At 36.1% G+C, this 72,089-nt stretch overlaps 1 protein-coding gene across 1 annotated transcript; it reads left to right on the forward strand.

Moving 5' to 3' along the window:
- Window positions 1-6,501: 6,501 nt before the first annotated feature.
- XIRP2 (xin actin binding repeat containing 2) lies at window positions 6,502-46,035 on the forward strand. The gene is made up of 9 exons (XM_053472316.1): window positions 6,502-6,876; window positions 22,125-22,276; window positions 25,623-25,754; window positions 31,979-32,083; window positions 32,352-32,424; window positions 32,893-33,011; window positions 33,482-43,211; window positions 45,056-45,189; window positions 45,900-46,035. Exons 2-8 carry the CDS (start codon window positions 22,223-22,225, stop codon window positions 45,148-45,150), a joined length of 10,308 nt encoding a protein of 3,435 aa, XP_053328291.1. The 5' UTR covers window positions 6,502-6,876; window positions 22,125-22,222; the 3' UTR covers window positions 45,151-45,189; window positions 45,900-46,035.
- The last annotated feature ends 26,054 nt before the right edge of the window (window positions 46,036-72,089 follow it).

Here is a 72,089-nt window from a genome sequence, read left to right on the forward strand (position 1 = left end):
GAAGTAAACAAAGTATAGGATCAGAATATTTATGTCATTGATGTAACTGTTTATGTTTATATTTTTTAGTAATTTTCCTTATAAAAAGGCAATACTCGTTTTAGGAAGTATGATCATCGAGAATTGTGTATCATGTTAACAGAGAATGCTAAGCAGCCATATAAAGACTGAGGAAGGGCATACAAGTCTAAAGTAGCTGTTGTCATCATAAGGAAGTCATCCCTGTTGTTCTTGGAGTCTGTTTGCTCGCTGATACGTTTTTATTTGTACCTTCTCATATGCTAGAAGGTCTTACAGCCCACAGAGAACATCTCTTCATCTTGTGTAGGCCCTAAACTTAGCAGCAAAACCAGAAAGGTATTGGTTTCAAAAGTATTCTAAACAAGATACATCCAGAAACAATTCATGTATATTCATGTCAAAAAAACACAAAGACCTGAAAAAAAACTTAATGAGGGAAATCTCAATTGAAGTTGGTTACAGATACTTTTAAGTGTTTGTGACAGACATGACAAGCGCATAGTTGAGTTTGTGCCCAGGAAGATCGTACCCCTATACCCAAATAATGACTCAGACACTTTACTTGGGTGCAAAATATTTTGTCCACAGCTTTATTAACATATATACAATATTTAGAGGTCATTGTCAACCCAGCCACGCCGGTTAACATTATTAACAGTTTACATCTTATTAACACTGACAATGACCGAGACACCCCTACACCACCGATTTAACCAAATTACCACTGCAGGGGCATACCGAGATACCCCCACACCACCAATTTAACCACACACCAATGCAGGGGCATACCGAGACACCCCTACACCACCCCAGGTTCTGAGCCACAGGCCAGCTCGAAACCTACACCAATAACTTGAACCAAGTCAAATTATTAACCAAAAACATAACAAAACACCGTATTAGGCAATAATCCCCAACTAACCCCGCCGCTGTGACAAAACGGGGTAGTCACCCCCCACAACCCACCTTAAAGGAAGGGAGGGTGGGACAACCAGGATTTGGATCCTGGTGTAATGAGGTTAATGTTTACAAGCCCCACTGTACCAATAGCAAAGGTGGGATGAATGAGGAGGACTAAAATTCCCACCCATGCTTCCCAGTTTAGTCTTTTTCCTACCCTTGACTATTCATTCTGTAGCTCCTGTTTATCAGCTCTACTCAAGATTGTGATGGAAAGGCGACTGTAAACTGGATGTTGGGAACCTATGCCTTTGTGTGTAGCTGAAAACTATGGTTGCTGGATGTTTTCAGGTTTACTGCCTACCATGTCATTGTTCAGCATGTGTTCATTTCAAAGACAATTGATGATATTACTTGTTCTGGTTTTAGCAGTGAGCAGTGTTAGTGGGTCTATTCAATAAAAAGAGTTGGTTGAATTCTCCTTGCAGAATTAGCTATACATCCTACAAGGCCAGCTCAGCCCTTCATCATCAGAGGATATCCAGCTGCCCATGCTACCCCCTCCACTGTAGCTCAATTTTAAAAAATAAAATTACAGATTCAGAGAAATGACAGAGCATATATATATATATATATATATATATATAAATGTATATATATTCTTTTTTTATGTTTCTTTTTTACATTTTACCCTTTACAGTTCAGAGAATGTTGAATACTAACGTCCACTTTCTCCGCTTGGATGTTGGACATAAAAATCAATGCCTAACATTTGTTAGTTTTCCCTCTGGTGTGCAGTTAGCAGATAAAAATATGTAGTTCTGTGCCAGCGTTGTTTTGTTGGTCATGCTCTGCAGCAACAGATACTAAAACAGTGAATATATTAGTTCACTAAAGGACAAATGGGATCAAAAAGACACAAAAGGTCACCAACAAAGTAAAAAAAACAACTAATCAGCATTATATATATATATATATATATATATATATATATATATATTTATACTTCAACTGTGTTTTATGAGTGAAAAATAGTTTTTTGTTAAGAGGCTGCAAGCAAGTAATTACCAGACTGTAATGCTAAGCAGTTTTCTTTCTTTGATTACATGCGGTGTGTAGCAGAGCATTATCCAAACAGAGGGGGAATAAAATGAAAAATTATCTATAAATGCCATTTGTAGAAAAAAAAAAACTATAATTCTGTCTTCACATGTTACAGTGGGCATAAATGGAGAGTAAAAGATATTGAAAACAGTCCCTGAATTCAGACCTGTCCATTATTTGTGTCTGAAAGTATGTCCCTGAGCCCTGTTTAATGACAAAAATTTGTGTTTATTTTCTCTTTTGCTTTAACCCCTTAAGGACAATGGGCAGGCCCTAAACCCATTGAAAACAATGCATTTTGAGCCTGTGCATGTACAGGCTTTGTCATTAAGGGGTTAAATGCCATAAAATCCATTTATACAATGTGTATATTTTCCCTTTCTGTGTTAATATGTAAGACTATTATGCTTTTAAAGCATAAACTTGTGCTATTTTCTTAATGTTTTTCGGCATGTGAATTCTAAACAGAGGGTTGGGGGTTGACATAATAATTTCAGGATATTTTTAACTCTTTAGTGAAATTCCAAAAACATCTTTACTTCTAAACTACTTTTTATGTTTAATGGAAAGAGGTCTCTCTGTCTGCAATTATTCCATGTATTGGTCTCTTTGCCTTTTTCACATTCCTGAAACCCACGTTCAGAGTGTCTCTCTATCTTCAGACAGAAAGCTTCCCATTATGTCTACGTTGAAGAGAAAGAATTTGGTGGGTTCCCAGTATGTCTGCAGCTGTCAATGAAAGTCAATGGCAAAATTCTCCTATCCCCACCTCAACACACAGGGCTAATTGGGAGAAGTGCTACTGTGGGCCGTGCCATCAGAGGTCTGGGTCTTCCCTCATTTGAAGTTCCCATGATAAAGAAATAAGATATACATTCTAGACATACCACTGTGTGAACTGAAAACTGCTATTAATTGAGTATGTAAAAACAACCCACATTATCCTAGCAGAAATATGCATCTCAGAAGCATTGGACATACCTAGAATTTAGTGACTTAAATGCTATGTGTGAAATAATATATTACCCAACATCTCAACATTTGTACTTTCTTTCATTTGCTTGTAGCTAAAATGGATTATTTCAATATTTTTGCTTATGGCCTCTAAAAAAAGACAGTCAATCAAAGTTTATTGAGTTGCCATTGGTATGGAGTATTCAGAGGAAGCCTTGAGATTTCCACACAATGTAACAAAGCTCTCAAAAGCAACCATGTATCTCAAGAGCTGTGTCTTCGGAAGAATCCTAAAATAATAAATAGGGCAACTTTAAATGGAACATTATCTCAGAGTCCCAGAAAATGAATTAACATGTTAATTTGTTTTTACAGGCTAGCTGAAAAAAAGTGATCTTATTCAAATATGTCCTGTATCACTCCCGTCTAGGGTGCCCCCTTTTTTACCCTGTTTGGTCAGTACAAACTGGAGTTTTAACTTTGACCAGGTCTTCAAAAAATCACCGACACATAGGCACACATGCGTAATTTATTTATAAATATGTATGTTAGCTGCTCCCCATGTCTGTGGCATTGAATTTGGATTGTTAAAATTTCTGAACTATCAATTACGGGTCAGTGATGGCCTGAGCCTGCGCCGATATAAAAAAATAATGCTTGCAGGAATAGCTTTTATCATGTCTATTAGTTGTCATTTTGTTCTCGCTGTTGACTTCGAAGCATAGCTCAACAAAGCTATTAAGAATAACCATCAGGATGTTATTGTAATCTAAACGAGAGTAGCAGAGTTGGAGACTGGCCAAAGGTAGACAATGGCCGTCAATACACCTACTAATCACCAGAAAAGTGAGAAATACATGATAATGAACAGCAGAACGTGGGAGTGTAATATAAACTCATGACAGGGATACGGAAGATGTAAGCAGAATTGACATACTGTTGTATCACAGATATCGCAAACAAATAAAGAACCTAGCTACTGACATTGGATATATTTTACAGAAACTATAGTTATGGTGACTGGAATCATTCTGTCTGTGTGATCAGAAGGGAACACTATTCTCGCTATAGATTACGAGTCTAGCCAAACAAATTTAGGTCTCAGCTGTCAGAGTCTAATAATGTACAAGATATGTACAAGAGAGCCAATTCTTCTTACAGTGATTTTCTAGGTTGTTTCAAAAAGAAAAGTTGGGCAAAGTTTTGTTTTAGATGTGAAAGAGTTTCTGTATTCAGATATTGTGTTTTGTTTTTCCTTTTATCCTGGACAAGATGATGTATCCTTTGATATATTTATTGTCATAGGTTTAACACTAAGATATCTTAGGGAATTTAAAACAGAATATATTGAACTCCTTAATATATTGGGAAATACATAAAAAAAAATCCATTAATTCTCACCCTTTCTCTGTTCCCTATGTTTGTAACCCCATTCCCTCAAGATTGTAAGCTTGCGACCAGGGCTTTCTCCACCTAATGTATCGGTTTGTCTTAGTCTGTCAGTTCTTGTCTTGTCATACCCCTTGAATATATGCATTGTATTAAGCACTGCGTAAACTGTTGGCGCTATATAAATAAAAGATAATAATAATTAATGGTGAGTTGTACTGTTTCAAGTTTCAGACTACTGTATTTTTGTATATAATATATTTTATATAATATAATACTGTATATATCTACAAACGCGGCTAATTGGTACTATATAAACTAATATAAATGTATATATATACTCCAATGATCTCCTTCTGTCCATTCCTCTGATCTCTCATCTCACGACCCTCTTCTTTAAGGATGCCTACAACCTTACATGTTCACTCCCTTCCCCATATTCCTTTAGCTCACCTTTCCTAGTCTCTCTCTCTTGCAATAATTATATTGACATTCTATAGGTACTTCCTATCATGTGTTATTTGTGTTCTTTTGTCACAGCTGGTCAGTGCATTTTCTCCCAAGTATCCTTAACTTGGTCATCTGTGTTTAACCAGGGATTTCACTAATTATATATAAATACATTTCTTTGAAAATATGTGTATGGACCTTCGTAAGTACAATGCAGGTCCGTGCGCTTCAAATGTGCACAGCACGAGGGGACATTATTACCAGAATCTGCCCAGTGGAGAATTATATCTCCTTTTTCATTTACCTAGACAGCCATGATAAATCTCTTAAACCACTAGGAATGATAATCTGGGAGTCTACGGTTTTGCTAGAAATAGGGGAAGGGATTGTCAGTCTATAAAAAAAGGGAAGGTGGGAATTTGATAGAAAGGTAAAAAATGAAAGAGAAGGGAAGTTGAGAAAGACAGAAATGAAAGCGGTGTGGTAGGACTAAAAGATTGGGTAAAAAACATAGAAACATATCATTTGATGGCCATTCGGCACATCTAGTCTGCTAGTTTCTACCTGCTGTAAAGGCTCAAACCTTAATCAGTTCTTGGCTTTGATTCAGGTACTATATATCTATCTCATGCAAGACTTGAAATGAAAAGATGTAGGTAAGCTGAAAGGTGGGTATACTGTATAATAAAAAGTGAAATGAGGTATGATGGCATTAACCCCTTAATGACAAAGCCCGTACATGTACAGGCTCAAAATGCATTGTTTTCAATGGGTTTAAGGGCTGCCCATTGTCTTTAAAGCTTAGTTGATTACTGTGGGGTAGTCTTCCCATTAGTTATTTAACCATTCAGTTCTGTCTCTGCCTGAGCTTGCAGAACCTCTCCGGAACCAAACCTAACATACCTTTTGAACTATTCTGTTTCTCATCTGATTCTGTATCAAACAGCAATCAAACCCTCCCCTCAATTACTTTTTAGGATTTGGATGATCATTTCCATTTAGGCAGTATTTTAACAATTTCATTAAGGGTTAAGTTCTCATTGGGAGAGTTTCATGGAGACACAATGTCTTTGTACTAACTGTATCACACATGGTAAGAGATTGACATCTCTTTCGCTGATGACGATGTACAGCAGCTAATGACCTTTTAGAAGCATTTTCCTCCATGCTAAAAGAGAATTGTTGTCAGTAATTTCAGAAGACAACATTTATCTACCAATATACCACCGGTCACTGTCTGTCTACTATAAGTGGCAATGATGTTTGCCAAAGGGTCTGTAACCCTTTGAAAAAGAGCCTGCGCACACATAAATGTAGTCTATACCCATTGCCAACAGTGCCCCTAGATCTCACTTGCTTATCTCTTATGAAGAAGGACTCATTAGTTGTACTCATAGTGTCTAACAGTGTCCGTCCGTTCAGCTGCACACATTGACAGTGCCAAATGGGATAAAGTGTTTTGACCAGAACTGTCTGTACAACGTGCGAGTGTGGTAATTACCAATTAGCAGACATGATTTCACAAGAATAATTTATCCGTCGGCGACAAAGCTGCCAGTCTGCCCTTTTGCAAGTGACTTTTGTAAAGTTGCCATCACTTTATAAGCGTTCTAGTGTAGAATGATTTTATTTTTGCATGTTGTTTTTGTTTATTATTTCATTATTGCGTTTATTCCTAATGGATAAAGATGTTTTAATTAATTTACAGGGGTGTATTTGCTTTTAATAAATGGATAAGGTAGCAGTGTCTCCTCAAGCAGGTTTCTAGAGCCAGTAACTGACTCAGACAGTCAGCGTACAAGACTCAGTCCCTAAAAATAGATTTAAAGGTCCACCTTTTTGCATGCAACAAAAATAAAATCAGCTGTCACCATTAACTCATGTGAGAGAGGGAAGAGTATATTCAGAGTGGAGCTGGTCTCCACAAACTTGCTATAATAACGGGGACTGGGAAAAATTAAAAATAAAGTAGAAACGGCCTACGGTGGTGAAGAAATTCATTATATTCTTTTTAATTCTTATTTGTATCTAACGAGTTACAACAAACCTAGAGATAAGGTAAGGCCATTTTTATTTTTTTTACGCAAAAGCTTTTAGACAATAACTGTGTTGTAATGTATTTTGTATTCAGTTGATTCTGTGACTCTTGGGGCATTTTGTGATTTAATAATTTAGGGCATCGATATAGAAAATCCAATACTTTTTTCAATAAAATATCAAATTTTGCTGATAACACATTTTTATTTGTCTGCAGAGAAGTTCTCAAAAAGTTCTCTTTCCCCTTTTTTGCCTCCTCTTCTCTCCTCTCTTTCTCTCCCTCCCTCTCTCTCTCTCTCTCTCTCTCTCTCTCTCTCTCTCTCTTTCTCTCTCTAATACATCCCCTTTGTACTCTTTTATCTTTACATTTCTGATTCTGAAAGTTGGCTTGCAACCAGCTACAACTATTAAAATTCAGTATTTTAAATCACCATTTCAGATACAAATTGGAAACATAAAATACTAGTACAGCAAAAAAAACAACAAAAAAATGGGTAGAATGGACACAAAAAAATAACCAAGTGTATATAAGTCAGGTATATGGTTTCACTGTTCAGTTCAGGTTTAGTAAGTCTCTAACTTTCTCAGAAGATGACACGTTCAATGCTGACACGTAAAATTTTCGAAAAGTAATTTTTTCGAACACTAATAAACAGAACTTAAGTTATTTGAGGTTACATAAAATTGTTGCCAGTAATAGCATTACGCATGTACATAGATTACTGTCAAGAGGAAAAGAAAAATAAGCTTCCAACATGCTTAGAGCTCTGGTTATTGCATGCTGGTTAAGGCGAGATTGCATTTTTCAATGATTTATGCTTTCTACCTGGATATTTTAAGAAGTAATGAAACCAAACAGGATAAACTTGGTTTTTAAATCACCCAAAGTTAAGATTCAATGATATGCGCTGTGTTTAATACTAAAATATGTTCTGCCTGTCTGAGTAGAGCTGGAAAGTTGTAGGCATAGGAAAAGATTGAATACCCATTATCACAGCAGCGAGTGTCACACCATTAGGTAAATTTATTTTTGGTTTCTTTTGCAATTTTTTTACATTCAGATAGCTAGAGTGACACGGGACTTGCCTGTGTTGAACAATCAGGAATAAAAAGTTCAATTTCAAGGTACATTATTGCGTATAAAGGTAGCGGTCTTTCACAAGTGTTAATAGTGTTCGCCTATTAAATGAATCACTTCATATAGTTTTACCGTGAGAGGCCAAAGGCCAAAAAAAAAATTGTATTTTGGAAAATGAAACATTCAAAAGAAGCGAGTGTTTGGTTTTTTTGCCGTAATATAATAGTTAACCCTCAGTGTCATGGAGGTATGCAGGGGTAAAGATGCAATGCATGAGTGGAAAACGACTTGGGCAAATAGCACCGCTTTCTAGTGCAACGCACGCTTTTACCCACAGAGTGGCGATGCTCCTAATGGAGCTATATCACAAAAATGTGTAATTCCCCTTTAACCATAGCTATCTTTAATTATAATTTTCTCTATGATGACTGTTCTATGAATAGTTTTCTGAGCTTATCTTTGCAAGACTTGTACTGCTCCACTTAATAGATCTCTACATAACACACTGTACTGTACTTACCGTACAAGAACACAGTTGAATGACATATTCACTAACTAAATGGTGTTGCTAAAGACTTTGTAATGGGCAGACTAAATGGGGTAGAAAGTCTTCTGCCATCACCTACTATGTCTTTATCTACCAAGCTAAGACTACAGTTAAGAAGTGTCCTAAGGCTGGGGCTTATTACATATACTAGGTCTTAGAAAATTCATTTTTTGACTATGGTGAACCAGGTGGTGGCTTGATATAAGCCACGTCAAAGTCAGACCAGCCAAAGGACTCAGCTCTGTTCTTTGAGACATTTGCTAAGTCTGTGGTGTTTGAGTTTGAGTTGGCTTGGCTCTGGTTTGCGCTTCTCCAATCTTGTTGGGCTAATGCTGCATCATCCAGTTATAATGAAGATATTCACATAAAATCACAACAGGCTTTGGCAATACCCTGGGGGGGGGGGTTTCTTGTGAATTGCTTGTTTGATTTCTCCACTACTTGGATAAGGCTGGCATTGGTGGTTACTGTTTTAAGATGACTGTTCTGTGTTTCTTGCCGGTGGTCTTGGGTGTATATTACCTGGATACAGTATACAGCATATATACATATATGCATATATACAGACACATATATACATTTACACAATGACAGACTTTGCCGGCGCTCTGTACCTGACACCTCACTGTCTTCTGACCATAGCACTGGGATATGACAACATATCCGAAAGTCGGTGGAATGAGCTGCTGCACATTGGAGACAGGCCTAGGACAGTACCCAACATCAATACACCACTATCCTGGGACAGGCCTAGAACAGTACCCAACATCAATACACCACTATCCTGGGACAGGCCTAGAACAGTACCCAACATCAATACACCACTATCTTGGGACAGGCCTAGAACAGTACGCAACATCAATACACCACTATCCTGGGGCAGGCCTGGAACAGTGCCCAACATAAACTCACTACAGCATGCTCCTCTGCTCACACCTTCCAGAGGCACTAACTCCACTCACTCACACTCAATCAATCCAACAGACACTAAGCAACATTTAAGCCAATTATAATGATTTATTATATATAGTGTCATCACATTCTGCAGTACTGTACAATGGGAATCCCTCATACAATTAATGTGTTAAAACAAAGTATAAAAATGTAATGTTTTAAAATATGATATGTGGTGTTAATCATAGTGGACCCAGTATTTGTGGTATGTGCAAAAATGTATTATTTGCAAATCGTTCCCACTATACCTACTAGCAATTATCTTTGATGTATCTCTTCTTCTCTATGCGTTAACTCAATTAAGGAAGGGCTAGAAGTTGCGCAGTAGTCTAGTTTGGTTGTTGAAATACAGCATGCTAAACTGAGATGGACTAAACATGTATGTGCATTCATGCAGTTAACAATGATGTTTTTATCTGTGCCTCGAGACTTCAGTTGCCTCCTTGTGATTGTGATGATTGTGATGTTTACATATCATTTTCATTTTCTACAAAATTCTACAAAATTCTATGCTGGACTTCACAGTAACATGAATTAATCGTTCATCCCTACATGAACTCTAACATTTCAAACACAACGACAATGATACATTGAGCAGAAGATTGCAGAGGGACAGCTGCATCAATTTCCTGTATTAAAAGATCAACATTTAATATACTTGAAGTGTATGTAATTTGCAATTACTTTTATAGTCACATGGACATGGATGAGTAGTTCAGATAGATAAATGGATGGCTGGAAGGATAGATAGATAGATAGATAGATAGATAGATAGATTAGGAATGTTGGAGGAAATTATATTCAATTAATGTATTAAAACTAATTATAGATTGTGGTTTTTGTGATTATTTTGGAGATATATAGTTAGTAAAACTGTCCCCTGTTGAGCTCTTTGTCTCAAAGTGGTAGGGCCAAAGTTTTAGATTTAGAGGACTTTTTTGGTTTTCTTACATGATATTTATTTAGAATACTCGAAAAGTACATTGAAATACACGCTACATGTAATGAAAGAAATTTCTAGACCACAGTTGTATCATATAGACAACGTGTCTGTAGTCTTGGTTCAGGTATTTCTGGAAATGAAAGGAGACCATAAACTGGTCGCAGGAATTTGGTGTGAAATCACTGGCTGATTTCAGCGCTGCTGACTGTCAAAGGTCATGTTACGTGTGTGCTATTCCTAGTTTAGCTACATGTGAAACACAATCTGCTGAAAGTCTTCCTGAAGCCATTCTTTGTATCTGAATAGGAATGCATGTTTTGCTACATATCCATTACATATTTTTTGTCTATTTATTCCATGAACATTTGGCCTGTTAACCAATGAGCACCATTCTTTTATTAACTTTAATGCGCTCATATTCATAGTAGGCTTGTGTAACCGGTGGCATTAGTGTTGTTCTAGAATCTGACTCTTGGCATCTTAGAATCATACGACTGTAGGACTAAGTGACTCCAACAAAGCCATCTATATAGTTGTTTACTTAATGTTATGATATGTATATTGGATTATTATGGCTTAAGTATTATTCGCTCTCAAATTGAAGGCAACAAACCTTAAAGGTGATCTGCCCGTGTAATGGATTGCAAGCCTTTGAGACTATTTGAAACAGAAATGTACACTATGCCTGAAGAAGAGACCTAGATAGTCTCAAAAGCTTGCAATTCATTAAGTTAGCCAATCAAGGTATCAACTTTACCCAATTTGCTTTTCTCTCTTTCTACACATAACATTCTGTATACATAAAGGTATGTAATGGTATTAACAAATTAAAATAAACATATGTATTAGAATCCTACGTAGTATGAAATCCCATGTTCCTGCTTGTAGGAAGTTCCTGATTGTTGTGTATTGGCTCACTCAGCCTTTGTAAGGGTGAAGAAGGAGAAAGAAGAGTGCACCAGGAGAGAAAATTAATAATTCTTCCTAATTATGTTAGATTCTGCCACAGATCAGGCCTGCCCTGACATAAACTTTTAAAATAAATATCCAAAACAATTACAAGTTATAGGTTTTACTAAATACATTTATTAAAAGCTGTGACAGTAAACCCCCCCTATGATATGGCATTAAAAGCATATAATCTTCATATAAAGGTTGGATTGAGCTTGTAAGTAATGAACTCTGTGCTAGAATTCTGTGACATTTCATTTGAAGATAATTTTAGGTCCTAAACAGGTGTAATACATTTAAGATGACACATAAACTGCAATGTCTCTACAAAGTACCTCTTTGACTCCCGTTCTTACGTTGAGTGCCAAAGCCAATTTTCAGGATCCCCTCATATGGGTTTAGGTAGATTAATCATCACAGGGATATCTGCCAGGATGACTCACTCACTTGGAAGGAGAAGTGCATGTTTTGGTATTATTATAGTGTCACTTCTCTCTATATTATAGAATTCATCAAAACAGTAGCATCTCCTACTTGCCATTAACCCCTTAATAGCTTGGGCCCATTTGGCTGCACCAATGACTTCAAGGGCTCCACTTGTAGACTAAGGAATCACAAGAGCAAGACTATGTAGGAATTGCTTAATATTTAGTCTATTTTCATATTTTTTCGTTAAAAGCTTTCATTCACTTACTTATAATTACTATATTGGAATGACATAGGCTGTATACATGCAATCTTTATTATGGGGCTGTGCTGGTTTCATTTCATTGAGTATGATTAATTTCTAAGGCTAAACAAATATATGCCATCTGAGGCAATTATAATTCTTATATTAGTATCGTAAGAGTCTTCACTGAATGTTGAACAGCTTTTAGATAGATTAATCTAGAGATGTCCGATTGGACTCATTTAGAAACCTAGAGAATGCAAGTTGATAAAAAAAAAAAAAATACTAATAATGTTACTGGCTATTTGTTTAAATATAAAGTACTGATTCTTCATGATATGGATTGACAAAAATAAATATAATTAGTAGTATTTACTTTAAACTGATTACAAAAGGTCATGTACAGTCTAGAAATATTGACAGCATTTATTTAGTTATTTATTTATTTTATTATAAGGCATTAAACCAGGTTTGAATATCAAAAAGTAAAAGCTTTTGTATTGTAGTATGAAATGTTGTTAACCCTATAACCTCCTTGGCCACATAGCACTAAGTAGCAGGTTTTCAATACAAAATATTAATATTGAGGTATTTAGTAATGATGGCCATCTTGACTCTTTAACAGTTTTATATTCAACTGATAATATCCTAAAAGACAAAACTTCTTTTTTTTCTGTCAACTACATACAATGTTGAGGATTAGGTAGAATCTAACTCAATTATAGAGTTCTCTTTTTGTTGTTCTGGAAAGGTCTCATGTTGTCAGGGTCATGGGTGACAGGTCAAGTTTGAGTTCCCTTGCAGGGGCAGAATCGAGCTTTGAACTTGGCTGGAGGCGGATGGGTGTTGTGTGTCAGGTTGCAGACCACTGTCATTTTCTCTTTGGCGCTATCTGTAGACACAACAGGGAGTCTAAGAACAAGCTCACAGCAACAGGGTCTGTAGAGCAGGCAGGTAGGGCAGAACGCAACAAGGTCTGTAGAGTGAGCAGATGGAAAAAGGGTATGTAGAACGAGCAGACAGCAACAGGGTTTGCAAAACAACAAGCAGGCGGCACAGGGGTCTGTAGAACAAGCAGACTGGGGAACAATAGCACAGTAACGAGAGTAAACTGAAAGGGGTAACAAAGTCCAAGCCAAGAGCCCAGGTGATGGGAATAAGTCACTGTACAAAGGACAAACCAGATTCAAAGTCCATGCCAGGGGTTGAAATCCATATAATAAGCCACAATAATGAAATCCATGGGATACAAACAGGGAAAGGAGCACAATGATCAAGCAAGAAAGCTTGGAGCATGCCCAGGTATTTCTAGGCCCTTGATTGCAAATACAAACAGGTAAGGCAGAAACAGGCAGACATATTATGTCCATGGGGAGGCTGATAGTGGTCTTGTTACCTAAAATGTATTACTCTGGCTGCCAACCAAACAAAGATGCATCTGATTCTTGGTATCTTAGAATCATAAGATCATGGCATCTTAGACTATAAGACTAAGTGACTACTTTTGTAGCATCTTTTAGAACGATTCTAGAGTTGTCTCATCAAACACTGGTATGTCCGCCAGCAACCTACACATCAAAATAGGAATATGCTCAACTAACGATATCCAGTTATAAACTCATTTTTTTTAATCTCCTATAACCCTCTTTACAATTAAATGTCTTGTAAAGCTTTATGTGCCATCTTATTGTCATCTTGATTGTAGTTAAACATAACAAATATTTTTTCCCATGATAATACCCAAGCAATTAATCTTTCAATTTCAAATTCTTTCACACCGCTGTCTCTTCATATTTCATTTAAGATAAGCAGTTTGTCAAAATAATTCATTGTGCTTTATCTTGGGAGCCTTGTATAATATTTAGAACGCCACTATTCTTGTATTGTGTCTCCATGTTTCTTATAGAACCTGTTTGTTACCCATGAAATATTAGCTGTATGTAGGCAATATCCATCTTGATTTACTAGCCACATGACATTAAAAAAGAAATCAAGTAAATATACAGTATGTTGCCTTCTAGATTTATATTCTACACATGTTTTCCAGTGATGTAATGTTTTTGAAATAAACCCGTGCAGACAGTGTCTGTGAGGTTGCTAAAATGGGTACTTAACCGTTTCATACGGTAATATCATATACCGGCAGTGCGATTTAATTAGGCACTGAAAAAAAGGAAGGATTGAAAGCGTTAAAGTCAAAAGACAAATGTGTTCGTCATATATACCTTATTATTTCTGTATATACTGTGCCAGCTATAGCAGCAAGAATATCAAAGGAATAATTGCAATAACATAAAAATCCAAAAGTATAATTTTGAAGGATCTCTAATCTCAAGAAACGCACAAAACTGTGGGGGGGGAGCCCCATCGGGTCTGACAATCTACAAGAAGCCTTCTGATTAATCATTGAAACTTTCAGTAACTAATTAATTACAGACAGGCAAAATGCATGAGTGCATATATTCATTAATATTGTTGATATTGTGCATAGAACAAATAATCTGCTATTAATCCGTGATATTGTACATAAATTATCCAAAAAAATACCATTCCGTGACAATTAGTCTACAAATGTGGGCAAAGTGCTCAAAGTTATTACCTCGGTCTCCAGTATTTTGTGTTACCAAATAAAATACTTTGAAAATACATATATTTGATTGGACAGTCTGAAGGAAAGGTATTTTAGAAGTCACTTTCAGAAATGAAGTGCCCAAGGTGAAGAAGGATAACAAATAAGATATTTAGCATTTTCATTTCTCCAACTGTTGTATGATATTGTAATGAACTCATTAATTGAGAAATTCATTAATCTAACCAAATTCATGTGTTACATTTTATGCTTGAAATGTATTTTTAAACAGAAAAAAAACCCCACTCGTCTAAATCATTGACAATCCTTGGTGCCTGGAAAATCCATATAAGAATGGTAATTACATTTTCTTCACCTTAACTGTAATTGGATAATGCTATTTACACACAATAAATTAACATATACTATGCCTTTAGACAAGGGTCAATCGCTCAACCAGTCTGTGCTCCCAATGAAAGCACCATTACATTTTTAAATTAAATTCAGCTTCTCTTGTGGAAGCCCAAGTTCGTTTTCGTATTTGCCATCGAAACTTCCATAAAACAAGTGAGTAATCTTCTGCCGCTCCCAACGTTCCAACAAATGGAAAGAGGGGACTTAAAAAGTTAAATTGAGATGTGACACTGTAGCCAGTGCTTCATTTAGGTTCAGGCTACCTAAATGCACATGTCTGTCTCACTACCAAGCCCATATGTCTAATGTGGGTGGTTGTTACACATAACGTCTTCAGATAATGGTTGCATGAAGGATGCATGATAAGGAAATTGACCACGCTGATTCAACACTATATCAGCTCCAGCCAGAACCTGAATATATAACTTATATGAGCTAAATGAAAGCACTTATACAAATTCGGTATGTAATGGAGCTCTCTGTATGCACTCCATCGCTTTAGGGTAAGCTGTTAAACCAGCAATTTTCGAGTGAAAGATGGCCGGCTATTAATGGAGTCAGTGAGTTGAAATGTTTGACTCACCAGCAAACTAAGGATTACTTAGTAAATCATTTCCTTTTCCTAGTACCCGAAGGGGCAATCTCTGGCCTGTGAACAAGCACAGCCACTTGGCCAAAGAGATAAATCCTCACAAATGTCAGTTCCATAAGAACGATTGCAGCCGGAAAAAAAGAGTGATTCCAATAAATAACTAAAATAGGTAAATGTGCTGAACAACCTCAAACCAATCATAATTTCTAAAAAAATTCCTTTCATGGGTTGTGTTGTACAGATACATATCCCAATATATAAAATTGGGAATTGTCAGTCATGCTAGAAGGGCGTAATGCCAAGTTCTAATCAATGAGCACTCGTTATAATGGGACTGGACCCTGTAGAGCTCATCGTGTATGGCCCCACAGGCTTATGTCACTCAATTTTGAAAATAGGGTTTGGGGTGCATTTGTTTGTTAGTGTCATCTTTCAGGTGTAATAAATATGAAAAAAAACTCATCTGTCTTAGAATTTTTTTAAATTCTCGCTGTACCCTACCCATATGGGGCAATGGCTGATTCCTTCCCCCCTTTATAGAATAAAGTAAAGCTGAGAAGATGCTAGAGGCCGGGTATATATGACATGGTAATGACTTTGAGGTTGGCCGATGACTTTGCATGAGTTATCTCTCCATTGTTCAGGACAATATGTCACAACGTGGAGGGCTGACAAGAACACATTCTGTTTTAAATACAGGGTAGAATGTGATGGATAGGAGGAAGAAGAGAAAACAAAAAAACAGAATATGCTTTTTTCTCAAATTTTAATGAAGGGCATTTACACTGGTATTTAAATAAACAGCGATAAGGCTAACATTTTAAAATATACTATATATAGCAACTAAATGGTTTTCAACATGGTTAGAATAACAGTAACATGATCCTTGTGATCCTCTTATGCTTTAACTTGAGGATTTTTGCAGGACTAAGTGATATGTATAAATTAATTGGTGTTGGGGTGTACAGTAGTTCTACAGATGCTGAAACCGTAATCACTTCTTAATGGGACATTTATACTGATTACTTTTGCAGGTGGTGGCATATTTGTAGGGATAATAGAATTAATAATGGAAGGATGTTTGTTGCTTAGCAGACATGCACTCGGTGCCTAGTCGCGCCTTTTGGGGTAAATTATACATAATTAATCACCCTTAACCCTCTTCAGTTCTTTTCACTTCTCCTCATTCCTCCTTTTAATTCTACCAAAGCATATTAGCTTCTACTACAGAGGAGGACATATAATAAGGCAAATCAGTAACAAATGAATGCCCCCGAAGGGGTGACAGGAAAGTTAGAAGACAACTTTAGTATGTGGATAATTGAAGGATCAGAATATTATTTAACCCTTTTAAGGGCGGAAACAGTTCTATAATATGATGGACTGACCAATAACACATTTACAGACATTAAGAAAGCATACATGATCTATAAGTGCATCTGCATTCTTATATATGTAACACCATTAAAATGCTTGAGTATGATGCTTTAAAATACCACAAGGAATACGACACACATAAAATGTACACATTTAGGCAAGTAACACGTTCAAGTAATGCTAGACCTTCTAGGCTTGTGGCCAGAAGATATATGCTACAGTTGTCCAAGCACCAAAACATGCTTTGTAGTTTATCATAGCAGTTAAATATACTAAGTCACATCATATACTAGACTCCTTTATCATCTGTGATAAAAAAAAAACAAAAAAAAAACTGTTGTAACATGGAAATATAGCTTCAATGAATCACTTTATATTCCAGCTTTGTTACTTTATCTTTCTACGCCGGCATTGTAAAAGGTATCACTTTCAACTCCATCTTCTCATGGAACCAATGATGCTATATCCATTTTCTTTACATTTACAAGTATATATTAGCTATAGGGTGTTGCCTAAAAAGTGGTTATGGTATAAAGTCTGAAAATTGCTCCTGTCTGGCCAAACACAGACTCCAATGCATTTTACCAGATACACACCAAGGCAAGCATTCCTTACAGGAGTTGGAAATAAAGACTTTAGCTTACTAAAAGAACTCAATTTTACTGTAATGTCATAGTTTGGTTTCTAAAACCATTTGTTGTATATACATTTTTTCATCGATGATGGCATAAGTAACTCCTGCTGTTTATTTTTCTTGAAAATAGCAGATGGATCTAATTAATGTTTTTTTCACATCTATGTCTCAAGCTTTTCTTTTTTTTCCCAGTAGTCTATGTCAAAATGATATTAACATAATTTGGAATGCTTGTCATTCAATTTTAATGGCTATAGTGACAGATTGGATAATCCCTCAAATGTAGTTTAGACAGCTTCTTACATTCATTTACACCATATGACCAAAAGTATGTGGAAGGCTTGTCTGCGGGAGTTTGTACCCAGTTGTGAGGTCAGAAGCTGATAACGGAAGAGAAGACCTGGCTCTTAATCGGCCTTCCAATTCATCCAAAATATGGGTTTATGGTCAGGGATGTGTGCAGGGCTCAAGTTCCTTCACACAAAACTCATCAAACCATGTCTTTATGGACCTTTCTTTCTGCACAGGGGTACCATCATGCTGGGACAAGACAGGGCCTTCCATAAACTGGTCCCCAGTAGGCAATGCATTCCTGTCTCCCTGGGCCAGTCCAAGATTGTTCATAAAGGGCCAGTCCATTCTGAACCAGGCCAGTCCAGGTCGGACAACACTTTTGTGAACAATTTTAAAAGTGAGATGAAGAGAAAGAAAGTTGTGGGTGAGAGAACAGGGTGAATGAGTGAGCAAGTGAGTGACAGGGTAAGATAGGGAGTATGTATCTATTTGTGAGTCTATGTATGTTAGAGTGAGAGTGTATGCATGAGTGTTTGTATATGATCATAAATGTGTATGTGCAAGTTTGTGTTAGAATGAATGATTATGCATTTTTGTGTGTTCGCATGAATGAGTATGTGTAAGTGTTTGTGTGTGTGTATGAGTATGACTGTGCGTGTGTAAAAGTGTGCATAAAAATGTGTGCCAGTGCATATGTAAGTTAAGGGGGGGCAGGGGTACAAAATCCTGAAAAACAGCTCCAGACCATTATCCCTCCTCTAGCACTATGTATTCCAGTATGTAGCGTTCTACATAACCAGATTCTTCCTTCAGGCTTCCAGTGAGTGAAGCATGCTCCACAGAACTCTGCAGCCCTTCTCTGTGGGTGTGAGTGGTCTACTGCTTTGTGGCTGTGTTTACGCCTATACACTTCCATTTCAGAATAATAGCACTTACCGTGGACTGGGGCAGATCTAGCAGGGCAGACATTTCACATACTCAATGTGACAAATCTGATTCTGATCCACCAATGAGTTGTAAGGAGGTTGTAATCTTTTTTGCAGATGTTTACCCGAATCCCCATTAGACACCAATAGAAAAAAGAAAACAACCTTCCTAATTATGTGCCTTATTTCATCACCTCCCCATTATTGGCCAACAGACCATGTAAATGTAAATGGTAAAAGTGGTGGCGGACTATAGCCTCCAGCTTATATCTGTGGAAAATGCTCTGGGTTTTCATCCCCTTGTGCCAGACACATCGACATAAGCGATTCATCTAGCGGAATCACACCATATGCCAACATACCTAACAGCTTTATCTTAATTTCTGTTTTTAACAGCTTCAACGCCTCGGTGATAAGTCTCATCTTACTGTAAACAAAGTGCATGACCAGAGGCTCGAAATATATCACACTTCATGTGCCTGGTCTGGCAACCTGAGCTCAGACTCAATTTTAGCAACTTATTTTAACGTACGCTGTCGCTATGACTTTACTTGTAAAAATTCCTCTATCCATATTGTTATTTACAGATATAATATCACAGAAATGTAGGTTACATTATTATTTACCTTCCGCTCGCATCTGCTACTTAGTTGTTGCTGTATTTTGATTTTGACATTTCTGCTCTTTAGGATTCACGGCAAATTATTTATTATTATTATAATATTATACATTAGAATATAAATTATTTATGGTTGTCTAACTTTGCATGAAAAAACTCTCCCTGACCTTCTTATGATGAAAATTGAAGGTTTTTTTTTATAAAAGTGCAATTGGTTTCAGAGAACTCAGTTTCTCTAGAACTTTGGGTAGTTTTCCAAACCCCTTGGAAGCAAAACCCTAAGGTGAACCTGAACAAATCTCATTAAATCAAGCACGCCTTTGAATATTTAAGTGTTTGCTGAAAGCAAGCCTTTTAAAAAATAAAATAAATACAATTTAAAATAAAAAAAACAATTAAGATTTTTAAAAAAAGGTTAAAAGAAAAAAAATGAATCTGTGGCTGACGGCTGTTGGTTGCAACGAGTTTATATACCCCCATACAGCACTGGCCCCTAGTGGCCAGAGGATGCATTGCAAAATAGTAATGAAATTAATATTTTATTTTTTTGTTATTTATTTAGCTTTCCTTTAATTTTAAATGTAATGCATTTGTTGTTTATGGGGGAGAGTCTCACATTTCACATAAAAAATCGTTGTAGCTTGCATGTACAAAACACAAGCATCTCAGGGGTTAACAAATCTTTGAGGTGCTTGTTATTATTATTTTTTTTTTTATATAGCGCCTTCAAATTCCATAGCGCTGTAGAATGGGTGGACAGGACACAAGTAGTATGTAACATAAAAATTTGACTTACAGAGACAACAGGTGAGGAGGGCCCTGCTCAAAGGAGCTTACAATCTAGAGGTTGTATTTTTAAGTCGAGTGTTACTGTATCTGTGAGCGAATTAGCAAGGACGAATATGTGAGACTTCTGGAAACTCACATTTTATTCTAACTTGCATGTAACAGACCTCCCGTGCAGGTTCATATCTCTCTTTAGATTGCAAGGTTCCATGCATTTTGCCATAAATGAGTCACTATAATTCATTGTACAGTGCTAACACATCTGCTGACATTACATTAATACAAAAAATAATAGCAAAACAATTATATACCGTAGACGCAATAATAATATAAGGCATCAAGCCGTTGTGGACTCTCACAATCCTCAGCCAAAAAAATGTAACCAAACATTACAGGTGAAGTCTACATTAGGAAAGGTGACATACACCTATCAGGTAGAACATTATGACCACCTGTCTAATATTGTGAAGGCCCCCCCTCTTGCCCCTCTGTCAGTGGTTATAATGGTATGGCTGATCGGTGTAGGTGCCTGTGATGGGAATTATACTCTACATTAGCTGTAGAGCCAGAGGTTGGATCCGGCAGCCGCAACAAGCTGGTCATTTTGATACATTTGTACTGACTGTTCTACAGTAATAAATCTGATCGTTGGCAGGTGTTCTTCAATACACTGGGAAAACTGCAGCTTCTTCATCCTTTCTGTTTCACCAAACACTCTATTCTCTCTTTATACGCTCCCATGAGCAGGGACATTGCTGCCATTTGTTTCAGTTTATACTTTGATGTCATTTTGTTTGAAATTATTGGTCTCCATTTCTCGAGTTCTTTTAAGAGGAAATGCAAGAGAAAAAGTATTTCTATTTTGCTTATTTATTTCGTTTTTACTCGTGTGGGAAGCTGTATAAAGTAACACACATCCGCATATGCATGCTCCGACATGCCGACACATAATTACTAGCCTAGTCGTACATTGATTTTGTTCAACAACTACGATAAATAAATACACAATTAGTAGCATCATGTTAGATATAACGTAAGGGCATTTAACTTTACTGAGAGAGTGGTAGATAAATAGAACAACCTCCCAGCAGACGTTGTCGAGGCTAATACAGGGAATGGAAAAGAGTTTCTTTAAATTCCTTAAACATCAATATCAACATAAATGCAATCAAGGACCGCTGAAGGTCCGTTAAATCAGGAAAAAAATGGGCAGGTTAGATGGGCCAAATGGGTCTTATCCACCAGTAAGTAAGCCCAAACAATAAATAATAAGCCAGAAAATGTAAAAACTGCTAAAAAAAAAATCAACATTCTTAATTATTTAGCTGGGATGGAAATAGTTTTAAAATAATAATTGTTCAAGTTCAGTGTTTACATTTGAACTTGTTGACTACGTCAAGTTGGCCATTATGAGCAAGTCTACATAGTTTAAATATAAAACCAAGATGACTTAATTGTAGAATGGAGTACAGCATGTAGGAAGCTTACTGGGGTATGAGACAATAAGGGACTGCGGTTCGAACTCATTTGTATTTATTTTCATCTTGGGCTTATTTTTTCCGCTCTCGGTTATTAAACCCAATGTCTTGAGTAACCAGGGAAATCAAATCTTGTGTCACAAATGAATAATTAAACTCAGGCAATTCTAAATATACAGCCAATGTTAGGTTATAGTTCTAGAAAGTATTTCAAAAGATCAGTTTTATTCTCTTAAATGCTCTTTTTTAAAGTTAAATTGGATAAAATAGTATTCCCTTGCTCATAGTTAGCTAGCACCACATCATTTTAATGCTAGGTCATCTAATCGTGTGAATCTAGCAATCTACTGTATATTAATGGTATCTGCACCGTGAAAATGCATTAAACTTGTAAGATGAACTAATTTTCTGTCTTATGTTGTTTTGATCGACTTTAGGATTTGATAAACCTAAACAAGGGCCATCAGAAGAAGATACCACCTGGAGTGGTATTATCCCCTTAGATTTCCAAGAATCTTTATCTTTGAAGGAAAGAATGGCATTGTACCAAGCTGCGGTTTCCAACAAAAGTCACAGCTCCGTCACAAATGTAAGTTGCTATATGTGGATATTCTTGTGAAATAACAACTTCTTTATTCCGATCATTTAGCGGCCTTCATTCCGGCTGAGTTCGTTGCAAAGAATTCACGATGTTCTAATGTCTAGCCAGCTGAGCTGTTGTAGGAGCTATTGATAGGTAGACAAACAGATAAACACCGAAAGTAATTAGAGGGATGGATTTCTTTCAAGTGCCAAACGTCATTTAGACACAAACAAATGCGAACTTGCAGTAAGCCCACTGATCGTGGCCCTTCCTGGATAAAGTAGCAAGAAACCTAGAGAGTCACCCAGAGGGCAAGAGAAAAGAATGAGAAGGACAAAGAAAAAAAATCACAAAAAGAGAGAGGGTGATGCAAGGACAAAGAAAAGCAAACCATGTGACAGACATAAAGCATTTTATAGCATAAAGCACTTAAAAGCACTTAAACCAGTTTACAGCAAGTGCATTTGGATTATGCGGTCAATGGTAGTTATACTGTGATCAAAAAGTATATTTAGCAGAATTGATTGATTTGCAACACCATAACCAGGTTTATATTCACCTTACAAATACAGAGATTTTTTAAAGTGCTCCATTACTTACAAAAGAAATTGGTGATTTTAAATGGAATAATGGAAAGTTTATTTGTTCTAACCTATATAACATCTATACGTTTACAACTGGTGTCAGAATATATTGATCAGAGAAGGAATCTAATGCAAACATGAATGTATCAATAACCCTCTGCCCAGGATTGGCCATCTGGCACACCGGCCAAATGGCAGCTGGGCTGCTGGCCAACAACCTGCCCCAATCTGATGCTGGAAATGCCTGGCCACACATTACGTGACAGAAAAAAAAACGTAGCATATGGCTGTGCATACGCAGCCACATATCCATCCGCACTTATGTCATCAGGTAGCTACTGCCCTTACAGTACCAGGACCACCTCATCATAGTCAGTCCAGCTCGTATAACCACCAATTCAATCATTTTAGTTCTAGTAACTGGAATTTACCTAATTATTTATGACACTTTTCAAACTCAAATTGGGGAGCACTATAATCTGTATAGGGAGTCCCTTTGCCTACTTATAAGCACCAGAAGCCTGGATGAAATTATTTAAAGATATGGTGTAAAAGGCAAATACTGACAGTAAAGCGTGGCGAAACGTCTTCAAATGATCTATAGACTATGTGCAGGTTGCCTAGCAATAGCACAAAATCCTATGAAGCACATGGTCTTTGTGATTCCAAATGATAGAGGAATTTTCGGAGCGAATCAAATGTAGGAATTTGAAGCACGATATAAGACATATCAAACCGATGCAACACATTTTTTTTATCTACAAATAAAGTGGTTGTTCGATGAAAAACCTATTAGAGATAAGCTCTATCTCAGTTTTTGCAACGGGAGCCCAGCATCATTTTTTTTAAATTGCATTTTAATTCTCTGGCTGTGTAGTTTTATTTTCTTAAAGCACAGACTAAATCCATTAGGGGCAGCCTAATCAGCGCTGAAAACGGTTTGCTAGCAATGACTCATTCCGTTAAACCAATTATGATTAGTGCAACAAGCTGGATGCGGTGCTAGTGGCTGCTTCATGCACCGGAGATTGAAAATGAAAGAAGGTAAAATATTTCATTTTCTTTCTCTCGTAAGCAGGTAAAAATCTAAAGAACATAATTTTTTTACAACGAAAGGTACAGATTTATTGGAATGTGGTATTTAAGTATTTTATAGCATTTTATATACAGTTACACCATTCTATCCAGTTTCACCTGGAGCATCTTGGTGAAGTGACGGGATCAGGACCCCCATGCCTCTCCCACTAGCCACTCCCATGTCCAGCCCATTACTACCACCCATTGCTCCACCCATGTCCCACCCATCACCCTGCCTTGAGATCCTTCCATAAGCACACATTATGAGAACAGGGTTAATGACGCCAGGGTGCAGTATTTCTTCAGAGTTCCTTGTAGCTGTATGTGTATGTTTTGTATGACACAGTGGTGTTCACTGGTACTTAATGAATAAACAACTAATAAAACAACTAATAATATTTTGATGAAAGAACATATTTACTAAAAGGCAAACAGGATAGATCAGCTTCTGTTTAGTCAGTTTATTTTGTAATTAGGTTCTTGATTACATCACAATCTGGATTGTTTTTTTGTAAATTCCACATGCAAAATATTACAAGAGGCTGATGATTGTTTCCTATAAAAGACCACCTGTCATTTTAAAGACATGATTGTCTGTCCTTTAACCCAACTATTTTGCTTCTTGGCATAAAGCAGACCATGCATAGGACACCAGTGTACAAGCAGGGACGATGCCTACTGATTAAGATGATCACAATATGCCTTTTTTTCCACATTGACCAAAAGTGCATCAATAGAGAGAGAGAGAGATACAAAATACAACAGATTTGGACAGAATTGACCATTTAATATGGTTTATAGGCAGTTTTTTTTTTAAATGGATCTATGGAGCCAAAAATTTAGACTAATAGAACTTCAGGGTCCTACACAGGTTTGGATTTCTGGAGCAAAAAGCGATAGGGTTTAACAGTTCTGCACAGTGACTCATAGAAACACTCTGCAGGGGAAAGGGAATTTGCTTTTTGGGGACCTTGTTTTTTTTTAACAATAACATAAAAAGTGACAGGGCTGTTGTTTTAAATGCCATACTTCCCCGAAAATCTCACATTCTCTCTAGAGCTATCGCACAACCTTTTCCCTTGAAAAGAATGGCCAGCAAATACAAAAGGAGCTGTTGTATTTAATACAATATTTAAGAGACCCACACGTTCTTCTATTTTTTCAGCAGAAATATTACAAAAATGATGAAGCCGTAGGGTTTTAATGCGTTACCTCCTACTCTGTTTTATGAACATGCTGCTTACTTTGAGTGGCAAACCAAATTGGATCAAAATGTTATGAAGAAATTTAGATGGCTTGTCAGCGTGACATGGTGATAGGAGATGCATATGAACTGTCAAAGCTAATATGTTTATGCTGTCAATCTTGCTGCCTATTTTCTCCTGGCCGACAGCTTGTCTTTTTCTTAAGTAATCGCATGGTCATACCATTAGGTAGGGCAATAATATATGTAGAATGTTTCATGTTGATCAGAACATCCTGCTGATTTCAACATTTCTAAAACGCCCAGCAATTTAAATTATCTTCATACATTTTCCTAGGCATTTATTATATTGCAACTTTCTATAACAAAATAAAATGAAGTTGTATGTTTGACTTTGCTCATCCTGAATAAATAAAATATGAATAAAAAACATATTTGATGACTTCAAACTGATTTTTCATTTCCATTTATTGTCTTAATTTCCAAGGCTGTAGAAGAGTCGGAAACTCGTGCAGTGCCCGGCGGACTGGCTAAGATGAAGGAGCAGTTTGAAAAGTCTAATGTTGCTTTATCTCACAGTGCTGTTACTCAGTATCAATATCAGCAGAGAGCTGTGAAGGTGAGAACGTTATACTAGTTTCAGGTTTTGAGGTCACATTGGGGTTTATTCACTAAAGAGGGTTTTGCAGTTTCATCTCGCTGACTTTACAGTATGAAGGGCAAGCCATAGCAAGACTCCAATGATAGATTAGATCGCCTAGAATAAAGCATATTTGAACCGGTAAAATAAATTCAGGAACTTGAAAACTTTGCTTTCACTGTAGTCAGTCTTGCTCTGACATACCTAGTAATGCTCTGGGGTCAACCTGGTCAACCTGGTCTCTGGGTAAAAGCCTGCTACCCAAGACCTCCTGGTTACTTTCCTCTTTCTCCAGGCAGTGGGGCAGCATTTGACCACTTCAAATCCCTGCCTACTCCCGTCCTACTCTCCTGTCCACTAAAGGCAGTCAGGGGCTAGTTCCACCCATACGTGCAGCTAGCCGTGCCCCCATGTGGGCTTTCCCTGCCCTTCCCCCATGAAAGGTAGATCACTGAGTAGCCTACCTTAAGAAATGCAGAGTAATCTGACTATTGTCTAACATGTTAATTTATTTTAGATCATACACAACGCAACTTCCTATTTACCTATTGCTACCTCTCATCAGAATACCATAGTGAATTTAAACGTGATATTGAATCTGTCTCTAAAATTAAATCTTTTACTAAAATGAAAAATATGTGACAAAATAAAGCACTTTATTTATGTACTGTAAGTCTTGTCAAACACCAGCTCTAGTGTTTCGGTGCGAGATTTCTACATATGCATTAACAGAGATTTAATAAATACATTTACATACCTATTTTTGTTCAGTACTGTGATACATTTGTTCTTGTTAATGAATGCATTAAGATCTTAAGTATATTGAGAAACCATGCTGTGGATCAAATAACATTAATTTTATAGGAAAAGCACTTCCTAAATTATTCAACATTTTCTTTTTGCAATTTTTCTTCTTATTTTACAAATTATCCATTCCAGATATTAAAATATTGATTATGTGAACTTATGGCAAATGTCTGAAAGTCAGGCAAGTTGGTAACAGCATTCTAGACCCAAGGTTGATTGTCCCATGAAACATAGTGCTTCTTCCAGAGACCCAATGGGCTTGAAGTACTGGAATATATTCTACTCATTCCTGGTCAGTTCTCCTCCATTCTTACTAATTCCCATATTAAAACAATTGAATTCCAAATTAAAGTTTGGGGTGGGATGCATTTACTGTATATCCCACACGACAGAAAATGTCAGCTTTATTTACTGCTCCAATGATGGAACAACAAAGACCTCTTGGCATTCTAAATTCAAAATGGCTGTTTATCACCAATTTCTGTAAAACAATTATAACCTAGAGTGCCTAGAGATGTAGAGATGTATTAAACCCACCAGAAAATGGCAACAAATTCCACATATTAATTGACCTTCCTGCAAGGAAATCTTTGACTGGTTAATATAAAATGTTCTCTTTAACTTTGGTCTTCTTAGGGTAGAAACATTCTAGGCTCACAACTTTAGGGTTTAATTTTAAGCATATTTAACAACTTTCTTGAGTAGCCAAACTCACTGGCATTTTGTGGCAAGTTTGATGTCATTTATTTGTCACATATTTACTCAACTCGAAGAAGTTCTGAGTTTCTTGGTGAAGTCATCAAGCACTCAAGTTAGCAACCAAGTTAAACCTGTGTTTATCATCAGCTAAATTCAGGGTTTGGTGAAAAGGAATAACAAAAGTTTTTCAATCTCTACATATTCGCTGTCCATCACTGATAGGGTATGGAGGACATATATAATGTTCTCTGTGGAATTCCATCAGTTATAGATTCTTCAAAGTCAGTAACATTTACTCAGAATTCCTCTACATATTACTGTGAAGAACACAGATGCTACATAAAGACACATAAAGTAGCTAGCGAATGTTGTTTCAGATAAGAGGTTTTTGGCGTTTATTACTTCATTATCATACATCTCGGTAAATTGTTGCAAGCGATAATGATTCTGGAATATGTGAACAGTCTTGTAATAAAGCTCATCAGGCTATGTATATACTGCACATAATGAAAAATCCTAATTGCACGGTTAAGAGATGCATTTATGATAATACGGAATATGTGACAGGCAGTACCATAAAATACTTATGAAACTTTGTAATTGTGAATACAGATTCAAATCATAAAAAGAACATATTCAAAGTCAAACTTGGGTCAGTTATTCCCAGAGGTTTATCAATCAAAATAATATACTACTACAGAGATGCAATAAAGTTCTCCTACACGGAAAAGCTAAGATAAATAATAGAACTGGAACTGGTAGGCAGATCTAGAACCTTTATCCCACCTCGTGCAATGATATGGCAGATGTTTTAGTCAACAGGTGCTGGCAAGGGGAGGATAAGTTCCTGACTGCAATTTTACTCAAAGCATCAATGTGAGTACTGGGCCATTTCAAAAGATGAGGAAGCATACCCCTAATATTTCAAGTGTGTTGGGGTATGTGACTAGACAGGGTTAGAAGGAGAAGTTAGTGCGCATGAGTTGGTAGTAGGTTAGAAGTTTTTGTCACCCACCAACATTGGTGGTCAGCTGAACTCAATGGATTTCACAACTACCTGGGCTTGTTACAAAGAACAGCAAGACATAATTGGCTAGAATATTTAAAGATATAGGTAGAAATCTAATAATATAATCGTTGATATCCCCAAGAAAAAAAATCTGAACCTAATTGATATAAGCAAAAATTCCAAAGTTACTGTTACCACCAAAACCTTCTCCACAAAGAGAAGAGGATTATAATCCTAGCCACTGAAAAGTTTGTCATGAATTGTATTGTGTGCAAGCAAATTTTTTCAGGCACAATAATGGATGCAATATTGATGCAAGGATTATAAACTAATTAGTGCATTTTCATAATGGTTTTCTAGGTTTCAACCACACTACCGCAGAGGCAGTGCCAACATTCTCTTCCAACCAGGGTAGGAATAATTGGCCAATGGAGACAAATTTAACACTAACAAGAAAACTCGATAGCGATACCTTATAACTGATGTATAAAAATGTAATGTGATTTGCAGATCCAGCAACTTTATATGGGCTTTTATTCTTTTCAAATGTTAATTTTTTGCAAGAAGCATACGCTGCAAGATCACATTATCCACTTTTCACATTCTATTAAAACATTAATAATTTCCACTATTCCTGTTTTGAGCAGGTTTATGGGCAATTAGATCAGTTTCTCTGAGCTTGTGTCCATGTAATTGAGAATAATACTTTCATTTTCGTTTAAAACCAAATGGGATTTTTCTTTATTTCTTTTTTTTCCTTTGCCACGGTGGTTATTTACACGGTGCATTCAATGCAACTGCATTATCTTTTCAATTAACACTGACTCTTTTTATTGTTTTATTATATTATTTAACTTCTAGAAATGTCCCAATTCTCTCATTACTTCTTTGGTCATTAATATGCAAAACAGATAACGTCACAATGACTGTGATTAAAACAGCAGTTGATGGTTCTTGATTAAAAAAAAGTAAATCCTTTTTAGGCAAATATAACCTTTAAACCGTAAAGTACTTTTTGTGCTGTCTATAGCAGTCTTCATGTTTGCATTTGTTATAGCACGCAGAAGGCGCTAATTTCAGAGCCGAGATGAAACATTGTCTATACAGATTAATTCTCACAGCGGGTAATTGGCTATGTTCCCGGTGTAGAGATCTTCTTTCTGGATGCTCCTTCACGTTCATTGGGACATTCAATGGTTAATATATTCCTTAGTTATAAAAATATTACAAATCGGAAAATCCTTCTAGGTAGTGCCGCCATTTTCTTAGATCTGAGTGTATTGGAATGACGTTTCCTCCTTAAGGGGACACAACAATCAGGGCCAAACTGAGGGTGACGAGGCGACCCTGGCAGCCAATCAGTGCCTTCAAAAATACTGCGCTACCCAAAAAAATATTAACTGTAGCATAGTAAGCAAAAGAAATACAATTCAAAAAAATAGTCAAAAACATAAAAACAATATAAAAAGGATTATGGTTTTTTTCTGCTGCCGTTATAGCAACAAACAGGAGAGAATAAATCTGACAGAGAGAAAATTTATGGTACAGAACCTGACTGAGCACCTTAAGCATTCAGATATAATAGGGATATTCTTCCTGTTGTATCTAATTCCATGTTTTTATATTAATTAAAACTATAATAGTAAAATGATGTGACTTAATAAAATGAAATCATAGGCATGTAGCTTTTTTTTTTCCTTTTTTTTCTTTTCCAGATGTTACATGTGGAAGCTAATAATTACTTTGAATGGTTTATTACCCATAACAAATAAAATGATATTTAATGTATTGATAATTAGTTGTTTTATATGTTCATAATGAATATTAATGAATCTCTTGGGCCTATAGATTTTATTTTTTCTCTTCTCTCCACAAGCTTTCCCTCACAAAAAATTACTGCAGTTTTTCTGAAGTAATACTGCAGTTTTTTGGACACTTTTACTGCAGTATTACTGCACATTTACTGCAGTTTTACTGCATTTGTACTTCACTGTGCTGCAGTATTACTGCACATTTACCGCACTTTTTTTTTTATATTGCAAACCTAGAGTTGTACTTCAATGTACTGCAGCTTTATTGCATTTGTACTTCCGTACAAAAATAACTGCAGTAAAACTGCAGCACAGTGAAGTACAAATGCAGTAAAACTGCAGTAAATGTGCAGTAATACTGCAGTAAAAGTATCAATATCATAATACTGTCAAATGATCTACATGATCAACTTTTTGAATTCCAACTGGATAATGTTTCTTTATTACACTGGGTTTTTATCTGGTATATTTAGATATTGAAAACAAACCTTTAAGTGCTTTTTTCCACGAACGATTGCATTTAAAAAAAGCTTTTCAGAGGCAGCCAAAAAATACATTCCCCACCAGCTCACACTGCAATCTCAATTGCTTTTCCATTCCCTAATAACTTAATACTTCTGAATCAACTTCTTGGTAATATATGAACGCACACCTTACATGTACCGCTTCACAAAAGCTAAATTACCTGTGGGAATTAATTATTTGGTGCACGTAAAAGCTTTAAAGTGCTCTAAAATATTATGTCAGGCATGTGGTTTAAAGCTTTTGATATATCACAAATGCTTTTTACTTTGCAGGAATATGTGGTTGAGGTAAACTACACAATTTATATAACAGATTAATGGCGGTAACATGTAAAAGCCTGTGTGAACAGATCAGTTATTGTGATGTGCTGTGGAATGGATAGACACTCATGGTGCCTATAAATAGATGTTTACACGTCACCATAAACACATTTTAAATGCATGGATAGATACACAGTAGGGACACAATATGTATATAGGTTGAACTTGATGGACTTTGGTCTTTTTTCAACCTTATGAACTATGTTACTATGTTACTATACCTGGGGACTCGGTGGTCTACCTCCACTTCTTGATATGAGTGCTAGTAGGGTCTGAGCCAGGGTACTGGAGATGGGGAGATGTAGCTTGCTGCAATGGAAGAAAAACCTTTGGTAAGTAAGCAAAGTGTAACACCAACCTCCTTCCCTGATTTTATAGAAAGTAACCTAGAGGTCCACATACCTCCCAACAGTCCTGATAGTCCTAGATAGACACTTGTCTGAGATACCGTCACATAATGCGACACTCACTTGACGAGTTAGGCACCTTAGACGGCGCCTTCAGTGCATCATAGTAGTATCTGTGAGGCGGCAGCGTCCAGTGGAGTTCATCTGTTTCTGAATTATCTGTCTCTGTTATTGTATTTAATTAAAATAGTACATTTTAATATTTAATGCATTATATTAACTGGTAACATATATATATATATATATATATATATATATATATATATATATATATATATATATATATATATATATATATATATATATATGGCATTAATAGCAAGGGACGTGTATAATAGGCATACCTGGGAACTTCTGGGCTCCAGCTACCCTTGCGGGACGCGGCCAGTACTGCACACTGACGTCAAACCTGGAGAGTTCCTAGGTATGATGATAGGGAAGGTGAGGAGAATTAACAGGAAGGGGTGGGAACAGAAGGGGGTTGGCCATTAACTATTATCCAATATTTAACATTGCAATTATTTTGATTTTGTTTTTAGATGCCTAGTTTCTATACGTTGTCATTAAATATGTGTTTGTTTTAGTTCGGTCATAATTTAATGCTTTGTAACTGTTTGTTGTTTAGGAAATGAGGCAGAGCAATGAAGTTACATTCATGAGCAGCTCACAAGCAAATGAACAACACACGTCTCAAAGTCAATCTCAGTTTACAAGTTTCAATACGGCACAGGTATGAACCTATTTTGCTATCTTGCACATAATCTTGTAACAGCCGCTGGCTGCCAGGTCTTGCCAAGCAGGCGCATCCAACACCAGAACTATTGGCAAGCCCTTAACTGCACGTCTAGACATAGGTCCGGCCTAGAGCAGCCCCAAAGGTAAATACACCACTAGTAACATACTGGGTTATTTCAAAATGTATTCATATATTTATTGACATTTTTGATCTGCTATTAGCTCAGTTTTCATAATCAAGCACCATATTTTTTCTTACCTAGGTATCTGCACTTGAGCAAAGTACCCACGAGAAACACACAGCCTCTAATTATAGTCAAGCAGCGGATGGAGTAGGTAAGTCTACTACTTTTAGATTTGCTTAGAAAGGCTGCAAATATGTTGGCAAATTAAACTAATTCTAAAGGACAGACACCTAACATTTGAATGAATTAACACTTACATTTTATATTTTACAATACATATGCACTGATATAAATATATACAGTATATACTAGATAGATAGATAGATAGATAGATAGATAGATAGATAGATAGATAGATAGACAGATAGACAGATAGATAGATAGTATAAACCAGGATATACATTTACATTTTACTATTTATTTGAAAAGCAAAAGCAACATTGACAATGAAGATCTTATAGCACTCAATAAATAAAAGTGATCCCCCAGATGATGTTTGGAACCAGGATAAAACATTGATAGATGGTGCATGCTAAACATTTTTCATACTTTTGAAGTCTATTAGTTTTGTATGCCTCATTAGTATTTTAAGCAAATGTGTTACACTTATTCTTCGCAGACTATAAAGAAATCCCAAAGATTTCAGCACAGGTTGTAAAGGAGCAATTTGAAAGACCTTCCAAAGAAAAAAGTACAAATCCTAGTGGAGCCTCTGTGACACGAGGAAAAAACACAAAGGTATTTATTTTCAAATGTATTTCCCTGTGCTCTTTCCTGCAAGCAAATGCATATTTAATATTTTATTTGTACTGTTATTTTTCTGTTACAAGTGATAATGTCACATTCTAAAACAACAAGGTTATTATAATAATATATTTTGTAGAACAATATCAAGAGTTGACACAGAATAACAAATTCGTCTTTCCTTGATTTTAATCTTATCTTATGTTCCTTTATTAAATAATAATGTGAAGTATGTTGCCCAACGTGACCTCATATTTCTATGATATATAATGTTAAGGAAATGAAGAACAATACATGTTTAACAAAAAGGACGTATTAGGAACAATATTTTATCCATTATCCATTTGAATTGTTATAAAAAAATGTATTCCTATTGTATCTGAAATTAACGATTATGTATAAATGTATTGGAATTTTGAATACACACAAATAAGTGCTTATAAAATATATTTTATCCCCTAAAGATCTATAATGACTATCCAGAATTTGAATGGCCAGTGGTACATAGCAACATCAATGATTCATCAAGCAGAGTCTTTGAATCAACAAGTGCAACCACATCGACTAAACATACATCTTCTGCCAGTGCTGGTTCCCTTAGTTTTGGAAGCTTAGAAGAGTTTCCGCCACCCCCTCCTCCAGATATCTTAGATACAGCAGAAATGGCAGAATTTTCCCAGTCCCCTGAAGCTTTAAGCGCTTCAGAAAGGCATGCATCTACAGCGCCCAAAGAGTTATACTCAAAGCAAAGAAATCTGTATGAGCTAAAACGTTTGTACAAGCATATACATCCAGAACTTAGAAAAAATTTAGAACAGGAATATATTAGTGCCGTTTCTGACATTATAACAAGCCAATGTGATCAAAAAGATATGAAATCAAATGATGTACAGCAAGTTAAGTATGCATTTGAAAATGCCAGGGACAGTCCACAAAAATGCATCAGTCCTGAAAGAGAATATTTAGAATGGGATGAGATTTTGAAAGGAGAAGTTCAATCCATGAGGTGGGTCTTTGAGAACCAACCTTTGGATTCAATCAAAGATGAATCACAAGAACCAAGCCATATTAAGAGTATTGGAGAACAGGAAATTATCGCTGGAGGGGACGTAAAGTATACAACATGGATGTTTGAGACGCAACCAATCCATGCTCTAAGTACAGATATATCGGATTCTCCAGAAAACGTGGAGAAAGTTCCTGACCTTGCAAGAGGAGACGTTCGAACAGCTACCTGGCTATTTGAAACTCAGCCTTTAGATTCTCTGAATAAAATTTACAAAGAAAATGACTCACTGGAAACCACCAATGCTGTAGAAGACATTAGAGGCGGAGATGTAAAAACTGCCAGATATTTATACGAAACTCAAGTCCACGATGAAAATGTTAGTTCTGTTTATGAGCATAATATGTTAACATTAAGATCAGAACTGCAAGAAATTAGAGGAGATGTTAAAAGAACTGTAAAACAATTTGAAACCGAACCAAAATATGTCTTGAAAGATAGTTCAGGCAAAGTACTGGAAATCAAAACTGTATGCAAGGAGGATATTGAGAAAGGAGATGTGAAAACAGCACGATGGATGTTTGAAACACAGCCCTTGGACACTATTAATCAAGATGAAGTTCAAGTGAAAGTTGTCCGAGGCATATCTATGGAAGAAAGTGTGAAAGGTGGTGTGGGAAAAGCAAAATGGTTATTTGAAACACAACCTTTGGACTCAATTAAAGAAGAAACTTCCATCACAGAAAAGGAAGCCGTTATTGGAGCTGATGTTTACCAAAAATGTTGGATTTTTGAAACAATTCCCATGGATATGTTAAAAGACAAAGCTAATGAAAGGCCCCTCCAGGAAGAAGAGATAATAGGTGGTAATGTCAGCAGTGCCAAACATTTATTTGAAACTGTGCCAATGGACATGCTTAAGGAGAGCACTGATGTTAATAAGCTTAAACAAGTAATCACCACAGAAGAGGAAAAAGGAGATGTACGACATCAAAGATGGGTTTTTGAAACAAAACCTCTGGAGCAGATTAGAGAGGAAAAGAAGGACCATATCCGCACTGTTCAACTTGAAGAAATTCATAAAGGTGATGTCAGTGGCTGTAAAAGTACATTTGAGAGAGCAGATTGGGAAAAAATGGATTTTTCATCCAAAGTTCAAGTTGGAGATTTTGCTAAGGGTTCTGTACAGCTAAACCGAAAACTTTTTGAAACCACTCCTTTATATGCTATCCAAGATCGCTTAGGACATTATCACAAAGTTCAAACCATTCGTCAAGAAGAGATAGTAAGAGGTGATGTAAGAAGCTGCCAGTGGATGTTTGAAACTATACCGATAGATCAATTTGGGGACGATGATGAAAACTACCAAATTATCAAAGGGATCTCTTCTCAAGAAATCGTCTCTGGTGATGTAAAAACAGCAAAATGGCTTTTTGAAACACAGCCCCTTGATTCCATCAAGTACTTTAGCAATGTGGAAGATGAAGAAACTACTAGAGATCACCAAACTGATATTGTTAAAGGAGATGTCAAAATGTGTAAATGGTTATTTGAGACTCAGGCTATGGAAGATCTCTATGACAAAGATGCGAAAATGACAAACAGCGTAGATATTCAAAAGGGGGATGTAAAAACCTGCACTTGGCTTTTTGAAACACAACCACTCGATTCAATACAAGAAAGTCCAGACAAAGATAATGAAATGTATAAAAGAGATTGGGAGAAAATTCAAGGCAGAGATGTACAAACAGCGTGTTTACTTTTTGAAACACAAAATTTAGAAAATATACAAGGAGGAGAAACAAAAGACTTTAAAAGGGTGGTTGAAATAGATGTCCAGAGTGGTGATGTATCCACCATGAAATATATTTTTGAAAACCAGCCATTGGATAAAATTAGTTTAAGCTCAGAAGAAGTTTTGCAAAAGATAAAAAGTATGAAATGTGAAGATCTTCAGAATGGAAATGTCTTAAATTGTAGGTGGCTGTTTGAGAATCATTCCATGGATAAGATCAATGAAAATGTAGAGGAAAACAAATCATCGTACGCCATCAAAGATGTACAAGGGGGAAATGTAAAAAAGGGTTGTTTTATCTTTGAAACATTCTCTTTGGATCAGATAAAGGACTCAAGTTTTGAAGAGTCTTCGACTAGAACAGTCAATAAAGATGAGATAATTAAAGGAGATGTGAAAAACTACACTATGATGTTTGAAACGCAGCCTCTTTATGCTATTCAAGATAAGGAAGGACACCTTCACGAAGTCACTACTGTCAAAAAGGAAGAGGTTTCTCATGGTAATGTTCGTGGAACAAGGTGGTTGTTTGAAACAAGGCCATTGGACTCTTTTAATGAAACAAGTGAAGTTTTTCTGATTAAAGCAGTTACCCAAGAGGATATAGAAAAGGGAGATTTTAACTCTGTTCGATGGAGATTTGAAACACAGCCACTGGATACCATTTCTGATGACGTTAAAGCAAGAGTAAAAACCATTGATGATGTTCAAGGGGGCAATGTGGAAGCCAATAAACAGCTCTTTGAAAACAAAGAGGACAAGGACCAGTTTGTGAGAACAGTTAGTATCAGTGAGATTCAACAGGGCAATGTAAAAACATCCACGTGGTTATTTGAAACGCATAACATTGATGAGATTCACAGAGATGGCTACCAGAACATAAAAACTGTGACAATGGAAGACATTCATAAAGGAGATGTTCAAGAAGCAGTGTGGCTTTTTGAAAACCAGAATTTGGACTCAATAAGAGAAGATGAGGAAAATGCAAGAAATATAACAAAGGAAGAAATTCCACAGACTGATGTTAGAACAACAACGTGGCTTTTTGAAACTACACCCTTGCATGAATTTAATGAGTATAAAGTAGAAAGGCAAGAAGTCATCGGGAAGAGTATCCAAGAAACATTAAAAGAGCTATACAGTCAGAAAATAGTGGAATCACATGGCATTATTTTAGAAACAGATGAAATCGGTGATATCCGCATGGCCAAATACCACCTAATGAATCCAGAAACACCAGTGATTCAAAAAGAAGATGTTATAAGGGGTGATCTCCAGAATATAATGATGAATCTACTATCTCAAAACACATCCACAGAAAGAATGGTTCTGTTAAATGAGGAAGAAAAGGGAAATGTCACCTTGACCAAATCCCACCTGTTAAACCAGTCGACTGAAGTACAAGTTCAAAAAGAGGATATTGTTGGAGGGGATATACAGGAAGCCATAAAGAAACTTTTTAATGATAAGACTTTCGAAAAACAAGGAATACTAATTCAAGAAAGTGAGAAAGGAGATATTAAGATGACAGTATACTCTCTTTTTAATAGAAGTGATAACAAAGATTTTCAACGGGAGGAAGTGTTAGGTGTTGACATAAAACGTGCAATTTCTAACCTCAAATCATCAGCAGTGGCTAATGAGACATTAGAGAGAGTAAAAATAGAGGATTCTGAAAGGGGTAATGTCCAGTTTTACACAACATGTATTGAATCTGGAGCATTGGATTATCTGAAACGTTTGCAGCAAACATCAGATGATGTTTCAGAAAAAGAAAATGAGGAGATAATTGGAGGTGATGTGGAAGGTACAAAACTTCTGTTAAAAAGACAGCTATTTCAAGTTGAGCGCACCATTGATGAAACAGACATCATCCCTGGAGATGTGTACAATACAACAAAGGTTTTTATGACAGTGCCGGAGAATAAGTCACTTGATGCAAATAAAGAAGAAATTGTAAAAGGTAATTTGAGAGAAACCCTAAATTCGCTTAACCAAGCTATAAATCAGACTGTGTGTGTTGAGAAAGAAGAGATCATTAAAGCTGATCTCACTGCAACTCTAAAGTCTCTCACTGATTCACAGAATCAGGTAAGAGATATAGAAAAGCAAGACATTATCCCAGGTGACATTCAAGGAACCATTAATTCTCTTGAAAAAGCCATAAACATTAAAACAGAGTATGTAAAGGAAGATGTTATTCGTGGCAACCTTGATGCAACATTAAAATCTTTGAAGGAAGCACAACAGTCTATAAAGCAATCAGAAAAAGAAAGTGTAATCAAAGGGGATGTAAGTGCAACCGTTCAAACTCTACTAGATGCCTCTACAGAGAAGAAAAATGTCCAACATAAGGTCATTGATCAAGGGGATGTGAAAGGTACCTTAAAGACCTTGTTACAGCCAACATTTCAAACAGTCCAACGAAAGGCGAGTGTGGAAGGCAATGTTAAAGACACTATCAAAAATCTAATGCAATTAAATGAAGAAACCCAAATTGAAAATAAACATTCAAGTACAAGAGGTATATCTGGCGAGCAAATCAACTATGGAGGTCAGACTGACCAATATCATGCTACAAAAATTGATGGCAGAAATCAACAAAGTATTCATTCCTCACAGCAAAATTTAATCGAAGCCAGTGATACCTTGGTTGATAATGTCACAATGAAAAATGAAAAAGCTGAAATAAGTAATATATCTGGTCACAATATATATAACAAGGCTATGTTCTGTAGTGATGATGAAAAGATTCTACACCAAACAAAATCAGAATCACTCAAAGCTTGGAAGAAACATAAGCTGGTCACTGGTGATCAAGCAGCAGAACCAATATCAGCAGAGAATACATATTTACTTCAAGGATTTAGTGACGAATGCAAAGAAAAAACATCTACAGAACTCATCGATCAAAACAAGGTGATGCAAAACGCAAAAATGTCATCCAGTATTAATACCTCCAAATACACTGCATCACAACAGCCTATCAATGTGATTAATAGAGGGAGCCGTCATACATCAGACAATGTTCACAAGGAAGTAAAGAAGCAACAAATTCAGCATTATAGGAAAACAAAGGATGAAATTAACGTTCAACGAGCTCAGGTTTTAGATTCTATCAATAATAATGTTGACAATGCAAGAAACTTGCAAATAATCAAGGACAAAAATGTGAGAGAGAAAGAAACAGAAAAAACCCAAACAAGGGCAGTAAAAGAAATGAAATCATTTCAAGAAAAAAGTAAAACAGTATCCACCAGAGAAGATCAAGCGTGTTTAACAACAAATTATTCTGGTTCTGCAAAGAAATCAAAAGAGGAGAAGAAATCTGAAACGTATTTGCCACCTCCATTGCCACCGGTATCCTCAAATCAGTTTCTACCACCTCCACCTCCACCATTGGCAAATATGCCATCATTTAAGATGAGCGGCGAACAAGAGAATTTTCCATTGCCACCCCCACCAGTACTTGATAATGGATTTCTTCCACCACCACCACCTGAAACACCCCCATTAACTATTGAGTATATAGAACTAGCCAACAGAAAAATGAATATTGAATCTCCTCAGCAGAGGACCTCACATAGTGAACAATTGCAGTCACATTCAAAATCACAAATGACCGCGTCTGATCAAACATATGTGTCCGGACAACCTAGCAAGTCAAGACTGCCTAATTTGAAACCTAACATAAAAGAAATGTCAGTAACCAAAGTTAACCAAAAACAAAATATCCATAAAGAATCGACAATTTCAGAATATATGCAAAAAGTAAGCACGAGTCACTCTAGCACAGACAGATATGAACAACAGGCATATGATCATAAAATAGAAGTAATTAATCAGGGGGCCTTGCTCCCCAAGAAAAAGGAATTTGTATCTCCAAGAACATCGTCAGTTTCGAATACTAATATCCCCTCTACAAAAACTCACATAAAAGATATAGCAGTTACTCAAGTTAATGAAAGTGTGATTTCTAAAGATGTTTCAGCTTCAGTAACTAACCAAAAAGTAAGAACCAGTGAGTCAAATGCTCAAAACTTCAATCACCTTAAATGTGAGCAAGAATTAAAACAAGTGAAAAATGAAAGTTTGAAGGCTAAGAAAAATGTATGTTTTTCACCAAAAGCTGAAAATTCACCAATAAAAACTAAAGTGATAGACATTTCAGTTGCCCAAGTTGGTGAACCTGGTATTACCTCAAGGACACAAGAAACATCTTCAGAAAGTGAACACAAAGGTAGTACAGTCCAGTTAAAATATGAGGACTTTGATCAGTTCATGTGTGATCAAGAGCTAGAAGGAATTAGTGAAGAAACTTTAAAGCCCAAGAAAAGGGTATCTTTTTCACCAAATATGTCCCCAGCTTCAGAAACGGTTTCAACACCAAAACCTAAAACAGAAGAGGCGGTATCCATTCAGCGTATGGAACATAAGCTACACAACATGGAAGTAAAAAATTACGTGGGGACACAAAATGAAACTGAGCAAGACTTTGATCAGGAGTGTGATAGAGAACTGGAAAAAATTCATGAACAAACTTTAAAACCCCAGAAAAATGTGTTTTTACCACCAAGGGCATCTCCAGCGTTAACAACAGAAACAACACCAACAAAGCCTAAGACATATGTTAGAAAGTTTAAAACCCCTCTTATGATTGCAGAAGAAAAATACAGACAGCAAAGAGAGGAAATGGAAAAAAATAAACAAAAGGCTGTGTACCAGGTTGTTAATACATCCACCATGAAATCAGAAACAAACCATATCACTGAAGACCTAAAAGTTGATCAGTCTGCATCCAAGGTCTCTCTTGAAATGTCGATGGCATCAACAAAAAAATTAGACCACGATAAAATTCATTTAAATGCTAGAGAAAATGTGATCTCCGATGAGGACTCTTTGTTATGGTTTGATCGAAGCAAACATGATTCCGCTCTATTAGCATCCCCAAAACTAAGTAACTTTGAAAGAAGTGCAGCATCATCGAATGAAGAACATGTGAGACAGGAAAAAAGATTAGATGTTGTTAAGGAGAAAAAAACAGAACATACATTTAACAAATCACAAAGGTCAAACAAAGTAGATGAACTGACTCTTGTGAAAGAAAAGACAGATGTGAAACATCTTAATAAAAACATTGAGAATATACAGCAAGAAATGAATGTGAAGCAGATACATAGCGTTGGAAATACGAGGCAAAACGAGAGTTCCGCTACCCAGATGAAACAAAGAAAGACTGAGGCATCGCACAAGGTGTGCTTCAATGAAAAGCAACAAAGCCACGAACTAAAGGCACAATCAATTTCACACAACTCAGAACAACAACAGCAACAATTAGGTCGTTCTGGAAATATAGAAGAGGTGTGCAATGAACTAGAAACACAGAAAGAACAAACCAAGCACACAGGGATCACAATAACAAAGGCTGAAGGAACGGCAAGCCCAGAAATCTTAAAGAAACATCAAGTCAAGATTAATAAAACAATAAAACAAGAAAATATTGAGAGTCAAGGACAATCTGAAAAGCGCTTACCTATCCACCAAACCCCCAAGGTGTTTTTTCCTAAACACTCAACCCAAGAAAGCAAAGCAATCTCTCAAAATACTGTTATAAAAAGGCAGGTCCAAGAAACAACTGCAAAAACAGAAACATCAGAAAAGAAACAATCACTTCCAGTGTCACAAATCAAAGAGGAACCTAGTTCAACCGAAGTCCTTGAGTATATTAGAAGATGTGAGGAATTACAGCAGACCCTAACAAAAGCAAAGAAAATTGAATCCAATCCACAATCATTGAATATATATACATTTACAACTTTCCTAAATATTGTTCCCAACTGGTTAATTAGTCAGGAAAAAAAGAAAGACATGGCGAATTTGGCTGCATCCAACAGTCCGGATGATATTACAAAGCAAATGTCCTACATTAAGCGCCAAGTAATGGACATGCAGTCTTCTTTTGAAAGTCAAATACATTCAGTCATAAAGTCTTCGTCAACTGCGAGTAGGCATGAATCAAGTAGTCACAGTGGACTCTCACAGAAACAGATAAGTGCCATCTCTAGAAAAGTGGACAAGACAAATCAAGTCCAGGAGAAATCACAAAAAATTGGTAATGAATTTGGTAGATTATCAAGTGATTTCAGGGCATGTTCTCCATCCTTAAGAATGCGATCCCCATCACCTACATATATAACCATAGAATCAACAGCAAGAAGAACAGAATCACCTCAAAATGGCCCACTGCTATCCCAGTCTCCTTTACCAAAGGAACCTGTAACAGCACCTTTACCTCCTCGAAGATCCATGACACCCAAAATGACATCTCCATCTCCAACTCCACAAAAGAACCGCTCTGAACAGCTAGCCAAATTAAAAGACACAACTGCAAAGTTATCTCATGGACCGTCACAGGCACGGTCAGTCACCCCAATTCCTGTTGTGATAGAGAAAAAGTGTGAAATCATACATTCGCCCGCTTCTCTACGCAGACAGCTCAAAATAGAAAACCATGCCACAGGGTCTGTGTGTATCACTCCTACTCCAGTCAGTGAAATTGCAGTAAGTACAGTAGAGGACAGAACAGAACTTTATGAAGAAGCTAGAATGTCAGAAGTACATAAACCATACTCCCAGAAAGATCCAACACACATCCCAGTCTGGCCTAGTCCAGATATGGATAGTTTGGATGTTATTTTAGTCGCAAAGAAATTTGAGGTTCCCACCTCATCTGAACGACGAGATGCAAAAGTCTATACGAGAGAAGGGGCAAATTCATATGAAAAATCAGTCATTGGGAGCAAAGCTGAAATACACCGGGCTGGTGAGGTTGAAAATAAGAATTTCAGGACAACTAAAGGCACATTTCATACGGAGCAAAAGAAGATATTAAATCCAGAGATAAAGAAATGTGATCCTCAAATGACACAAGCAAAGTCTACTCCCCATGATGACATGAAAGGGAAGACCAGAACTGTTCCAATAAGACAATTAAAAGACCCCAAAGAAAATACTTCTAAGCAAATATTTGTAAGCAGGCAGCATGAAACTAAGGAACACATACTGAAACCAATGTTGCACTCTGAGTCCATATCTATCACAGAACAAGTTTCTGGGGCAGATCAATTAAAAAGCAAAGTGGGCAGAACTAGAACATCATTGAATTCCGAAAGTATGAAATCTGGGTTTGAGTTTAAACATGCTCCTCCTACATATGAAGATGTCATATCAGGACACATGCTAGACATTTCTGCGACCGAGTCCCCCGAGGAAATTCTGAAAAATTTTCAAAAGACATGGAAAGAAAGCGAAAGGGTCTTTCAAAGTCTCGGCTACACGGTCTCCGACACTTCTGAAATGAGAAGTAGCTTCCATCAGGAAGAATTTATTACTGGTAAACAGGCATGCTGAGTTTTCGAAATACTTAAATGACTAAATGTGGGTCTACCACGCTGTAACGTTTGTGGCTTTGTGAACAGAATAATAATATGCCGTTTGAAACTAACACATAAGCTTTTGTGCAGCTGTTTTTTTTTTTCTGATGGTGTCTAAACACTGTATGTTTGTCTCTAACACTGAGTGCAGTGCAGGCAAAAACTGCATTCTAAACTTCAGTTTAAAAGAAAAAGGAAATAACGATCAAATAAAAGTAAATGTGTAATCTTTATGAACTCTTATGGTATGCAAAGAGGATGATGGTACTTGGTCTTGAACGATATATCAACCATGATACATGTGCCAGTGGTCGCCGCAGTATGTCTAAGGAAAAGGATGGGCAGACAGAGCATGCTTTTTTTCTAGTTAATATATAAGGCACACCCAACATGCTATATCTTATGGAATGAATATGGTTGAACCATAAATTCCTATGTAAAGAAGGCCTTTCCATGTCATCCTCAAAAGATTGGTTCTTTGTAGCAGATGATGGCATAGAACATCCTCCATTGTAAAGCTCCCCACACCTGCAGTGATAGCCCAGAATCCCATCTGTCAGTAAGAACCAGCATTACGTTTTCTGAACTGACAGAGTAATAGCATTTGATGTGAGCACTCTTATACTTGGACTGTTTAAATCCACAGAACAAATTAGAAGCTGGGGTCTCTAATGGTCATACCTGGGAACTTCAGGGCTTCGGCTACCTGGAGCCTTCCCTTTCGGGACGCGGCCAGGACTGCACACTGATGATGGCGGGGGGTCCAGCTGATGTTGGTGGGCGGTCCCGCTGAGGTTGGTGGGCGGTCCCTCTGATGTTGGTGGGCGGTTCCACTGATGTATGGGAGCGGTCTCACTGATGTCAGGGGCGGTCCCACTGACGGCAGTGGGAAACACCCCATTTAAAGGAAAAATGGGCAGGGAGCAGGGCGTGTCAAGACCCCGCTCCCGCGACCCGGAGGATTCAGGTCTTGACACGGAGACCCGGAGGAGCAGCGCTCATCCGGCAATCTCCAGGTCAAACCCGGAGAGTTCCCAGGTATGCTGATGATACTCTCTGCAGTAAACACAACTCTGCAGTTGAGTCACTCCACATTTTGTACCACCTAGAAAAAGTGCAACATTTCAACAAAAAAAAAAAAGAAAAATTATGAAAAATGTAAATTAGTTTTGTGCTTAAGGGTTTTTGTATCTTTCAAATGTTACTTTAAGTGTATAAATATGTTTGCAGACAAAATCCTGGATTGTCCTTAAAAAAATAAATGTATAATTTGTGTGGGTATCCAAACCAAGTGAGAGGGGAACCACAATGAAACAGACATTGTAAAAGTTCTAAAAGGACCTGTAGGTATAAGAACAACCACATAGAACAGCCTTGCTCCTTAAGGGGTTAAGGGGAGATATGCTTGCACTATTTGCCGGGCCTGATCTTCCACTTTGGGAATCTGTGTACAATAATATTTTTTTTAAGGCTTGCAAATGCTTTTTGATGTCATGCAAATAAAAAAAAAACTGTATGTTTTTTTGTTGTTGAAATAAATGCATGAATTTTACATTTTCAGGACTGCCCTTGTAGCACTGCTATTATTTTATAAAATATTGATAATATGTGAAATATCTAATTAATATATAGTGAAAAATATTAACACTTAACGCATTAGACCTATTTCAGAATTGTGTATTTGACCCCTGCATCCCTCCCAACCCTGCAAGTTATATATATATAATTTTAATTTTTTTTAAATTTTGTGAAAGATGTAATTTCTATGCTCATTATTATTTTTTATTTTAAAACAACTCTCTAGAAAATGCTACATCAGGACAAGGAAGTCTGCACTGTTTGTCAACAGAAGGTTTATCCAATGGAATGCCTAGTCACAGACAAACAGACCTATCATAAGAATTGCTTCTGCTGCAGCCACTGCCATAGTAAATTAAGGTAAGCCGAACTATTAATTAAGAGAATAAAAACGATGCTTGTTATATTTCCTTATTTAAACATGTTAAAAATTATATAAAATACCCAAAAAGTAATACATTTTAGAGGAAGCATTCTAGAAAGTTTAACCACCAATTCTGTGCTAGGACGCTAAAACTTGGTTGGCCTAAAACCCTTGATTATTGTTCCCCCTTGGCTACTGAGGCTACTGAATGAGAACTCATTGCAGGTGTTTCATTTACTCATGAGAAAGGTGTGAGATATCATTAGCCAACCTGAAGTCCAGTTGATAATTTGGGATGATTTAGACATGAGTTCAATTTAGGCAGTGTGCAAGGCGATAATTACTCATGTTCATGTTAATACAAAAACGATCACATATTGAGTACACTAGGGTCAAATTGGACCTAAGTCACTTGATCCTTACATAGCAGGCAACGACTCCAGTGAGTTCTATATAAGCCGAAAGACTTAAATCTTAAATAAAATGTAGAACCATTATTTAAGAAAATGAAAAAAAACCAACCACACCCTAAAACAATGCATAAATTATAACAGAAGTAAAAAATAGAAATCCAGAAGTTGTATAAGACATCTAAAGTCGCCCAAACAATCCCCACAGTCCTCATCTTTTAAAGTCACATACGAAACATTGTTGTATGAGAAAATTATCTGTGTATCATGCTTATGTATTCTTCTTTTTTTTGTAGCTTGGGAAATTATGCATCTCTCCATGGAAAAATATATTGCAAACCCCATTTTAAACAACTTTTTAAATCAAAAGGGAACTACGATGAAGGATTTGGGTATAAACCACACAAAGAGCTGTGGAATTCAAAATCTCAGAATGCATCTGAGACTAATCCAGGAAAAACGACAATAATCACAGACTCAAAAATAAATGGCCCTCAAAACTTGCAGCCTAAGGAAGAACAAGTGTATCAGGATGATTTGGATGCCAGCTTAAAGATATCTAGTGAAAGAGGTAAACTGAAAGTCACATGGCCCCCTTCAGTGGACAGTTTAAATAAAGTTGGCACTGTTGAGAATATTATCGTAAACAAACCAAAATGGCCTCCTGAGCATTGCGCAAATCAAGTGGATGTAGAAAGGCCACCTCCTGAAGGAGGTGAGCAAGGCAAAGCTGAGAATGAAAACTCTGTAAATATGTCTAGTGAAAGAAATGTGATGGAAGGCATGGAAATTGAAGCACCCAAAGTAGAGAAAGAGATGGAAATGTTGCAAGATGGTAAAGATGGACTTAATTCGTCAACTGAAGAACCCAGTGATGTAAAAAGAATGAAACATAGAATGAGTACTGGAAGTTTTGGGAAAGCAGAGAATACAGATATGCATGGTAATCTGAAAGTTACTCAGGTTGATGTCAATGAGGTCGACAACCCGCAGTCAGGCAACAGTAATAATAATAATAACACAAATAATTGTAATGTTATCATACAATCTTCATTCACAGAACATTTACACAAATATCAGCAATATAATTAAAGTAGCAGAGAAAATCAACTGAATCTTGAGGAACACATAGGTAAAATAAAGACACGTGACGACTTTGTTGATAATAGCCCGTTGGCTCTTAAAATACGTAAGGGAAATCGAGCCACTACATATTCAAAGTAAGAGTGGACTTTAAGAGATAATAAACCTAATTTCATTGAAGATTCAATGTGTTTGGATCTTATTACAAAGACCATTCAAGATTCTGGAAAGCATGATACCAAGATATTGTCTTACAGTGATAGATTTCAGACAGAAGAAATGGCTGAAATAATTGTTCTGCTTGATTTGTCATCACAGACGCTTGCTCCCAAAGAACATAATGCTGATGTCTTAGGAAGCTGAGGCATAAATGAACCATGAGTTATGGGTACAGCATTATTTGATAAAAGTATTTTCTGTTCAGACGTCAGAGGACCGTCTTTCATCAAATGAGTGTAAGATGATACGTAGTAGCAAGTTTGTGAAGGCAATGTAACAAGCAATGTAACAAGTAATGAGCCAGTCTTGAATATCATGCCTTCTGACCAGAAAAAAGGAATTCTAATGACAATATTTTATGGAAAAGCTCTGATCAAGTTATTAGTGTAAAGAATTGTAGATATTATGAATAAGATTAAATTGATCATTTTAGGATGGAAATAAATATACATCAAATAAAGAGCAGGTTATATGTTATATTAAGGAATACACATTCTCCTTGTGGGAAGCCTCACGAAAAAAAGGTCAGATAGGTAATTTTCTTGTAAGATTTGCTACTTATTCTCATTAATTTCATAATTGCACAGTCAATGCACTCAGGAAACATAATTTAGCAATAATTGTTCATGGAGAGAACAATGCAAAAGTCAGAGATATTTATTCAGTTTTATATGATATAGATATATTAAACTATGGCTTTCTTAAAGTTGTATCAACCAATGCTGTCTTATTTTGTAGTTTTGGATAAATGAATATAAGCACCCGGTGTGCCTAAAATATTGAAAGATAATTGAATGTGTTTTTCATAAAATATATGATATGTAATATGTACATTGGCTTTGTGAAGTTAATGTTTTGCGATTTTTCTTTATAAGCCAGTATTTTCTGAAAAAGAAGGCAGAGTATCCAGGGGGAAAAAATATTTAAATATAATGATGCACATTTATAATATGTTTCTATCTGGTGTAGAAAAGATTTGCAAACTGTAATATAGTATTGAACTGAGATCCCTTCTTCATTCAGTGAGTATTACGCTTAAGATGCAAGACAAACTAATGTTTTCAAAACATGTGGGTCTGGAACCTACAAGAAAAATGCTTTAAAAATGAGTTTTAAGCAGGACACGCCGTGTGACTTTTTAATCGTTGGACTATATCTTCCATAATCCTTAGACAACTGATACTGGCACACAATACAATAGGGATGGTTTATGGGGTCCCTGCCTTGGATCACAGAACATAAAATGTATATTATACATGAAAAAATGTCAATAATAAGAAATAATAATATCAGTACCATTATATGAAGAGAAGTTGAAGGCTTGTATTTAGATAGCTAGATGGATCGATGGATGATGGGATACTGGGAGATATTGTCAAAATCAGCTAAAGATAAGTCATTAGTTTGCCATCTATTGTAAGGGCAGACTGTTAAATGATTTTCACTATTATGTTAATTAAATATTAACTGTAAATGTTATTTGCTATATGTTATCAACCAAACACCTGAAATAAGGTCATGTACGTAGGGAGAGAAGAAAACTCATAAGCCGTAGATTGAGACCACGCTAACGGAATAGATTGGAGTTGAGTTTTTCTTGGCTCTAATGTGCCCTTTGGGGCTATGTTTACTAAGGAGTGCCAACCCTAAAGTTACCTCTAGACCCATCTTTCTCAAATAAACAGTAGGGTGCTTTATGGTTTAGTACTAATTAGTAAATCTCAGCTTCACCATTAATTAAGAATGGTGGTTGTCTGTTCATTATGAGACGTGTGCATTTGTGGTCAAATTGGTTTCCAATGAGTTGATCATTATTTGTGTTTATGTGTGCTACCCATATTATCAGATTGTATTTTGCATGATGTAATACGGTTTTATTTAGAAATCACCAATAAAACTGGTTTCACAAAACTTCACTGAGTTGGTTTGCAGTCTTTAGTTGGAATTGATACCTTTTATTTGGCCAGGTTTCCGGGCCTCTGTTTAGATGGAATGTTGTGTTGATTTGTTTGGATGGATGTTTTTAATCATTCACATCAGAGGACAAATAGTGCATTTCACACGTACGACAATTACACTTTATGACCTAACATTTGTGGACACCTGACCATCACACCTATATGAGCTTGTTGGATGTCCCATTCCAAAACCATGTTAATTAATATTGAGTTGCCCCAACCCCTACCCCTTTGCAACTTTAATAGTCTTCATTCTTCTGGGAAGGCATTCCACAAGTGTTTCTGAAATTGTGCCCATTCAGCCGAAAGGAGCACCTGTGAGGTCAGGCACTGATATTGGATGAGAAGCCACAGCTCGCAATCAGAGTTTGAATTCATCTCAAAGGTGTTCAGTAGGATTAAGGTCAGTGCAGAAATTTCACAAACTGGCTTGTGCAAAGGTGACATCGTATGACAGTGCCACGTTAATGTGATTGTGCTCTTCACTATGACCATTCTATTTTTGTTAAAGGAGAAGGTGATTTTATATACCTGTTAACAATGGGTATGGCTAAAACAACTAAACTCAATAACTAGAAGGGGTGTCCACATATCTTTGGTGATATACTTCTTTATTTAATATCTATTGAAGCCCAACCCTATAATCTGTGACAATTCAAATTATTTTCATGCATATAAAGAACCCCCATTTTAAGTCTACACAACTGGTAGTTAAATCCTGCTTCTCTATCTAAAAAAAACAGGTGTAACAAGAGATACAACAAAATATAACATGACTCCCTTATTAATCCAGATTAACATTGAGAAAAAGAGACAAAGAGCAAAAGGCAGAGAATAGAAAAAGAAAAATGACCACAGGGAGGGAGGATGTGTCGTCTAGTAAAGTCTGCAAAGCCTTGTCCAATGAATAGGGTTACAGATGAAAGGACTGAAGACGAGGGAAAGAAAATGTCAGAAATTATAGTGATGAAAGGACAGGAGAAGGGTATCTTTCAACACTGTAGAAAATCAGTTAAAATACATTGAAGCCAGGGGGGTGGGAAAGTCTCAAGAAAAACCTCTAGGGGTTCAATCACATTTATACTGGTATAACAAATTCCCTAAATTCTAAGCTTTCTTATGTTGCTTAAGTGTGTTTTTTGTCGTAGGGCACACTGAAGGTTATGAGGAAAAGTGTCTCTTTTTACTGCTCTAGAAATCTACCATTTTGCACCTTTACCATTTTCCCACACTTTGAGAATAGAAAGGTGTGCATTTGCCTTTTTATGGACATGGAATTTCTTGGCAGAAGAGAGCCATGCTATTTTTTTAGCGTTTTTGGGTCCTGGAACAGGCCAAGCAAACTCTGGAGTTTTCAAAGACCCAAAGTGCATCTTTGGTCATGTTGCACTACATGGAAAAATTGAAAAATGTAAAAACAAAGCAAGAAAATAAATTTTTTAAAGGTTTAAAAAAGCCCCAAAGACAGACAGGTTTGGAGTACAAAAAATAATACGCATGTGGAGTATTTATGTTCTTGAGCACATTGCTGAACATTAACTAGGTTCTTTCAGTTGTGGCACCAATCCAGTGGAACAAATCCTATGCAAACTTGCAAATAAAAAAGTCTTCAATTGCCACCCACATGTTTATATTTTGTTCTGATAAATACTGTGGTATAAAGATAAAAACATTTTTTTTTTTTTAAAAAAAAAAAGCCTTATATTTCCTGAAAGAATTATATACTTTGTTTGTGTAGGCATAGTAAAAAAAGGGAATTGTGCTAAACAATTCTATCGGTAGAGATTGCTCTATTTAGAACTTTGCTTTACAATTGCTCTTTATAAATATAACCCCTGGCACCTCACTTAACAAGGCTTGTGTTAGATTCAATGCTAGCAGCACTTTGTGTATGTAACGCTCTGCAACCTAAGGCCCCTTCCATTTTTTTTTTAAACTTAAACGTTTTAACTATAAATTCCCTTTTCACACATTCTGACAGAGCAGAGAGGAATGATTCAAATCACAAAATAGCTAATCTGATATTATTTACTTGCTGTATAGATATGTAAGTTGACAAGTTAAAATAAGTAATTTGTTTTAACCCCTTTGTGACTGGGGAATTTGACCACCCAAAATGACCATTTTTTGTTAGCATTTATTTGTTTAACCACACATATTATATATCGTTTTCCATGGACAGATCGGGCTTTCTCCATCTACCACTTTGTTTATATAGCCCGCCCATTGCTAAGCCAGTGATAAGCCTGCTGGGGTACTTATCAGAGGTGTTCAGAGGTTTTACATTTAATATTTTTCTCGGAAGTATCAGGATTGACACAGCTAGCAGAGAATGCCTGGACGTCAGACATTCTCCATTATTCCAGTGTAACTGGTGCTCACACTGTTACACTGGATCAGTCATCAGGAAATTAGTCAAACTAGCTCTTGCTGACAGGGAAGACCCCAGTCTGATCTCCCTTGTACCAGCAGGGAAATTTCTCTACCGGTGCAAAAACCATATGATGTACTATTAAGTCATCAGTCATCTGGGTCCTGTATTTTAGGACACAATAGTATGTCCTAAGTTCACTAAGCAGTTAATGTATACAGAAAAAAAGTCACATCTATCCAGTAAGAGTAACTATCCAGTTATGGGGTTTAGTTGGCAACTCTAACTCATCTAGTCATAATAAATCAACTCAACACAACATCAAACACCTCCATTGACTTTACAGCTCCTTGGACAATGAGTAGCTCTGTGAGCAAAAATGGTACCATGCCACAAAAACCATCCACGGGGTGGTTAACAGGTATCCCTTTATTTCATAAATATTGATAAATTCATGGATTTATTATCCCAATTTTGAATTTATAAACTAATTATATGCCATGTTATCACTCTGTTATGTATAGATTTCCATTTATAATATAGAATAAAAGTTGTTAAACTGAGGAGACAATGAAAGGAGCATTACATCCAACATCACCATATTATAATAGTAACCACATAGCTTATACCGAGATCCTGAAAGCATACAATTTTATTGATAAAGATGACTGACAGGTCACCCTACGTTCTGTTTATTTATTTAGATATTTATTTTTATATTTTTCAATAAAGCAATTTCTTTGCTGCTGTTATTAGAAAGCCCTCCATAATGTTTAAGGCAATCATGAGGTATCCAATGGATTACTTTCAAATCCTTCATATGCACAAATATTGCATGGGGATAGACAGCTATGCTGCCTCTATTTTTATATTCCAGAAAACCCTTTTGTATATTGCATATAGAATTTCAGGTGTTACATAGCAAGATATCTAGAATAAACATTGTAATAGAAATTGCCCAAATTTCTCGTAAATGGGACATTTTACTTTACAGTCATAATCCGATTTTAACAGGAGATGGTAATAGCTTGCTATTAAAGTAGATTATACTAAATAAAAAAGGCACCCGCAAGCTTTAAAAATTACATTATTTTTTACTACAGAACATTTGAATTTAACTATACACATAATTGTTACAATATGCCAAATGCTGATAAAATAACAGACCAAAAATAATTTAATTACCCTTTAACAGAATATTTAAACGTAAAGATGTTTTTTTTTTTTATTAAGGTAAACTGAAATGCAAGTATTAAAAAATAGGCAGAACTTTTCAGGAACTGATACAGTAACAAAGAGCAAAGAGTTTGACGGCAGATAAGAACCATTCAGCTCATCTTTTTCCTGACATAAATATTAACTCTTCAGCACGTCATCTCTATGTCCTGGTACCGTGGTAGAAGGATCCTATAGCTTATATAATACATTTGCATTGACATTTTGTGTATTGATCAATTTATTTGTAAGCATAGAGATAAAATAGATAGATCATGAAAATCAGTACTATATATATATATATATATATATATATATATATATATATATATATATATATATATATATATATATATATATATATATATATATATATACATATATATATAATATTGCATACAGAACTCCAAAGATATATTTATTAAATAGATTACGTAAATAAAATACATTCTTCATCCTTCCATCAATATATACCAAAATATCACAGAAAGACTTGCTAAAGCCATAACTTCTACATATAATCACCCGCATACAACAAAAGAGTTCTTCTTTGGCCTTTTTGATACCAAATCTTTGTACTTGAATATGACTCTGACAATGCCCCCTGAGGGATAGAAATCATACGTGAAACTGGATTAGGTGTATAATTTCAAATAAAATCGATTACATTTCTTTTCAAATGAGGAGTTGCTAGCTAAGGGATCTTACGTTCAAAATATTTATAAGGGTTATATGTGAAACGATCGATGCAATACCTGCAGAGTCGGCACAAATTCAAATATCTCCCGCATTTTTGCGTAGCACTCACTACATGCTTATGCTTTTCTCATAACGCAGGCCTCCACTGCCACCCTGTGAAGGGAAGGTACATGAAGGACACGCTACGTTAGCTAGTAAATAAACTTAAATATTCTACATTCCAACAGTGATCCTTCTATAAGATCATGTTACAATATTCTCAATGTATTTTTTTTTTTTACTTACCACCCAAATACGTTGAACTCCACAACATAGATGTAAGGTTCGTACAATGCATTAACATTGCCGTTCCACATATTCACCTAAATAACTACTTGTGTCACACCTGCAAACACTGTGAATGAATGAACAATGAATTGGCAAGCACAGTAAAGTATTTTGTTAAACTGTAAAGCAAAGTGCGCACATTATGATTAACAGGCCCATTTTTAATAATTTATTTTATTTTCTATAATATAAAAATGTGGTCACCCTTCTTGTGGCCCCTGCAAAGTCTCCAGGTGACCATGGTCCCTAGGCAGTTACCTAAGCTGTCTGTGAATAATTTGTATATAGTGGAATACACCAGATGCCTTTGAGAAACACGTTTAATGCCATCATCTACAGACCACTAGGATATATCTAATGAAGCCGAAGAATAACAGGGATGTAATTTGCTTACGCGCCTACTTACAGACTGCAATTTCCGCAACTTGCTTGCAAGCAGGCGATGGCTCGTGACAAGATGGGCTTTCTATATTCTCACAATACTCATTAAGTTTACGTCTGAACTGTTACACAGTGAGAGCCCTAGTTTTGGCTGAATTCTGAGAAAATCATTACAGCCTTTTACCCATACTATTTGATCTGTGTTATTGTAGGATGACTCTCATCACATATTACATTTGTAATTGTAATATACATTTCTAACTATTTTTATATAATCTTTTGGACAATGATATTCCAGCAAAATGTTTTGTGTATTGAACAGGTTCATGTCAACAGACAAAATGTTGGGATAAACACAAGGCAGGTATATGGAGTTTATAGCTCATCCCTCCGTGGTTGGCTGGGCTGTTGGGTGTTGCTTTACAAATCTTAGGGCAACTGATCAAAGCTGGTACTGCAGACATACAAGCGAGGACGTCACCCAAACTCCTGATCAAGGCATTCTGGGCATGTATTTTCAGTCTGGGCCGTGGAGTAATTGTGCAGTTATTGATAAAACAAACATTACACAATGTTCCATTTGTAGATCAAAACATTTGTATTATGCAATTTACTTTCTATCAACTTGGTAACAAATTCCACTTAAATGATTTTATTTTTTAGATAAGTATTGACCCGCATCACAAATGCTGTTAACTCTGTATCAATCTATGCTAGTTCTGCAGCACTGAAGAATTTTGTCCCTATAATATTCTCTAAATCATGCACAAAATGTTCATTGATCATGCATTTTCTCTACCTGAAATGCTAATGACCAGGATAACTTATTAAGTATAAATCTTCTTTAATTAAAATCATTGGTATAGTGGGATGCCGGTTTTAAGAATCTCAGTTGTTTGAAATCAAATTCTGGTCGCAAGGAAATTCAGACAGAAGACAATCAGCGTTTTTGGTTCTAGGGTACTTTTCCATATTTTTCAATATATAACGACTGCACTGTCTACAGAATATCTCACAGCATAGTGACAAAGTTATGGAGAGCTCTCCCCAATGTATTTTTAGTAGCACAGGGATACTGATATCTGTATTACAATACGACAAGGTATCCCTGGGCCCAAAGAAATACATCCTTTGCAATGCCCCGGCAGTGAATATCAGAAGCCTGGCTCGCAATCTCCATTCCGGTTCATCCCAAAGGTGTTGGATGGGGTTGAGGTCAGGGCTCTGTGTGGCCGGTCAAGTTCTTCCACACCAAACTCATCCAACCATGTCTCTATGGCCCTTGCTTGAATTCATGCTGGAATAGAAAAGGACCTTCCCCAAACTGTTCCTACAAAGTTGGAAGCATAGCATTGTTCAAAATGTCTTGGTATGTCCCCTTCAGCTACCTTTCAGACATTATGAGTGACCCACATTCTAGATCAAATAAGAGCAGCTTAAAAAATAATAATTTTACACGTGAAGAGTAAATGTTAGCAGTTACTAAACATTTTTCACTATTGACTAGATCATTTCCTTGGGCTCACCTTTGGAACCTGTTGAAGTTTATTTCCCGACCTTATCCAATATGTAACACATGCTCCTTGTTCAATCCGTTAAGGGTCATTTGGCAGGAAGCAATGCCAAAGCTAAAATACCTAATATCTTATTTAGTCCAGGACACGATATAATTAAAATTCTAAACATGAATCATTTAATTCTTTTGATTATGTCTATTAAAGCTTCAAAAACCAAAGATAAAGACTATTCCCTCTCACCGGCTACTCTGAATGTTACTATTAATATTTTGCCCGACCTCTGACTCTGCTACGTATTATAAAGAAGATTTTAGCAGCAACAGATGAGGGAAATAAAAAGTCAGTATTTACATATTTTCAGGGTTTCTGTATGTCATCCTTGAATATGAAAATGACATTTTGAATGTATTGGTAACTCAATTGTTACACTTAACAGCTTAAAAAAATACAGTACAGCGTTATACAGGCCACGCCGGAAGAAAACCTCGTAATCATTCGAAATTAAAAAGGTACCACAAAATACAATAGTCTCAACCCATTTAAGTTAAATTAAAATTACGTTCCAGTAATATAGATTTATCGCTGCCTGTTTCGCGATTCAGTTTGATGAATTCCTGCCACCGGTTCACATATGGCTTTTATTTACCATATTCGGGGGGGGGGATCTTATTTAAATAACTTCAATTCATATTCATTTTAGAATATCTGAAGAAAAAAACATATCTTGATATCAAGTCCGCCAACAGAACATATTGTAGAGATACAAGCTCAACGTGTGCGATTTGTCTGTGCTTGCTGCTATGACAAAAATAAATTTTTTATTAAGCGTCTTTTCCAGTAAGCATTTATAGAAGTAGATCAAATCTGATTATAAAGACTAATACAATAACCAATGTGTGACTAGTATACCTCACTATTTCTTAAATACCCCTATATGCTACATATTACACTTTAATACACTAAACAACCCTATGTAATTGTGTTAACTGATTAAAAGAAAACTCTTACCATTTCTAGAAATATTCCTTTAAATAAGTACGTTTTTGCCCTTTATTCATATTTTTGGTGGGAACACTCAATTGTAATGCGTCAACAGAAGCAGTCATTGAAAGGCTGTTGCCATAGAAACTGACAAAAAAAAGCTTGTGCTATTTTTATGGCATTAAACCTTCAGAGGAAATAATAAAAGATCAGATGTGCTAACATTTATGTTAAACATACTGAGGCAGGTTTCTTCAAACCTGGGTTTAAAACAATATACTGGGGAACAAGATGGCCGTCATTGGGTCATGGCAGGCCTCTTACTCTGCTCTAACTCTCATTACCAAGAATGCGAGAGAAATACAATACTAATGTGAAACAAAATCCTGAGATTGCTGTGTTTAAATGTTTTTAAGCACACATCGGTGGGCTCCTTGGCACAGTAGGCCTTAAGGTACCATCCTCTGAATGTCCACAAACTGGGTCATGTTGGATTTTCTTTCACAGTGAATAATTATTTTCTCTAAATGGAACAAAATCTTTAAAATAGTATAAGAAAACAATTCCTACCCTTTTTTGTGGAAAGAATGAAAAAGAATGAAAAACAATGTCGTCTTTATTGAAACGCAACCTTTTAATTAAAAGCATGACTGTTTTGTTTTTTTACTTACATGGTATAATGTCTCACTCTTCAGATGGACACAACACCATTAGGATGGCCACTTGAGAATAGACCAGCAACAAATCAAAGATTTCTTACAAATTAGTGACACTTGAGAGAGGCAAGAGGAGGTGAAACGCAATTTATTGAATGGTAAAAGGATGTCAAAAGAGTCAAGTAGATTATTTCCATGATAAAAGTGGCTCAGGGTACAAAAACACTTGTGTATTTACCAGTTTAAGCTGATTTATCTTCTTTTTACGGAATCAATGTGTATTGGATTTACAACAAAAAGATCACATACCAGCAAAACATTTTTCACTATCTCTTTAACCCCTTAAGGACTATGAGCGGTCCCTAAAGCCATTGAAAACAATGCATTTTGAGCCTGTACATGTACGGGCTTTGTCATTAAGGGGTTAATATATAACAAGCCTGACGGTTAACTTAGTATCAACAGTACGTTATTCATCGGGTTAGGGAAATAAAATAAAAAGCAGATAGTTCACAAAGCAATTGTGAATGAATATATGAAAAAGTACGCAGCAAAACAATCACCAAAAGAATAATTTTTACTTAAATTAGGAAAATAAAATATGTTTGTAGATCTTTTCTCATCAACAGTGTAGCTAAAAAAGCATGTAATACATTTTGAAGATGCTTCTGTAAATTATATAGAAAATGTAAATATTTTTAGGACAAATCTTTCATATTTGTATTCTTTTTTTATTTAAGTGGCAGAAAAAAACATTATTTCTAACAAAAAAAAAAGGAATTATTACAAATTTTGGAAAACGTCAAGAGGTTTAAAATGTTTGATTGCTTCAAATCGACAGCAATTCAGTGGCCAGCATGGAAAAGGTGGTGAAAAAGTGACATCAACAAGTAATGGGATTTGCTAAGCCAGGTGCATCTGTAATAACTGAAATTTTTTTTGATCATGTTAATATTTATTCAATCTGCTATTTGGTGTCTAAGAACATCTGTGTTTTCTAAAGAAAAATAGATTTTATGTAAACTACTGATATATTTAACATGAATAAATGGCAGCCCGTCTCGGCATGTGTAAGCACGGCTAAAATAAATGCAGCACTTTATAATAAACACTTTGACGCAGCATATGAAAATATTATTAGTGTTAGTTTATTCATTAGATTTAATTTCAGATTTAAATATTTGTGCTAATCAAATTCAATTTTGGCAATAAAAGTGCTGTGTATGTTTTAAGGGAAATTGCCAAAAATGCAAATATTGATACACTGCATATTCTTGTTCCCTTAAACTAATATAATCAAATTGTATTGGGTTTTAATTATATTTACTAGAGGAACAACCATCTAAAAAATAAAGGTTATGAATATGTTAGTCAACTAAAAGGTATCACAAATGTCTGCAGACGTTCTGTTCTCTGGACCAATATGGCATTATCCATTGTCGAGTACATTATTATGTGCTCACATATTGCGGGCATCAGTTTTAATCATCAGCGGGATTGATACCCGGTAAACATTAGTAAAATGCTATAGTGTAGACCACTGTTTCTCAAAAACATTCGAGTGCGTTTGGCTACAACAGCTGGATGCCTCATTTTCTTACTTATGTACTGTCTGGGAATGAAACATTTTATTGTATGTACAGGAAGCCCCCAGAATATGGTACCCATCAGGACATAGTTATGGTTGTATTAATAGACAATCTTTTGTAAACCACTGGTGGGAACTCTCTGGGTTTGACCCGGAGTCTCTGGATGAAGCCACCGCATCCCTGGGTCTCATGGACAGTTTCTTCTATCTGTGTGAAGTGGAGGGATGCTTGGCCACACCCATATCCCTCTCATTTGCTGCCCAGTTCCCTCACAGACCCCTCCTACAAAAGGCTGCCTAGTGCTAGCCCGGCCCTTATGCATGGCTATCTCTGTCCACTACCTTGGAAGAGGGAGATCTCAGTGTGACCCACCCTGGAAGGTTCTGGGTTATGCCCATTTGTGTGGACTGATCGTTAATGCTTGTACTTTCTTCTCAGAACTATCCTGTCTTCACATGTTTCTTGTATGTTTTTGTTTCTATTATTTAAGTTTGCTTTTATTGTAGATCCTGGCATGCAATATATATTCCTTGTGTATGGTGGAGTAGTTGTGTTTAGTTATATGAATTGCTCTCATTTTTCATTCTTTCTCTGTGTCAAACTAAATGTGGAATCTCATTTAGACTTCATATTAATTCCTATGGTTTTGGAATGGGATGTCCAACAAGCTCATATAGGTGTGATGGTCAAGTGTCCACACACTTTTGGTCATATAGTATATATTACTTGCCTTTATAATAAGTGGCTCAAAAATAATGGGGGCATACTGTGCTATAAGATGCAAATTGTATTTAGTATTTGTTCAAAGACTATGTGAGGAATTGGTAGACAACTTAATTCATCCATTTTGTATCCTTTTATTATTTGGGAATTGGACAGAATATTTTAGTGTGTTTGTCGCTGTATCCATCTACGTGATTTCTAGACTATTAAATTGAAGTCTCATTATTCAAAATATAGACATTTTTGAAACACACGTAAATGTAAAAAGGAATTACTTTTGTTCAATGGCTTTTATAACAAGTAATTATATTTCTTCTTTACTTTGTTAATAGAATTTCCATTTTATTAAAGAGGAATATTGTTTTTTATTTTTAAAATATTTGTATTAGAATTTATGGTACATGATTTTCTCCTTAACACTTAATTATTGACGTCATTAATCTCCTGTAACGAAGTGTAGCAAATCACTGCACAGAAATAATTATTTCACAGATATGAGTCAACGGAGATGCTGTGAAGGAAAACTAAAGGGAAAAGACACTTTAAGGTGTGAAAGCTGCTGCTCATTCTCCGTGTTGATGGTTGGCTGAACCCTCTTTTTTCTCCAGCACTGGCACGGATGATTAGTTACAATATTGTTTACCGTGACCATATAACTTACATGGATACGCATAAAAGAAGGGATATATCAACAGAGGCTGTTAAATGTTTTACTTGATTTGTTATACTGTTCCTGTTTATTAACCAGGGAAGGTTGTCAAGGTGAATGTGAAGGGTTTTCGATAGTGTCAGGGCCGAGCTTGGGTGCAAAAAGCTTGTTTAAATTTTTTTGACATCAGGATGTCCTCCTGATTTGGCCCTATTTGGGCTCCTTTTATTGTTGTTTTTTTTTTGTACAGCCTTTTGCTGAATGTGTGTTCATCAAGACTAGTTTAACATGGAGTGTGTTGCCTGTTGTTTGGCTACTGATTTACTGAGTCTTTTGGCTGGACTAACACCTGGGCTGAAGGTTGCTAGTCTCCCAATGGACGATAAATAGTTTTACTCGCTATTAAGAAGTGATGCACGAGGCTTGCTTGCCATGTTCTTTGTAATAAAGTGAACACATGGAGCAACAAATCAAACAGATCAGGTTAACAGTTAATGGAGGCAGAGAAATAAAGGTTTTATATGATACACATTTTTGAATGCACTGAAGAAAAAATACTAATAAATATTTTTGACATGGGCTTCGTTCCCATCGTGGGATTTTATTCCTGCATATTCTGAGCTACCCACTTTTACAACTACAGGATAGGATGGTGATTAACCATAAAATGAATTGGTTCCTCTAAAAAAAAAAATCCAGACAGTGTAATAATTATGTAATACTGGTAATTTCACTCTCTGCACCACCTGGCTGTGCTGTGAATCTAAACAATTGCTTAAAGTTGTAGATCAATTTTGTTGCAAAAGTTAAATATATTGTTTCTTAGATATTTGACAAAAAACGCGTTGTGTGCATGCCTACCAATTTCCGCCATGTTGTGGTCACCCTGTCTATACTTAACGTCCGTGACCTGGTTATAGACTTGATTCGTATGGGTTTGTATTCAGGAGTGGAGATTGTATGATATATTTTACAAGGGAACGCCCATCCATTGTTTTATTACTAGTATCAGATTAAAATAATAAAAATACATATGGCATTGTTCTGAATTTCTTCAGGGATTTATTTACGTCCAGTCCACTAGACAAACACCCTGACTCCCACTGCCTTGTATTACATAGTAGAATGTATCAATCATAGTTGCCCAATTGACTAATTGGAGACTATGGGGGAACTGTCTTTATTAGTATTGCCATAAAGAATCAACTCAGTTTGGTGTTTGAACCGGAAAAGTAACCCAACATATCACAACTGACAACAATGGCAGCCCCCATGCCTGCAGATAAAGAAGGATTAGTGGAACAAAATATGATAAATCCATATTTCTGTCAATATTAACCTACATTATTGTACCAAACACTATATGGTAAGCTCAACCAGGGCCAGACTGGAAATTAAAACTAGCCCTGGAAATAATTGAATATTTGAATGGGGGGGGGTGCCGTGTCATGACCCCGCTCCCACGACTCTGAGGATTCGGGTGTTGACCCAGAGAACTGGAAAAGCAGCGCTTCTCCTGGACTTCCCGGAGAGTTCCCAGGTATGGCAGTACCTATTCTCACAGGTGCAAATGAGGCATAAAGGGTTAACTTCACAATCTGTGCGTTATAGATTCTTGACTTTGCTGTAGCGTTAAAAGCTATAGCATTTATTTTTACCGTATAGAATTTTTTTTTTAAGTGTTCATTAGTTGAAAGGGCTGGTGAGCACCTTTGAATGGTACATTTCATTCCATGTTGCTATAGTAATGGTTTCACAATGCAACCAATCACATGACTTCAAATTTTGTTAAACTAGGGAATAATACAATGGGTATGACCACACACACACAAAAAAAACATTTTTGTATTATTATTATTATTTATTGATTTATATAGGATCATTATATTTCACAGAGCTAATGCTATTTAATATAAATCCTCCAAAGTGTAAGGACATAGACTACGATGGAGAATGGTTGTTAAAGCTTCCCGTTCGCCTGAAAGAATTCGCACTGCGTGTACATTTTCAAAAATATGTAATGATTATTCTGTAAAATGCTTTTATATATAGTGCTGAAATGTACGCTTTATCTTGCCTTCTGTACATCTTAATAACACATTTATCCTGAATATGTTTGGAAATATTTCACTAACAATGGGGATCAATGCATGACACTGGTTTAAAATGTTCTGTCCTTGGATACATTGTACTCTCAAGCTCTAGCTTGAGCTTTTATTCAGCACAGGACTGCCAAACCGGTGGATGTGGAACACAAGGGGCTTTACGCAACCAATCACTAGCCCTTCTTATTGCAGGTCTCTTCCCTTGACTCCATAAGACAGACTGTTCTTTGAGAGTTCCAGGCCTTCTGTAATAATAAAAAAAAGTCAATAAACATTCCAAATCTCAATTATCATCTCAATGGCTACTTGCTCTTCGGTGTCCTGGTTAGAAAGGCTATTGTTTCTTTGCATACACCATGGTGATGCAATATGAAGTGGATGACCATTTTGTGCTAAAAAAAGCTCATAATGTGCTAAGATTTAATTGTTGGTTTTTCTTAATACAAATTTCCAGGCATTTTTAAAAAAAATATTACTTTGTGTGTCTGCCTACAAGAAAAAAAATAATGTTCTTTGAGCAACCTCTTTAAGGGCCTCATCTAATGTTTACCACCCTTGTTACCATTTCATATGTCAGATTACAAATTGAGTTTTCCTTTAATTTTACTTGACTAAGGTGTTCTGTACACAAGTTATTTTTTTGGTTTCTAAAATCTTCGAATGATTTTTGTAACCACCAATATACTATTTCCTAACTATGCCGAAATACCCAATCTAGTAAAAGATTTGCTACAATAATCCAATCGCCCTGGTAACGTGGCCTAAAGGGCTATCTCCAGACTGAGTTCAATTAAAGAGCAGGCACAGAACTGATTAAGGGGGGCTAATGTAGTATGTCTAATGTCACCTTTTCACATTGTCACATATTTTTATTATTATGTAAAGATATAGCTGGTGTCTGGAATCTTTGCCAAACCCCATCCCATTGGATGAAGAATGGGACTGTTAGACATCGGGTGGGTAGATGGGACTATCACGGGACAGGACTGAGAACTGAGTGGATAGAGCTAAGCGATGCTTTCCTCCTTGACCCTATGAGTAACACACCAACCTGGGATCCCACAGAGGCAAATCTATAAAGTCCCAAGTTTAAAAAAGTAATAAAAAAGCTATATGTCAAGGAAGCAAATTTCTCTGCACAATTTACTCGAGCACACAGTTCTCTTTGAAATCAGCATTTCTTGATTGACCTTGATTAGTAACGTTATTTGCTACAAATTTTCCCTAATTATTTTTGTATACAAAAATTAGTTTAGCAACTGTTAGGAATGATAGAAATGTCAAGCAATGCTAATGAATGCATCTACACCAACACTTAGAAGTGAAGGTGCTACCCAAGTGTGGTTGGAAGTCAGGCTGATATTTAATTATAATGGTGTTTATTGGCGAGTAACGTAGAATAATCTTTTATACGCCAGCTTCCCACACACATCAAGTAGCAAAAGGTTAGATGGCTGGATATGTGAAACCACAAGACTTATAACGTAATGTAACCATTTTAATTAGCACTTCTTATAGTTAGTTCTTTGTATGGAAGACTTGTGAGAGTACAAAGCATGTTAAGTCTTGGTAGAAGCCCTTTTATATGATTATTACTATTATTATTGATATTATATCACAGTCTGTATAAATACTGTGTTGTACCCTATATTACAAGTAGATGTATGCATTGAAAGTGGATGTATCATCATCAAAGTATTTTTTACGTAAAATTTATCTTGAAAATTTGCTTTTTTCAAACAGTGTCAAAAAATTGTACACTACTACTTTCTTTTACTCTACTTCTGACACTAATGATGTGGCTTGCAAGTATAATTATTACCTCACTGGCATGTTTCTTGCTCCCTTTTTACGCCGCTGGGACATGTCACCCCTCCCACCAAAGGTAGGTGGAAGATGACAAATTAACCGGATGACTAACCCTGCAAATACTACTCGTTAAAGGTGAGTGTTGCATTAACATGGTAACGTAACATAGTAAATGAGGTTGAAAAAAGTCCATCAAGTTCAACTCTTCACTTTATTGACATATTTAGGCTCTTTATATTACTGCTACTTATAGGAAACATTCAGCAAATTTCCCAAAGGAATTTTTTTTAAATCCGTCCCTTTTCTGTTCTAATTTACCCATCAGATGCTGACCTTGCTGCCTCCTGGCATGACATCACCCCTTGGGTTTTGCTACACAAAAGGGAAGTGAAAAGACACTTTAAGACATATTGGCACAGAGAAGAGGACTACTGCATAATTTGCTACTTGGCTAATCCATAATTTACCAAGTGGCTTCCCAAGTGGGCCATATTCCTTCTGACTTTACTGGGGTCCATGATTTTTTTTTTTACATCACATGATTCATGAAATATGTTTGTGGCCAGGTCATACTTAGTTCATCTGCACCCTACATTAGTCCAGAAACATTTCAAATAACATGCTATTGCACATGATGCTGAGGGATCCTGATGGGTTTAATTGGTAAACTCAAAGAGTTGCAACTGAATTGATATTAGTGAATATCATTAATCATGAATTTGTATGAGGTATTTCTCTACTGAAGATAAAATTCTGGAGATTCTAGTGAACGTTTAATGATAAGAAGAACATCTGTAGTGACTTTGGTGCACCTTCAGTACACGTGGCCAAAGACCGTTGTACTTATGATGGTTTTCTTTATGGTACTAAAGAAGACCGCATTGATCAAAAGTCACAGTTAAAAAGATATATTTAATTTACACATGTATTGGTTTATGCCAATGATCATTGCGCCAATTAATGTGACTCTACCCTGATTTGACCAACATAGTTCCTGAATCACCCCTGTCTTGTAAATCATAATCATCATCCGGACTGGGGACGATGTGATGGCCATGGCACTTTAAGGCTGGTGGCTGCCAAATGACTTAAGTGTGGACTTATCAGAGGCCAAATATTACGTTTTTTATGCTCACGCGTCCAGGCACATCCAGCCGGTGGTCGCACACTGCAGCACCCGCTCTGCCCCTGCAGGGGTAAATTGGGTGAACAAGGAGTGCTGTTGGTCAGTGGCCAGTTTTCCATATGGCCAGTCCAGGTCTGATTCGAGCAATACCTACACAAAATCATCAAGTTCACAGTGAGATTTAAAACACAAAGAAAACAACACACATAGGACGTTCTAAAATATCTCACGGCTTTAAGAGTCTGACATCTTACCATATATTTAAGGGTTCAACATCGCTGTGAATATCAACACATGAAGGCTCTAGTTTCTATACATAAATCTTTTTTTTTTTTTTTGCAGACGTATTTAGATATCTGATTCCCATGATTAACCAAGACATAAAATATTTAACCCTTTCAACTAAGATAAAGAAGGATTAATGTTCGAACTGCATATGCTTTTTAATAACAGATAACGACAAAGTAACACTCACACTTTAGATTATAACCTATTTTTTTTTAAATAGCCACCTGATTTTATATGCAATATTAATATACATGGAATATATGAAATTATAAACCTGATTCCAGGTACAGGTGAAATATACAGACTTACTGGCCATTTATTCACTTAATGTTTCCAAACACAAACTAACTCTAGAGTAGAAATGTACAGTGCTGTGCCAGCTGATGGCAGTAAATAAAACAATACATAATAATAATAATAATAATAATAGTAGTAATAATTGTGACTAATAATAATTTGCTCTACAATAGAAACATTCCAGGTCCTCTGGTCACTTCCAGTCCTTGACAATGGGTCAAATGAGCTCCCCACTCGTGATTCTGGATTAGCTGTCTCTCATGACTGTATATCTGGACCCGTGGAAATCCACTAGCCTTCCTGCTCCCCTCACTAGATCCCCTCCATCCCTTCTCCTTGCCTTCACCTCTCACAGCAGCTCCAGAACTGCAGCAGGCACCTCTTTCTGAGTCAGGAGGGGCTTGTGACATCAGGGGCAGTGGCTTCCCAAGCTCCGGCTTCTCCTTCCCAACTGCTCCTGCCTGCTTTGGGCGTGAGGAAAGCATTAGAGGCTGGGCTTGTCTGCTCCGAATCCCCCCACAGCCTGGGAGGTCTCTTCCACTGCCTATCTGTGCCTCTTGCAGCTGCAGGCAGCATCTCCTGGCTGTGGATAACAGCCCTGCTCTTTTTTTTTTCCTCCCCTTGCCTGCTTGCTTGTGTCGACCTCTGCAGTGATTGTCCTGGACACACAGCGGATCCTTCCTGCACTGATGGTATGTGCTGCCTGCTGGTTGTCTAAGGAGGCGATTTATCCCCATTCCCAGCCGCTGTGTACCATGTGGGGGGATAGATCAGCCAGCAATGTATGTGGATAAAGGGATGCAGTATCTCTGGGTGAGCCAGCTCTCTGTTCTCATCTCCTTTCATCCTTTCACTTGCTGGGTTTCATTCCTTTTTTTTGTGCTTTTTGATTTTGCTACCATTACAGATTTTCACTGTTGGTGACATTTAACAGAAAATGGTAGCTGCTTATTCTATACATCCTATCAACTCTGGTATCCAGACCCTCCTAACCATACCATGTGTGTATAACTCTCTGCTTTATTCTCTATGGGACCTGTGCTCCTTGTGTCAGGGCCTCTCATTGTACATCATGAGATGTGCTTTAAACATTTGCATCAGAAAAGGTTTAAGCATCTTTTGTCCTTCAAGTCATCCTTTGCTAAAATATCCAACACAGTGAAGTTCAGTTTGACTGTTGTTTCTGGTAAATAAAACTGAGATTTTTTTTTAAAAAAAAAAACCTTTTCAGATGGGTTCATATCTATGGCTATGAAATGGTTAAAAAGGTGTTTAGACAGAAAAAATAATGGAAAGGTGTTTAGATTGATGAAGCTCTCCTTGTGGCAGTGGCTTTGGATACATTGTATTTATGATAACAAATTGGCTTTGGATCACAACTCTCCACTGTGTGAGATCAGACAGTATATCATGTTTTGGGTATATATGGTCACAATTGTATTAAAAGGACAAATATTTGCTTAAGAGAACTTTAGTCCTATAGTTTTTTTTTATGCTGGGGCCATAATTTAATGAAGAAGAATGACTTCAAGAATAATATTGGTAGTTTGTATTTTTTTCAGGTTATGCATTTGGCTTTTCTAGTAGATATCTGTATCGAGGGTGCATGGACCAATAGTAAAATGCATGACATTTTTCTTTTTTATTATTACGGTATTATTATTATTATTATTATTATTATTATTATATTTACTCTTCCAGTTAAGCTTTTTTTATTTGTTTTTTTAAATATATTTTCAAAATTGACTAATTACATTTATGAATTGTCATGTGTGCAAAAACAAGACGGCTCTATCTGCTTTGCATGTTGTTAGTTTTTTGGTGTTTAGTTTGTAAACCATATATTTTTTTTAAATTGGCAAACCTTCAAGTTAAAAGGGCCATTTAACCAAAGGGTTAGTTATTCATTTAGTTATTTCACTGTTTTTGTAACTCACTTTTTTTTCACAAACAATACACAAAGGGAGCTAGAAGATAGGAGGTATATCATACTAAATGCATTCATACATATATATATATATATATATATATATATATATGTGTGTGTGTGTGTGTGTGTGTGTGTGTGTGTGTGAATGCTGTTATCAGGCTTCCAGCATGTATAAGAATGAAAGCTTTTTGTGAAATCCAGGATTGTGCCCCCAACTCCATACATCAGCATCACTCATGGGAAAAAGAACTACTCATGAATTTATAATACACAATTATTTAACGGTAAAACATAAATGGAAAGAGTGTGTATACAAGCATTTTGCAGTTGTTTAGAGTCAGTTATAGGCTAGGGAGACATGCAATGTTGCAGTTTATAATAACTTAGTTGAACATCTTTAATACTATACCATAGTGATTTTATCTCCTAGATACAGTGCATACTCCTGGATTGTTTTAAAAAAGTACCCAACACTACAGTAAAGAAATAATGTGTGCATTATCTGAGTAAGCACTTTGTTATCTTTTATATATATATATATATATATATATATATATATATGTATGTATATACTGTATATGGACAGGGAGAGAGAGAGAAGTAAGGTTAAAATGGTATGAGTGATGATAAATTAAATAAATGAATGTGTGGGTAAATCACCTGTTCACTATATGAGTGTTTTTATTTCAGATTGATTTAGAGGTATTGATTTTGAAAAACAGAATAAATAAATCTTAATCCGGTACTTTCAAAAGGTGAATATGATTTACTGGGATAATTGAACGGGAATATTTCCTCAAGTCCTTTAATATCAAAGAGAAAATAAAAACAAAAGAACACCTGTTTGTAGAATAGTGTGTAGTAGTGTATCACCATGCCTTATCACCAGTGTATGATATGCACAAAGAGTGGATACACTATAGTGTTTCGAGTAGACAGTAATTACGATGACTTCTAAAGCAATCAACTTAGGTACTTCAGTGTAGCTGAACGCTGACCTGTAATATAAAAAGATTAATTGTATCATTTCTTTTACTAAATCAACGTTTTTAATTATTTTTAAGACAACATACATTAGTTTGGCTAATGTAATCACAATATTTTTACACAATAGTGTAAATGTTTTATATTTAATGGCCCTATTTAAGCAATATTATGCTTAAACAAAAGTGGATCAGTGGAGGTGACCAGGATAGTTTTGTGTATGTTATGTCTTTAAATATATATTTTTAACAACGTGAAGTTCACTAATTTGCATGTTTTTTGGCTTTCCTTTGTTTTCTTTTAAGGAGAAAATTACAAAATAAATAGTTGCTGGATGGAAGCTAATCAGCAGACTATTATCTTCAAAAAAATAGCTTTAGAATTAAGAGGACATAATAAGTCAAAGATATTCTAATAAAAAGTACACCACATTAATTGGACTTAAAAAATAGATTTTGAAATATTTTTTTGTATATTCCTAACTTGCTGCAACTACTAGTCTTACACAGTTGAGATAAAAAAAAACTTCCGGAAGCTGGAGGTGGTATTTTATATCTCTTAGCAGGCACTTCTAATAATAGTGCACTACTTCACATCATTCTGGAACAAATCCAACACTTGACAATGGCCAGAAGGAAAAATGTCTTATTACGAGCCATGTCACATTTCAGTTGTTTCTGATGGAACAAATATCAACCTACTTTCTTAAAATATTGGGAAGTGGAACTTTAGTTAATAGCATCCTTACTGTCATGTCCAGTAACTTATCTCCTTGAGATACATTAAAAAACCAGAGGTAAAAAGGGTTGTAACACAATGGAAGCCAGTGGCATATTCTTTGTATTATGTATAAATGAAGTACCTATCTATATGACTCTGTAATGATAAAGTGGACCTTCACAGGTCATTGCATGAAGGTCTGCTTTCTGTAGGGAATTGACGTCCCTCTATTAGTTTTCCCTAAAGCTGTCTTCTCTGGTGAGTTCATCGGTTGTTATCATGAAGGGCCTTGCAAGTACATAGATGAATTTTATGGGTAAACGATAAATCACCTGTGTTTTGGACAACATGAATTGCAAGGCATAGAACCTCAACAGATTGGCTGTTAGATCCATACCATCTAAACCTTAGATTATGATATACAGACTTGCAGCTGGCCAACAGAACTGTATTAGATGATTTATGTGTTTTTTGAATGTATACATCAAATTTTGTTTTAAAGACATTTATGGCGATTACCTATCCACAGTATTATCACAATGTGGATGTTGTGGAGACAAAATTATTATCCCAGTGCGGTCTGGGCCATGAAGTTATATATGTGTGGAACGTAACGTGACATCACACAGCCATATAGCGTTGGTGGGAATAGGTGTAATACAATGATTCCATCCATCACCTCAGTGAAGGTGGGCAGAACTTTCCAACTATGAACTGGGGGTATAGAAATGATATGGAATATACCCACCAAATCTCAAAATAATAAAATATGCCCTCATCATTGCAAAACCAACAGTGTGATATGCAACACAATTACTTTTTCTACCCATGCTGATTATTTTTTTTCAGATCAAATCATAAGACTATAATACACTAACACAATGGATCTTGGATCACAAACAAAATGGAATTCTTAAACATGTTGTGTTAAAATACATTTACATCTACATTTGCATTTACCCATCATTTTACCCGAGAAGCTTTTTGCCCCAATCTCAGAGTCTCAGAGTGTAGGGGCAGATTCTCAGGATCACACAGTCTGAGGCTGTCTCTTTCCTATTCTATACTGCTATGATCCTATCGAAGACCCCCAATTAGTGCTTTTGCTGCCAGTAGGTTATAGTTTATATCCTTTCTTGAAAGTAATGACTCAATTAACTGTATTTTTAAATAACCGTATCTTTAAAGTCAAGGTTTCCATGAGGACCGGTATTAGAGCCAGCTGGTTAACACATTTGGTGAGTCACTACAAAGCATGTTTCTGATGGACTATTTAAAGGCTGATATGTCAAAAGTCTCAGGGCCATTTAGAAAGTTTGACAATTTTTGTAGATTTTGTTTAATTTAATCCAGGAATGGACAGAGTTTTAGTGTCTGTTCCCATCCAGTCAACCTGGTGAATACGGTTGCCATATTTACAAGTTGTATTTTTGGGCTATTATATTACTAGCTAAAAAATAGATAAAAATGTATACCAACTCTCTGGACAAGACAAAGCATTGTAACATATGACAGGAAGAGTAGTTTAAATAAAAAATCTTCTATGGACGCAGCTGCTACAATAACCCCGGTATAATTTATTGGTCCGTTGGTGGCATATCGTTTTTTCTGTTGCCGTAATAGTGTATGATTTATTTTTTTCACATCTGTTCCAACAGTCTGTGTTGGGGGGACATTAAAATCTGTTATATCACAACTTTAAGACGAATAAATTAGCGAGCACATATACACTATATGTGACAATATCAAAATAAACTGTTAAAATAACACTTTATTAGGGATGTGGGTAGAATGATTATAGCTGCAATTAATGACGATGAATGCACGTTTCTACATGTACAAACAATGTTAATAGAAAATATAATGTAAGACATATGAAAAGTCCCAGAAGATACTCAAATTAAAAAGAATTATTTCCATTATGCTAAATCTTATCACTGAACATGTGAACCCTAGATAAACAGCCATTCCTCGTTTTTATTGTTGTACATTAATCTTCCGGGACGCAGGATGATTGTGGGCAGGAGGAATGTTGGATGGGGATTCTTAACAGAGGTTTTATTTGAAAACATTCCACCCAAGGATGACAAGAAGAAGATTTGTTATGTTAGTCCTCTTCCTTGAGGTGGAAGTGCCCTTTGGGACCAGCGTGTATTAAATGATTGCTTGGCTAACCCCTTTTTTTAAATCAAATTTTGATTCAAAATAGTAACTCAATGTAATGAAATCAGGAAAGACAAGGTAATGTCTTCGGTCAATATTAGCTTCATTTTCACAGATTTAATTGCGCTTTGTATGGTACGTCAATTTAAGGAACATATGCACTGAAATATATAGACAGAAAAAAACAATATGAGGTTCTAACCATTAATCTGGACAACATATATTAGTCAATGTAATTATTAACTATGAAATATGATTGGCAAAAAAACAAATAAAAACTATGACGTTTATTTATTCCGCTCAGCTATTTATTAAAGCACTTTGTCAATATTAATATTAATGACAATTATTTAGCTAAATTTAATAAATATTTATTGGGGTAAAACTCAACAAAGAAAGGTCTTCCAGTAGATATGTTGTCACTTAATTTGAAACCAAACATTACAGATTGAACATGCGGGTTTAAGCTCATAAAGTATATAATTTTATTTTTTATGTAATATGATAATAGCGGATAGAAAGAGCACAAAAATCTTAAAGTGTCTTCTGATATGGCAATATGTGATGTTGAAACTTGGCCTGAGGAGACCATTGGCTTCGGCGGCAGGAGTTTAAGGTCCGTAAGAGCGACTATTGGTCGCCGGAAGGGGCCTCCTCTGGCATCAAGCAATGAAGATCAGCTTCTCTTCATTGGTT

Source organism: Spea bombifrons, chromosome 7 (genome assembly GCF_027358695.1).
Source record: "Spea bombifrons isolate aSpeBom1 chromosome 7, aSpeBom1.2.pri, whole genome shotgun sequence".
NCBI classification, from domain to species: Eukaryota; Metazoa; Chordata; class Amphibia; order Anura; family Pelobatidae; genus Spea; species Spea bombifrons.

Bases quoted from the DNA above. Each gene is read 5' to 3' on its own strand.
- XIRP2 (XM_053472316.1), top strand. From the start codon at position 22,223: ATGGCATTGTACCAAGCTGCGGTTTCCAACAAAAGTCACAGCTCCGTC. The intron at 32,425-32,892 runs GTAAGTCTACTA...TATTCTTCGCAG, and splicing joins TCAAGCAGCGGATGGAGTAG to ACTATAAAGAAATCCCAAAG. The intron at 33,012-33,481 runs GTATTTATTTTC...TATCCCCTAAAG, and splicing joins CACGAGGAAAAAACACAAAG to ATCTATAATGACTATCCAGA.